The following is a 59,639-nucleotide window of genomic DNA, read 5'->3' on the forward strand; positions in this document are numbered from 1 at the left end:
AGCCTGCCTGCTGGCAGGACAGTGAGAAGCTGACTTTGGCTTGGTCCTTGGCTTGGTGTAAGCACTGCTCTGTAACAATTAAAAACAATTAAAACATCAGCATATTATTAACATTCTTCTCATCCTAAACCAGAACATAGCATTCTATCAGCTACTAGGAAGAAACACCCTTTTTATCAATCTTTAAACAGAAATTACTAAAGCTAATTTTTCCACAGACTTCTCCTTCTTGTGCTAGTAAATAATCCAAAGCTAGGCAATTTTGATACAAAGCAGTTCTCATCTTTATAACTCATTTAGATCAGTTCTCATCATTTATAACTATTTCTATTACAGCTAATAACCTAATTATTCTATTAAGTATATATACTGGGGTCCTATAGTCCCAGGATCTGTCTTCTGCCCACGTAGCTGGATTATAATAGGCAAACGCCTTCAGTCAAGGAGTTAAGCCTGCTTATAGGGTCAATTCAGGCTTGTGTTACCGTTCGGCCTGTCAGGGTGATCCAGCTCCTGGAAAACGAATCACAATTTTATTTACGTTTAAAAAAGAGTTTTTTTTATGTTATTTTCTTGGGACAACCTGATCTTAGTGTGGGAGAAGTCCGGTCGAGGCCCTCTCACTCGGCAGTCAATACCCATAGGGGTTGCCTCCCTCAGTAGACCATACACACTGCAGTGGAGGGTCCTGCCCCGGTCTTGCCTTCTCCCTTTTCTCCCCTTAGGCTTGTCCCCTTTATTTGGCATCCTTAATTCATGCAGAGCCTTGTTGCCAGAATATTAGTTCTTCCTTAGCTTGAGTTTCAGTTTCCCAGGAGCGGACTCAACCCTCCAAGTTTCAGTAGTGACTGGTCCTTTTATTCTGGATGCGTGGGTCCCTTTCTGCGGTTCTCACAGCTGTTTCAGTAGTCAGTAAAACAAGGTACAGTCCCTCACATCAGGGGTTCAGTGATTCTTCCCTCCCATGGCTGCTTGTTGAAACACTTTCTTTTTTATCTTCTGACAAGTTAAGCGACGGTTATGTAATTTGCTTTGCTGTAGCAGGATTCATCTGATAGCCACGGCTACATTCACATTTGTAGCCACCTTTCAGGTTGATACAGATTTGACTACAGATACCAGGGTTTTGGCATTCATCACTATCTCCACAGTTTCCCAGCTGGACAGTCACATTCATTTATGTTGCATTCCTTCAGGGGCTCATCACCCCAGTCCTTGCAGTCTCTCTGCTGGTTACACACTTTATTGATATCTATGCATTCTCCACTTCTGCACTTGAATTTGCCAGGTCCAGAGCACTGAATAACATTGTTACAGTTTGCTTCATCAGTGCTATCCAGACAGTCTCTCACACCACTGCACTGCCTACTCCTATGGACACCGTTCCCATCTTCACATCTGAACTGGTCTGGTCCACAGGTCCAAGAAGGGCAGTTAATTTCATCACTTCCATCCTTGCAATAAGGATCTCTGTCACATCACCACTTCTTGTAGATACATTCACCTGAGCCGCACTGCACCTCACTCACAGAACACTTCACCGGAGGTGCAGGCTGGGGGCCACACTGCTCCAAAGATTCATCCGAGTGGTTGGAGCAGTCACCTTGACCATTGCAGACAAAGCTTTTGGAAATACATTGTCCACTGCTGCATGTGAACTCTGCTGCACTACAAGTCACATTGCCACAATTCTCTTCATCTTCTCCACTGTCACAGTCTTTTTCACCATCACATTTCCATGACACTGTTCTCATATGACACAGCCCAGCACTCTCATCAGACCCATTTTCACAGTCTGGATCCCCATCACACTGCCATCTGTTTGGCACACACTGACCACTGTTGCACACAAAGTCAGATTCAGCACACGTCTTCTTCACACAAGCACTCTCATCACTGCCGTCTGAGCAGTCTTCACATTTTGCTCTAGCACCGTTGGCAGCAGTGCACAGGCAGGCGAAGGCGAGCAGCAGGCAGAGCACCCCACACTGTCACCTGTGTCACTTATACTACTCCTATTACCCGTGCCGTTAGTGTCAGTGGCATCCTCCTGGTACCGTTTCTGTCTTTGTCGCCCCTTACTCTCCCCCTTTTCTTTTTGCCACTGACCATTCACCACAAATGGATGAGACACATGATTACTAGTTAGGAAAGAGAGTGTTAACATCTGCTATACGGCTGCAGGCAGTGCCAGCTGCAACCTTAAATGCGGTTTGTGAAAATCATTAGTAATGTGGTTTGTCATTAGTAATAGTTATAACACCGATCTGAGGACGAATAGTCTTTTTTCATTGCAAGATAAACCTCTTATGAAAAGAATGCTAGAGTGAAGCAGCACAGCTCAGCACAGCTGCCACTGCCTCCATGGTTATGTCAGACAGGCTGCAGGGTCCTGATGTCCGCCCCTCTGCTCTGTGCCGACTCGCCACACGGTGAGGGTCGGCTGCCGGAGTCCACTGACGCACGCCTCTGGTCTCCCGTACCAACTCGATCTCTCGGCGCCGCTCCAGGCTCCCGGCCTGTTGGGGTCTCAGCCTGTTTGGATCCTGGATGGGACCTTGAGCACTTCTGGTCTAGTGGGAGGTGACTCTGCCAATTTCACGGGAACTGGAACTAGAGCTTAAGGTCTTTCCTAACCACAAACATTCTATGACTCTATGAGCTTGCTGGGTTGTGTAGTCTGTGTAGACGGAGGGATTTCATTTGCAGTGAAAAAGATTAGTTCTCTGGAATATCAACAGGTGCTTGAAAGAAATGCAATAAAATTTGTGGGTGTCCTAACTAATAAAAGGACAAGAAAAGATGATTCCCATAACAAACACGTATTTTGATTTAAGAGAAAAGGTAGCACTGGAAATAGGCGTCTCTCCCTAGCTGACAGCAGGAGGAACAGTGACTGCATCGGTTTGATTCCAAGTTGATTCCCCTGGAGGCCCAGGGGCTTGTCAAGAGCTCCCAGTGTTGTTCACAGTAGAGGCAGTGAATGGTCACTGTGTAACATAGCCAGGGCAGTTTCCAAATGTGAGTCACGGGAGAGAGCAGAGTAATACATCTGGATTACATTAAGGTATCCTCCTAGCCTTTGGACAGCAAACAAAGAAGGAGGTGCCTTGGTTGGCTCAGTTGAAACCTTTCCATCAGCAGGGAGAAGGAAGATCCATCCCTGTCCTTGCAGGAGTGTCCTGCCTAAAAACAGGGCATTAAAGGGTGATCCTTGGACCTCATCCATTTTCTGAATAAGGAAGGATGGAGCTGGAAATGAGATTCCTTCAGCAGCTGAAGGAAGGAAAATCAGTAATTACTTCAGTGTGTTTCAAAGCTGGTTCCCCTGGAGGCCCAGGGAGATCTCAAAAGACATAAGAGAGGGGAGAGACAGAGAGGCGTTGGGCTGGAGCTGTGCTGCTGAACTGGGCCGGGCTCCTGGGCCCAAGGGGAGCTCCTGGCAAGCAGGCAGCACTGCAGAGAGACAGCTCTGCCCAGGAGCAGCTCCTCTGCACAGCGCAGCAGGGCTGGGGGCACTGCCTGCAGGGGACAAGGGTGGCTGAGAGAAGGGAGGGTGATATTAAAGGCAGTGTGGAGTGGGGGATGCTGAGAGCTCACTGCAGGAGAAATCTTCAGAGCCCTGAACAGGGTAAGTCTCTCTCTGCAGGGCAATGCAGGTGTTGTTCCTGGTGCCATCTCCAGATTTGATGACAGATCCAACAGCCTATGGGATCTTTCAGGAGAACTCTCAGAGTTTCTTTGGATAACAGAAGAATGTCAAGCTCCAGAGCAGGGATTACCTACCAAAGCTGTCAGAGGGACAGGACATGAGGGTTCCTTCTCTTGGGGCTGGCTTCAGGCTGTGCAAGCAGGGTGCAGGCACGGGTGCCCAGGGCTATGGTGCATAGCAGGGTCCCTGCTGTGCCTCAGCGGCTGTGTGCTGGGGCAGGGCCTCTGCTGCCTGAGAGGCTCAGCACTCAGCCTGCCCGGGGAGCTACCCAGGACACTGCGGGGAGAAGCTGTGGCTGGAAGGACCAAAAAGCCAGGGCAGAGCAGGGTCCTGCTGCTGGCAGGGGGCTGCTACATGGGCCAGGCTCCTCATATCTCCCCAGCACCCCCAGGGCATTTCTGGGGGAGATTCTTGAAAGGGAAGAACAACACCTGCCATAACTGACAAGATGGCACTCTCTGAGGCCTCATTTTTTAATTTCCTGCTTTGGATGACAGTCAGGGAGATGATAATTGTGTTGTTAGGATTGTAGAAGGGACCTAAACTCATAGAGTATTACAGTTAAAAGAGATGTGTAGGTCTTTGAGGAACCTCACAACTTCACTCCGCACCCTTTAGCCTACAGACAGCACCAGCACAACCTTCATTGTTTCTTGTGGGATTGGTGGATGTCCTTCTCAGCACCTGTAAATAGGGAGATACCTCTGGCCAGAGGATGCCTGAGATGCACCCCTGGTGTTCTTTACCAGCAGCACTGATTACTGCTGAGATTACAGAGGATCTTCATGGTCTCTGTGGCATCTTTAGGCAGACAGATGCAGAGCTCCAGGCAGGAGCAAGTCTTCTTGAGATGAAGAGGCAGTGAGGATACAGCCTTGGTGAGGATGTTTTCTATGAAATAAGGTTTAGTTTTTGCTCAGAAAAGTCTCTCTAACATGTCACTGTCTATTCCTCCATGGACAGGCAACCATGCCCTGAGGCAGCAAATGTCCAACAGCAGCTTCCCCAATGAGTTCCTCCTTCTGCCATTCACAGACAAACGCGAGCTGCAGCTCCTGAACTTCGGGCTCTTCCTGGGCATCTACCTGGCTGCCCTACTGGGCAATGGCCTCATCCTCACTGCTGTAGCCTGTGACCACCGCCTCCACACCCCCATGTACTTCTTCCTCCTCAACCTCGCCATCCTCGACCTGGGCTGCATCTCCACCACTGTTCCCAAAGCCATGGACAATTCCCTGTGGGATACCAGGGCCATTTCCTCCTATGGATGTGCTGCTCAGATTTTATTCTTTGTCTTTTTAATTTCAGCAGAGTTTTCTCTTCTCACCATCATGGCCTATGACCGCTACGTTGCCATCTGCAAACCCCTGCACTACGGGACCATAATGGCCAGCAAAACTTGTGTCAACATGGCAGCAGCTGCCTGGGGCATTACTTTTGTCTATGCTGTGCTGCACACTGCCAATACCTTTTCTCTTCCCCTCTGCCAAGGCAATGCCCTGGACCAGTTCTTCTGTGAAATTCCCCAGATCCTCAAGCTGTCTTGCTCTGATGCCTACCTCAGAGAAGTTGGGCTTCTTGTGGTTAGTGCCTGCTTAGTATTTGGATGTTTTCTTTATGTTGCGCTCTCCTATGTGCAGATCTTCAGGGCAGTGCTGAGGATCCCCTCACAGCAGGGACAGCACAAAGCCTTTTCCACATGCTTCCCTCACCTGGCCGTGGTCTCCCTGTTCATCAGCACTGCCACATTTGCCTATCTGAAGCCCCCCTCTGTATCCTCCTCCTCCCTGAATCTTTTGCTGGCAGTTTTGTATTCAGTGGTGCCTCCAGCAGTGAACCCCCTCATCTACAGCATGAGGAACAAGGAGCTCAAGGATGCAGTGTGCAAATTGGTAACTGGATATTTTCAGAACCAATAAACTGCCATTCTTCCTCTGCATATCATTTATAATGTAGCTCATTACAGGCCTAGAAGTTGGAAATTTGTGTGTGGTTGTGTTGCATTATCTTATCTTTGATTTATATGTGATGGTGTTGCACACAAAGGTATCATTATTCATCCCCTTCCATTTCAGTATCTACCTGTCTGTGTGACTCTGAGACATGGAATAAATGAGAAGCCAAGCTCTGTGTATTTAAATAAAAGAAAGAACCCTGCTGTGATTTGCTTGCCTGAGATCCTTCCTCAGAGACCTGTGGTGGAGCTGCAGGGGCACTTGGTTGTGTGCAAAGGTGGAGGGAAAGAGTCCTGGCACAGCAGCACTGCCAGGGAGTCCCAGGATTTATTTTATTTTATTTTATTTTATTTTATTTTATTTTATTTTGTTTTGTTTTGTTTTGTTTTGTTTTGTTTTGTTTTTATTTTTATTTATTTTATTATTTTATTTTATTTTTTTCCCAAGCTTCCCTCTTTCACCTCCCACATTCTTCTTCAGAGCCCTTGTGTTACTGTGAGGACTGATTCTTCTTGTTGCTCAGGAGAGGAAGGAGAGCATGGAACATACAGAACATGAGTCTGTCCAACGTGGAGGCAACCAGGTGCTAAGCATTCAAGGTGCTAAATCAGTGCAAGGAGAGCTCTGCAACTCCAGGAAACATGGCAGGCATTTGGAAAACAATCTCCTGGATTTATTGTTATTCCTCTGGTTGAATTTCACAGAATCACAGAATCACAGAATTTCTAGGTTGGAAGAGAACTCAAGATCATCGAGTCCAACCTCTGACCTAATGCTAGCAGTCCCCACTAAACCATATCCCTAAGCTCTACATCTAAACGTCTTTTGAAGACTTCCAGGGATGGTGACTCCACCACTTCCCTGGGCAGCCTGTTCCAATGCCTCACAACCCTTTCAGTAAAGAAGCTCTTCCTAACATCTAACCTAAAACTCCCCTGGCTCAACTTAAGCCCATTCCCCCTCGTCCTGTCACCAGGCACGTGGGAGAACAGATTTATATACTGAATACTGTGAAAAACAGCTCCCAACATTGGAAATGAGTTGGACTTGATGCTTCTTGTGGGTCCTGTCCAGCTCAGACTATTCCATGAGTCTCTGACTCTGAAGAAGGGCAGCTATCTGTGCGCAGCCTCCATGGCCAAGGAACCACTTGTGTGGGAGGCAGTCAGTGGCAGTGCCCCACACCAGCTGGCTCTGCCTTCCCAGCCTGACCAGCATGGCCCTGCAGAGTGCCCCCATGGCCCCACACACCACAGCCCTCTCTCTGCAAAGCAGCACCACCAGCTGGGGGGCTGTGGGCAGCATGGGAAGGGGCTGCAGGAATGGCTGCTCAGGCCAGCCCAGAGGTGCTGGGCTGGGGCAAGGCTGTGTGGGACATGGGGTGTCCCAGGAGCAGAGCAGGGCGCTGAGTGTGTGCAGTGTTGCTGCCTGAGGAGCCCCAGGGCCAGCAGTGTGGTGCTGTGCTGTGCTGGGGAGTGGGTCTGGACTGGGGGGCTGCAGGATGTCTGAGAAGGTGGAGTGGTGGGGTTTACATCCTGCAGATGGCAGCAGCAGGGACACTGCTACTGACCTCCCCTTCTCCATTTCCTGTTTGTGTGCCATCCCAGCATGGGCTGTTCTGCTGGGCTGGGCTGGGCTGTGCTGGGGAGAGGAAAGGAGGTGTGGAGAGCTGGGGAGGGTTTGGGCTGGGGTGGCCTCCTGAGAGGACAGCAAATGTCCAACAGCAGCTTCCCCAACTTGTTCCTCCTCTTGCCATTCGTAGACACACGCAAGCTGCAGATCCTGCAGGAAGGACTCCTCTAGAGCCTGAAGCAGCCCCTGCTCCCAGTGCCTCCCTCAGCCAACACCAGCTGCAGCTTGAGCAGGAGAGCTGCGGAACAGTTCTCGTGCTAAGAGAGAGGCTCTGTTTGGGGGTGCTATATGACTTGCATTAGGTTTTCCTCAGAGAAGTCTGTTCTAACTTTGTTTTGCTTTCTCCTCTTCAGCAGACAGCCTTGTCCAAAGTCAGAGAATGCCCAACAGCAGCTTCCCCAATGAGTTCCTCCTGCTGCCATTCACAGACACACACGAGCTGCAGCTCCTGCACTTCGGGCTCTTCCTGGGCATCTACCTGGCTGCCCTCCTGGGCAATGGCCTCATCCTCACTGCTGTAGCCTGCAACCACCGCCTCCACACCCCCATGTACTTCTTCCTCCTCAACCTCGCCCTCCTTGACCTGGGCACTATTACTACCACCATTCCCAAAGCCAAGGCCAACTCCCTATGGGATACCACAGCCATTTCCTACACAGGTTGTGCTGCTCAGGTTTTTTTATTTTTATTTTTTTTTTTTTCAGCAGAGTTTTATCTTCTCACCATCATGGCCTACGACCGCTACATTGCCATCTGCAAACCCCTGCACTATGGGAACCTCCTGGGCAGCAGAGCTTGTGCCCAGATGGCAGCAGCTGCCTGGGGCAGTGGCTTTCTCTATGCTATCTGGCACACGGCCACTACATTTTCCGTGCCCCTCTGCCAAGGCAATGCTGTGGACCAGTTCTTCTGTGAAATCCCCCAGATCCTCAAGCTCTCCTGCTCTCACGCCTATCTCAGGCAAGGTCATCTTCTCATCTTTAGTGCCTGTTTAACCATTGTATGTTTTGTCTTCATTGTGGTGTCCTATGTGCAGATCTTCAGGGCCGTGCTGAGGATGCCCTCTGAGCAGGGCCGGCACAAAGCCTTTTCCACATGCCTCCCTCACCTGGCTGTGGTCTCCCTGTTTCTCAGCACTGTCATGTTTGCCCACCTGAAGCCCTCCTCGATCTCTTCCGCATACCTGGACTTGTTGGTGTCATTTCTGTACTCGGTGGTGCCTCCAGTAGTGAACCCCCTCATCTACAGCATGAGGAACCAGGAGCTCAAGGATGCCTTGAGGAAACTGGTGCATTGTTGTGTTTCAGAAACAAGAAATTTCCCTTAATCTTCTGCATAAGAGTGATAATGTAAAGCATTTCAGGCACAAGATGAATTCTGGTGTCTTTTTGGACATTTTTAATAGTCTGCAGAGCAGCACCGTCTCAGGGCTGTATGGAATGGGAGTTGCATGGTGAAGGGGTGCAGCTCTGTCTGTCCAGGCCAGCACAGATGCACTCAGCTGCAAATTGTCCCCTGGGAGACTGTATGTCTCGGGAGAAGAGCAACTCCCTGTTTGTGTGCAGTGGAGATATGGGGAGAGAAACCCTTTGCTACTGGTGCCAGTAGCCACATTGTATGCACACAGGAGAAATGAACACAAAGGAGCACAAAGGCCATCAGTTATTCCCATATATTTCATGAAGGCCAGTGGGGCAAGATAGTGTCACGAGGCCAAGTAACGTCTCCTGGGAAGCCACCTGAGTGCAGTCCTGGGGTGTGATTCCTTGAACCGAGGTCCCTGTGCCCATTCCTCATGCCTTGGGGCATCTCAAAGGAGGGTAGAGCAGGAGAAAGCACCGCAGGGCTGAGGTGCCTTCCAGCCTCTGTCAGTGGCTACAGGACCAAGAGGGACATTGCAAGCGCTGCAGTGCACTGCATGTGGTGTGCAAGTCAGGGACTCTATGACATTTGGAAAAGAGGGTGGGCCACTCAGGAAGACTATAAGGATGTGGTAAGGCTGTGCAGGGACAAAATTAGAAAGGCCAAAGCTCACCTGGAGCTTAATCTGGCTACTGCTGTTAAGAATAACAGAAAATATTTTTATAAATACATAAACATGAAAAGAAGGACTAAGGAGAATCTCCATCCTTTGCTGGATGTGGGGGGAAACTTAGTGACAAGAGATTAGGAAAAGGCTGAGGTGCTTAATGCCTTCTTTGCCTCAATATTTAGTGGCAAGACCAGTTGTTCTCTGGATACCCAGTACCCTGAGCTGGTGGGAGGGGATAGGGAGCAGAATGTGGCCCTCATAATCCACAAGGAAATGATTGGTGAACTGCTACAGAACTTACATGTACGCAAATTGATGGGGCCGAAAGGGATCCACCCAAGAGTGCTGAGAGAACTTGCAGAAGAGCTGGCCAAGCCACTTTCCATCATTTATCAACAGTCCTGGCTATGAGGGGCGGTCCCAGTCAACTGCCGACTAGCAAATGAGATGCCCACCTACAAAATGGCTGGAAGGAGGATCTTGGAACAACAAGCCTGTCAGTCTGAACTTGGTACTGGGGAAGCTCAAGGAAGCTTGTGCCATCACACAGCACTTGCAGGGCATCCAGGCAATCATGCCCTGCCAGCATGGGTTTATGAAAGGCAGGTCCTGCTTAACACACCTGTTCTCATTCTGTGACAGTGACACACTTAGTGGATGAGGCTGTGGACTGTGGCTGTGGTCTATCTTGACCAGTAAGGCTTTCGACACTGTTTCCCACAGCATTTTCATCGAGAAACTCACTGCTCATGGCTTAGTCTCATGTACAGAATCACAGAATCACAGAATTTCTGGGTTGGAAGAGACCTCAAGATCATCGAGTCCAACCTCTGACCTAACGCTAACAGTCCCCACTAAACCATATCCCTAAGCTCTACATCTAAAGGTCTTTTGAAGACTTCCAGGGATGGTGACTCCACCACTTCCCTGGGCAGCCTGTTCCAATGCCTCACAACCATTTCAGTAAAGAAGTTCTTCCAAACATCTAACCTAAAACTCCCCTGGCTCAACTTAAACCCATTCCCCCTCGTCCTGTCACCAGGCACATGGGAGAACAAACCAACCCCCACCTCACTACAGCCTCCCTTGAGGTACCTGTAGAGAGCGATAAGGTCGCCCCTGAGCCTCCTCTTCTCCAGGCTGAACAAGCCCAGCTCCCTCAGCCTCTCCTCATAGGACTTGTTCTCCAGGCCCCTCACCAGCTTCGTCGCCCTTCTCTGCACCCGCTCAAGCACCTCCATGTCCTTCTTGTAGCGAGGGGCCCAAAACTGAACACAGTACTCGAGGTGCGGCCTCACCAGAGCCGAGTACAGGGGGACGATCACCTCCCTAGCCCTGCTGGTCACACTGTTCCTGATACAAGCCAGGATGCCATTGGCCTTCTTGGCCACCTGAGCACACTGCTGGCTCATATTCAGCCGACTATCCACCATCACTCCCAGGTCCTTCTCTGCCTGGCAGCTCTCCAACCATTCCTCTCCCAGCCTGTAGCTCTGCTTGGGGTTATTGTGCCCCAGGTGCAGGACCCGGCACTTGGCCTTGTTGAACTTCATGCAGTTGACCTCAGCCCATCGGTGCAGCCTATCCAGATCCTCCTGCAGAGCTTTCCTACCCTCGAGCAGATCGACACACGCACCTAACTTGGTGACATCTGTGAACTTACTGAGGGTGCACTCGATGCCCTCGTCCAGATCATCGATGAAGATATTAAAGAGGACCGGCCCCAGCACCGAGTCCTGGGGGACGCCACTAGTGACTGGCCTCCAACTGGAGTTGGCTCCATTCACCACGACTCTTTGGGCCCAGCTATCCAGCCAGTTTCTAACCCAATGAAGCGTGTGCCAGTCCAAGCCAAGAGCAGCCAGTTTCTTGAGGAGAATGCTGTGGGAGATGGTGTCAAAAGCCTTGCTGAAGTCAAGGTAGACCACATCCACAGCCTTTCCCTCATCCACCCAGCGCGTCACTTTGTCATAGAAGGAGATCAGGTTCGTTAAGCAGGACCTGCCTTTCATAAACCCATGCTGACTAGGCCTGATCACATGCTTGCCCTGCATGTGCCGCGTGATGACTCTCAGGAGGATCTGCTCCATGAGCTTCCCTGGCACTGAGGTCAAACTGACATGTCTGTAGTTTCCCGGGTCTGCCCTCCGGCCCTTCTTGTAGATGGGCGTCACATTTGCTAGCCGCCAGTCAACTGGGACCTCCCCCGATAGCCGGGACTGCTGATAAATGATGGACAGTGGCTTGGCCAGCTCCTCTGCCAGTTCTCTCAGTACCCTTGGGTGGATCCCATCCGGCCTCATCGACTTGTGCACATCCAAGTGCCGTAGCAGGTCACCAACCAGATCTTCATGGATAGTGAAGGCCACATCCTGCTCCCCATCCCCTTCCACCAGCTCAGGGTACTGAGTATCCAGAAAACAACCGGTATTGCCGCTAAAGACTGAGGCAAAGAAGGCATTGAGCACCTCCGCCTTTTCCTCATCTCTTGGGTTAGAAACTGGCTGGATAGCCGGGCCCAAAGAGTCGTGGTGAATTGAGTTAAATCCAGTTGGAGGCCAGTCACTAGAGGAGTCCCCCAGGGACTGGGGCCAATTCTCTTTAATATCTTTATCAATGATCTGAATGAGGGGATCGAGTGAACCCTCAGTAAGTTTGCAGACCACACCAAGTTAGGTGCATATGTCTATCTGCTTGAGGGTAGGAAAGCTTTGCAGAAGGATCTGGATAGGCTGCACCGATGGGCTGAGGTCAGCTGTATGAGGTTCAACAAGGCCAAGTGCTGTGTCCTGCACCTGAGGCACAACAACCCCAAGCAACGCTACAGGCTGGGAGATGAGTGGTTGGAAAGATGCCAGGCTGAGAAGGACCTGGGAGCATTGATGGATAGTTGGCTGAATATGAGCCAGCAGTGTGCTCAGGTGGCCAGGAAGGCCAACAGCATCCTGGCTTGTATCAGAAGCAGTGTGGCCAGCAGGGCTAGGGAAGTGATCGTCCCCCTGTATTCGGCTCTGGTGAGGCCGCACCTCGAGTACTGTGTTCAGTTTTGGGTCCCTCACGACAAGAAGGACATTGATGTGCTCAAGTGAGTCTAGAGAAGGGCGATGAAGCTGGTGAGGGGTCTGGAGAACAAGTCTTATGAGGAGCGGCTGAGGGAGCTTGGGTTGTTTAGCCTGGAGAAAAGGAGGCTCAGGGGTGACCTTTTCACTCTCTACAGATACCTTAAAGGAGACTGTAGTGAGGTGGGGGTTAGTGTATTCTCCCATGTGCCTGGTGACAGGACGAGGTGGAATGGGCTAAAGTTGTGCCAGGGGAGGTTTAGTTTGGCTATTAGGAAGAACGACTTTACTGAAAGGTTTGTTAGGCATTGGAATGGGCTGCCAAGGAAGTGGTTGAGTCACTATCCCTTGAGGTCTTTGAAAGATGGTTAGATGTAGAGCTTAGTGATACGGTTTAGTGCAGGACTTGTCAGTGCTAGGTCAGAGGTTGGACTAGGTGGTCTTGGAGGTCTCTCCCAACCTAGATGATTCTGTGATTCTGTGACTCATGTCTCTCAACAGCCCCATGTGTATGAGGAACCGGCTCAGACATAAGCACCTCACACAGCCCTGGCATTGCTCTTTGTGCCTCCAGAAACAACCCCCAGTGTCCCTGTGAGTTTTTTTTCTCACCCCTTTACAGGTTCATTGCAGATGCCACTCTCTGCTATGTCACACTACCCTGCCTTTCTGGACTGGGCTGTCAAGCATTTGGATCAGCAAGATTTCTGGGGACTTGAAAATGAATTCAATTTAATTGAATTAAATTCTTTAATTCAGTGACTCTTTCCCTTGGAGTGCTCTTCAAAGACAGAATAAGGGGAGGGAAAAAAAAAAAAAAAAAAAAAAAGAAAAAGAAAAAGAAGCATTAGCAATGTTGGGAAATGTATTTTGGTAAGTGTGTGCATAAAACTATTCATCAAAAAAGCACGATTTTTTTATTGCATTTGTCCATGGTGCTGTCAATAGAAAACTGGGAAAATAAATAACGAACATTCATAGAAAAAAAGCTGGTGGTGCTGGCAAGCTCTTTCAGCTGTTACATCGAGTCCTTTTCTGTACAGGTTTCAACTGTTTCCTCAATCTACTTTCATGGCTGGTTTCAGTTTTCCAGTCAGAGGTGGTCACTACCTCCAGGATGTCCTGGGGTAGCCAAGGCACCCAGGTGGGACAAGTGACACAGGACCTAGGGGAGTCCTTCTGGAGCAAAAACTGGGGGGCAGGAACTGGAGCTGGGCCTCTCAGGGGCTGTGCAGGGGCTGCTTGGGTCCCCCATGGGGAGCAGCTCCTACCAGGTCACCTGCTCCTGCGTGGGCTCCTCTTCAAGGGCTACAGGTCTGGCCCGGAATCTGCTCTGGAGAGGGTCCTCCACAGGCCACAGCCTCCATCAGTGCAGGTCCACCTGCTCCACCGTGGTACTCCATGGGCTGCAGGGGGACAGCCTGCTTCACGATAGTCCTCACCACAGGCCACAGGGGACTTTTGCTCCAGGACATGGAGCACCTCTCCCCCTCCTTCTTCACTGATCTTGGTGCCTGTAAGGCAGTTTCGCACTCCTCTCTCTCTCCCAGCTGCTGTTCTGCAATATTTTTTTTTTCCCTGTCTTAAATATGCTCTCACAGAGGCACAAACAATGTCACTTATCGGCCCAGACCTGGCCAGCAGCAAGGCCCTTATCTAACATGGGACAGCTTCTGGATTCTTCTCACAGAAGCCACCCCAATGGCCCCCCACTACCAAAACCTTGCCACATAAATCCACCACATGCAGTCACATGGCATTCAAAGATGAATGTGAGGGACCATGGACCTTATCAGCTTGTGGGCCACAAGGAGGAGATGGGTGGGAATGCTCTGATGAGCTCAGCTCTGCCTCAGGATCTCCTGCCCCAGCAGGAGGAATGTGACTGTGGCAGTGACTGTGAGGTCACTTCTGTCTCTGCAGTTGATAGGGCAGCAGCAGCAACGTGTCACAGAAATGGACTGTGAGGTCACTTCTTTCTGAAGTAGTTGACAGGCCACACTTCTACCTAGGTTCTGTACTTTTCAGCTGACATCTGCCAGTGCTCCTGGTAGGCCAGCAGAAGGCACCTGTTTGGCATGCTGACTGTGGGATCCCCTCTGCCTACATACCCAGACAGAAAGAAGGCGCAGATATGGGTTGTCCTGTCCCTTCTGTTTGAGTCCACGAATGGACAGCAGGAGGCACAAGGCTTGGGTGTGTCTAAACAAGAAGCTGCAAGGCCAGCAGAAGGACCGTGGTTTGGAAGATGCTCGTGAGGTGACTTCTATCTGGTTGGCTGACAGGCCACAAGAAGGCCAATGGATTGGGATGCCTACTTTAGGACTGGTTTCCACCCAGGTGGAACTTTCTTTGGTGGTAGGAAAGAGCAGGAGAGGAAAACTGCCAGAAATTGCACCTTGGAAGGTTGGCACTGGCCACAAAGAGGAAAAAATGTCTCTCAAAGTATACTGCTGTGGTGCCAGAGGTCACCCAAAGAGTGTCCGTAATGAAACCCTGGCTTTGTTTTTCAAGGAACAGCTGGTGAAGGTTGATGAGACATTGGTGAAATGATGGAAATGCCAGGGTGAGAGCAATGTGAAGAACAGAGATGTGTGTCTGTAGGCTTCCAGGAAATAGGACAAAGTGTGGGACAGCATAGGAAAGCTTGCAGAGGAGAAGGTGGAGGTTGCTGGCAAGAATGGAAGGCCCCAAAAGCCCTGACGTTTTTGTCCCTTATCTAGAGCTTATGAGGTGATGAGATGTAGTCATTGCAGTGAGGCCTCCTTGCTTCTTTGCAACCCTTGCAGAGGCAGGGAGGTGTCATACCACTGTTCTTCTCATGGCATCACACTGTTTAGAACATCCCACAGACCCCAGGAAGAGCCTTGAGATGGATATGGGGGTGCAGGATCTCCCCTCCCAGTGGCTGGAGTCAGGCCTTGGCTCTTCTGCTTCACCAAAACCAACCAAGACTTTTCTCAGCACAGTGCTTTGCCTGTCTGCAATCAAGGTCTCCAATTATCTGCCCTAACAAGTCCCTGAGGAGAATCTCTTGGTAACAGCCCTCAGTGGGGCCCATTAATACTCCAAGACACTTCAACTTTTCCTTCTGACTTTACTTGCTCAAGCGGTTACATCACTCTTCTCTCAGTACCTGAGCTTCATAGACTCAGCACCATAATACACCATGGAACTCATTAAAATGAAGAAACTACTAACATTTCTTCCATAATTTGCTTCAAGCCTTCACACCTTGTGCAGCTAATTGCAGAGCTTGCATGATGTAATTAAGGAAGAAGATTCCAAAAAGCACCTAATACAAATCTTTTATTGCTTTAAAGGCTGAATTTTGCTGCATTTCAGTTTTGAGCATCATTCTCCTATTGGTATTCATCCAGGGTGATTTCTTTAGAGACCTGCATTGGGAGGAAAAGCAGAGTCTGAAGGTCCGATACCTCCACTGCCAGCAGGGGTCTTTGTCCCTGTAGCTGCAGCCCAGCCCAGCACATGAAACCTTTTCTAAGACAAGTCAGGGATTCCTTGGGAAAATAAATAAATGAAATGAAATGAAATGAAATGAAATGAAATGAAATGAAATGAAATGAAATGAATAAAATAAAATAATAAAATAAAATAAAATAAATAAAAATAAAATAAAATAAAATAAAATAAAATAAAATAAAATAAAATAAAATAAAATAAAATAAAATAAAATAAAATAAAATAAAATAAATAAAATTGAAATGACCATTGGAATCTGAGAAATTCAGCCTGAATCTTTGTAGATACCTGGACATCCATGGTCTCTCTTGGGTCTTCTGTGGAAAACTCAGGATGAAAACTAAAGAAAATATATCTTCAAGTGGCTGTAGCTGTACCCATGAGTTTGGCTGCTTTTGGGAAATTGTCCCCTTCCAGCCACAGAAAACTAAATTGAGTAATGTGAAAAGACCTGCCCAGTCAATAGAGTAGAGCAAAGTCATGCTTCCTGTGCTATAGATGCAGAAGGCAAAAGAACTGCATTGTGCCTCAATGGACATGTAACCCAGGTCATGCAACTTTACTTTAGTACTGACAAGTCCATCACTAAACCACGCTACTAAGTTCTACATCTACACATTGGCTCTCCAGCCGATGAACCAGCTCATGGATGGCAATCAGGGAGTCTCAGTTAGTGTTATGCTGCCTCAGGTGCACCACCATGGTAGCCATTGGCACCTGCTGTTCTTCAACCCTCAGCAAACCCACAACAGAAGGATTCTGTGGAAGGTCAAGCAAGGTAGACAACTCTTTAATGTCCTCCGTCTCCAAGGCTGCTATGCCAAAGCCCCACCTGTGCTCTTTTGGAACTTTGAAGTACCCATTCCTGAAGAAGACTATGTCTTGGATGCACATAGTCTCCGGGCCAGTCCCAATGGGGAGCTTTTGCCATTCCTTCCCAGTTCGACTCACTTTAGCCTCCAAGACAGTTAACTCTTGGGACCCACCTGTCACTTCAGAAATACAGGTGGGTTCTACCTCTTTATAGCTTGATGGCATTAAGGTACACTGTGCACCGGTGTCCAGTAGAGCCTGATATATTTGTGGGTCTGATGTGCCAGGCCATTAAATATACACAGTCCAGTAAACCTGATTGTCCCTTTCCTCCCTGCCTTCCCCTGGCTGGAAGCAGGACCCGTCTAGTCCTGCTCATAGTATTCATTACTGTGTCTGGTACACAGCCCACCAGAAACACGTCCCACCATGGCACTGTCATACTACAGGGCAGGGGAGAGGGAGCTGACAGCCAAGGGATGCAGGAGATGGTGCCCAATTTGGTGCAGGAGATGGGGCCCAGCAGAGAATCACAGAATCACAGAATCACAGAATTTCTAGGTTGGAAGAGACCTCAAGATCATCGAGTCCAACCTCTGACCTAACGCTAACAGTCCCCACTAAACCATATCCCTAAGCTCTACACCTAAACGTCTTTTGAAGACTTCCAGGGATGGTGACTCCACCACTTCCCTGGGCAGCCTGTTCCAATGTCTAACAACCCTTTCAGTAAAGAAGCTCTTCCTAACATCTAACCTAAAACTCCCCTGGCTCAACTTAAGCCCATTCCCCCTCGTCCTGTCACCAGGCATGTGGGAGAACAGACCAACCCCCACCTCACTACAGCCTCCCTTGAGGTACCTATAGAGAGCGATAAGGTCGCCCCTGAGCCTCCTTTTCTCCAGGCTGAACAAGCCCAGCTCCCTCAGCCTCTCCTCATAGGACTTGTTCTCCAGACCCCTCACCAGCTTCGTCGCCCTTCTCTGCACCCGCTCGAGCACCTCAATGTCCTTCTTCTAGTGAGGGGCCCAAAACTGAACACAGCACTCGAGGTGCGGCCTCACCAGAGCTGAGTACAGGGGGACGATCACCTCCCTAGCCCTGCTGGCCACACTGCTTCTGATACAAGCCAGGATGCCGTTGGCCTTCTTGGCCACCTGAGCACACTGCTGGCTCATATTCAGCCGACTATCAACCATCACTCCCAGGTCCTTCTCTGCCTGGCAGCTCTCCAACCACTCATCTCCCAGCCTGTAGCGTTGCTTGGGGTTATTGCACCCCAGGTGCAGGATCCAGCACTTTGCCTTGTTGAACTTCATGCAGTTGACCTCAGCCCATCGGTGCAGCCTATCCAGATCCTCCTGCAGAGCCTTCCTACCCTCAAGCAGATCGACACACGCACATAGCTTGGTGTCATCTGCAAACTTACTGAGGGTGCACTCAATGCCCTCATCCAGATCATCGATGAAGATATTAAAGAGGACTGGCCCCAGCACCGAGCCCTGGGGAATGCCACTAGTGACTGGCCTCCAACAGGACTTGACTCCATTCACCATGACTCTTTGGGCCTGGCTATCCAGCCAGTTTCTAACCCAATGAAGCGTGTGCCAGTCCAAGCCAAGAGCAGCCAGTTTCTTGAGGAGAATGCTGTGGGAGACGGTGTCAAAAGCCTTGCTGAAGTCAAGGTAGACCACATCCACAGCCTTTCCCTCATCCACCCAGCGCGTCACTTTGTCATAGAAGGAGATCAGGTTCGTCAAGCAGGACCTGCCTTTCATAAACCCATGCTGACTAGGCCTGATCGCCTGCTTGCCCTTCAAGTGCTGCGTGATGACTCTCAGGAGGATCTGCTCCATGAGCTTCCCTGGCACTGAGGTCAAACTGACATGTCTGTAGTTTCCCGGGTCTGCCCTCTGGCCCTTCTTGTAGATGGGCGTCACATTTGCTAGCCGCCAGTCAACTGGGACCTCCCCCGATAGCCGGGACTGCTGATAAATGATGGACAGTGGCTTGGCCAGCTCCTCTGCCAGTTCTCTCAGTACCCTTGGGTGGATCCCATCCGGCCTCATCGACTTGTGCACATCCAAGTGCCGTAGCAGGTCACCAACCAGTTCTTCGTGGATAGTGAGGGCCACATCCTGCTCCCCATCCCCTTCAACCAGCTCAGGGTACTGAGTATCCAGAGAACAACCGGTATTGCCGCTAAAGACTGAGGCAAAGAAGGCATTGAGCACCTCCGCCTTTTCCTCATCTCTTGTAACTAAGTTTCCCCCCGCATCCAGTAAAGGATGGAGATTCTCCTTAGTCCTCCTTTTTGTGTTGATGTATTTATAGAAACGTTTATGTTATCTTTAACGGCAGTAGCCAGATTGAGCTCCAGATGAGCTTTGGCTTTCCTAATTTTGTCCCTGCACAGCCTCGCTACATCCTTATAGTCCTCCCTAGTGGCCTGCCCACTTTTCCAAAGATTATAAACCCTTTTTTTTTCTCCTAAGATCAAGCCACAATTCTCTGTTGAGCCAGGCTGGTCTTCTTCCCCTCCAGCTCGTCTTTGGGCACGTGGGAACAGACCGTTCCTGTGCCATTAAAATTTCCCTCTTGAAGAGCGCCCAGCTTTCCTGGACGCCCCTGCCCTTCAGAACCGCCTCCCAAGGGACTCTACCAAGTAGTGTCCTGAGCAGCTCAAAGTCAGCCCTCCGAAAGTCCAATACAGCAGTTTTACTGGTCCCCTTCCTGGCCTCGCCAAGAATAGTGAACTCCACCATTTCGTGGTCACTCTGCCCAAGACAGCTCCCGACAATCACATCCTCCACCAGTCTTTCTCTGTTTGTGAAGAGAAGGTCTAGTGTAGAACCTACCAGTGTAGCTGGTAGGTTCACTAACCAGCTGCGTCAGGAAACTATCTTCCACGCTCTCCAGAAACCTCCTAGACTGCTTTCTCAGGGCTGTGTTGTGCTTCCAGGATATGTCAGGGAAGTTGAAGTCCCCCACGAGAACAAGCACTGAAGATTTCGCAACTTCTGTCAGTTGCCTGTAGAACTCCTCAGCCATCTCCTCATCCTGGTTCGGCGGTCTATAGCAGACCACGACCAGGACGCTCCGTGCTGCTGGATGGCTGTCTGTGGGAAGCTGGAGTGAGGCCTCTGCACCCTCACCTGGGAGGGAAGAGCTGAGATCCATCTCAGGCCCCCGGGGACAAGGTGAGGATTCTGTCCAGCTGCACATGGACTTGGGTCTTCTTTGCTCTCAGCTGTCTCCCTTTTCTTGTACATTAATCACATTCAAGTACATGAATGTGATTGTTGTCCTAAGCATTACAGGGGTAACTGCAAAAAAAATGAAGCAAGGAAAATATGCTTTCCACAACTCTGTGGTCAGATGAGTTGTTCACAAGGCTCATTCATCTGACAAGTGGACTGAACTAGAGGTTGCTCCATGTTCCTGCTTCCCTCCTGCATCATAACAGGAACACCTCCTCTGGAGCCCACAGCAGCCCCTGCTCCCAGTGCCACTCTCATCCAGCATTAGCCACTGCTCAAGCAAGAGAGCTGCAGACAGGTTCTCCTGCAAAGAGAAAGGCTGGTCTGGGGGGCTATTCTAAGACTTGCAATAGGTGTTCCTTGGAGAAGTCTGTTCTAACTTTGTCCTGCCTTCTTCTCTTCAACAGACAGCCATGTCCAATGTCAGCAAATGTCCAACACCAGCTTCCCCAATGAGTTCCTCCTCCTGCCATTTGCAGACACACGTGAGCTGCAGCTCCTGCACTTTGGGCTCTTCCTGGGCATCTACCTGGCTGCCCTCCTGGGCAATGGCCTCATCCTCACCACAGCCTGCGACCACCACCTCCACACCCCCATGTACTTCTTCCTCTTCAACCTTGCCCTCCTTGACCTGGGCTCCATCTCCACCACTGTCCCCAAAGCAATGGCTAATTCCCTGTGGGACACCAGGGCCATTTCCTTCTTTGGCTGTGTTACCCAGGTCTTTATGTTTGTTGCATTTGTCACAGCAGAGTTTTATCTTCTAATCATCATGGCCTATGACCGCTACATTGCCATCTGCAAACCCCTACACTATGGGAGAATAATGGCCAGCAAAACTTGTGTCAACATGGCAGAAGCTGCCTGGAGCAATGGCTTTCTCTATTCTGTGCTGCACACTGCCAATACCTTTTCCCTCCCACTCTGCCAAGGCAATGTCTTGGACCAGTTCTTCTGTGAACTTCCCCAGATCCTCAAGCTCTTCTGCTCAGATGCCTACCTCAGAGAAGTTGCATTCCTCATCTTTAGCGTTTGCTCAGGTACTGCATTTTTTGCTTTTCTGTTGCTGTCCTATGTGCAGATCTTCAAAGCTTTGCTGAGGATCCCCTCACAGCAGGGACAGAACAAAGCCTTTTGCACGTGCCTCCCTCACCTGGCCATTGTCTCCCTGTTCATCAGCAATATCATGTTTGCTTATCTGAAGCCCCCCTCTATTTCCTCCTCATCCCTTGATCTCTTGCTGGCAGTTCTGTACTCGGTGGTGCCTCCAGCAGTGAACCCCCTCATCTAGAGCATGAGGAACAAGGAGCTCAAGGATGCTGTTAGGAAACTGATTTGGGGAATGTTTTTCAGTACTCATAAAGTTTTTTTCACTCTCCAGAAGTGAAAATTGTGCATCCCATTCCAACACTTTTTTTTTTTTTTTTGCTTCTTTGTTTGTTTTTATCATTATTAATAAAATTGCTTTTTCCTTATTGTCATTTCGACTGTTTTTGCTCCTTGCATTCTGATATAAATGTTTGGATTCTTCCCACTACAATGAATGACTGAAACTGCTCTGTATCATATAAATGCTTTATACATGTACAAGTAACTGTGAGTCAGTGAAGGCTCTCATAACACTTTTGGTAATAAACAGGATAACTCATGTACACTGCCTGAAGGCTGGAATTTCCTAGCCAAGCCAGTGTCAAGAATAGGCCCAAAGAATTGCTCCCTACAAGAGTCTGTTCCTGCTTCGGTTCAGGATGGAACGGCTCATTGTTGCATTGTCACCTGTCAGAGACCAAGGGCTAGATTTAAGACTCACCTGTGGGTGTCTGCTCACAGCAGAGGCAGCGCATGGTCACTGCATTATGTAGCCAGGGCTGTTCCCACATGTGGCCTGTAGGTGGTGTCCTTCAAGAGGGGAATCTGGAGCTGCCTCCAGAACCCAGGGTACCTCCAGGGACAGCGGAGCATGGCATGAGCACTGACTGCAGCCCCTCTGAAAGTGAGAGATCTCCCACTGCGTGCTCAGTCACAAGGAAAGAAGTAAACCCAGGTATTCACAGGGAAACTGCTACTCTGCAGTCTCAGAGAAGAAAGTCTCTGAGCCCAGCCCTGAGCTCTACAATATCAAAACACTCTCTAATATCAGGCACTACACCACTGAGCCTCCTTCATTGCCTGTCCCTTCTGAAGAACTTATGACCATTCTTAGCAGCACTCCAGGGAGGCTGACGAGGCATAGGCAAGCTTGAGAGGTCGGCCTGTGCAAAACTCATGAAGTTCAACAAGGCAAAGTTCAAGGTCCCACATGTCCTTGGGGTAATCCCAAGGACAAATACAGGCTGGGCAGAGAATAGATTGAAAGCAGCCCTGAGGAGAAGAATGTGGGGGTGTTGGTGGAGCTCACCATGAGCCGGCAGTGTGTGCTTGCAGCCCAGAAAGCCAACCGTATCCTGGGCTACATCAACAGAAGCATAGCCAGCAGGGCAGGGGAGGGGATTCTCCCCCTCTACTCTGCTCTCACGAGACCCCACACAGAATACTTTGTTAGCTCTGGGGCTCCCAGGACAAGAAGGAAGTGGGAATATTAGAACAAGTCCAGAGGAGGGCCACAAAGATGATCACAGGGCTCAAGGTCCTCTCCTATGAAGGCAGGCTGAGAGTTGTGTTTTTTCAGCTTGCAGAAGAGAAGGCCCTGAGGAGACCTTCTAGCAGCCTTCCAATACCTAAAGGGGGCTGTCCTGGTTTCAGTTAGGACAGAGTTGGTTTTCTTCCTAGTAGCTGGTGGAATGCTGTCTTTTGGCTTGGGATGAGAAGAGTGCTGATAACATGTTGATGTTATAATTGTTGCAGAGCAGTGCTTACACCAAGCCAAGGACGTTTCAGCTTCTCACCTTCCAAGAGGCCAAAGACTGCTCTCCCGAAGACCAGAGTTGTGAGCTTGCTATTTGCCAGCTGTGCTGCCCTCCTGCAGGATCAACTCCACCATGGTCCCTGCAGGGAACATTGTGGAACATCAGCCCCGAGATCCCTTTCTGCAGAGTTATGCTCCATCCACTTGTCCCTCAGTCTATATGTATATTCAGGAATACACGGCCTGATGTACAGAATCTGGCACTAGTTCTTGTTGAATTTTATATTGTAGGCGACTGACCAATGTTCCAATCTATCAAGATGTCTCTGTAACGCCCCTCTACACTCAACTCAATTGACTAAGCCTACTAATATAGTAGATGTAGGGCAGTCTACTCATGCGCCTAAGCTCTCAAACACCTTTTAGAAAGTACTGTCTCTAAAGTACCGCTTCTCCATTAATCTACTCCCACTTTTGGGAATGAGAGAGATATGTTAAAGGGGAGGTTTATATTATTTAGCTAAATGACAAGGGACAGCTTCCAGGTTAGTGACAAGGCACAAAGGGAGGCCACATTTTTAGGCAGTCTGCACTGACAAAACTCTAATACCTACATTCCCAGTCTCTGAAGTCCTAACTTAAAGGATTACTGCTTAGTCGGACATCCTCGGGCACCTCAAATGTCAAATGGCATTTGCATTTGAACAACTCACTGTTCTTCTCTATCTCCTTTAATTACCGTGGGAGCTTAGCCTAGAGTATTTTGTACATATCTGAACAGAGGTGAGAGAAATCCCAAATTATTTGGGTTTGTGGCTGATAAGGAAGGTTCTGGGCCCCATTACAGGCCTAGGACATCAAACTCAGAATGAGATGCATCAGTTGACTCCCTGTGATCACTTCCCTCAGCTTGGGAAAATGTGATCCCTGCCAATCACATTCTGGGTGTCCTGCCTAAAAGTGGAAGATGACAAGGGAATTCTTTGATGAAACTTCTCCTGCTACAAGAAATGACACTGCTGGAAGTAAGTATCTCTCCTCAGCTGTGGGAGGGAACATCAGGGTTTGCTTCAGCCTGTTTCAATGTTGATAACCCTAGAGACCCAGGGATATCTCAAGGGACACAAGACAGGGCAGAGACAGTGAGGCCCTGGGCTGAAGCTGTGCTGCTGAGCTGGGTTGGGCTCTTGGACCCAAGGGGAGATCCTGGCAAGTGGGCAGTGCTGCAGAGAGACAGCTCTGCCCAGGAGCAGCTCCTCTGCACAGCGCAGCAGGGCTCGGGGCACTGCCTGCAGGGGACAAGGGCAGTGAGAGAAGGGAGGGAGATGTTAAAGGCAGTGTGAAGGGGGGAAGCTGAGAGCTCACTGCAGGAGAAATCTTCACAGCCCTGAATAGGGTAAGTCTGTGGCTGCAGGGCAGCACAGCTGTTGTTCCTGATGCCATCTCCAGATTTGCTGGCAAATCCCACACTCTACGGGAGCTTTCAGGAGCACTCTGCTTTCTCTATGGTAGAGAAGAATGACAAGGTCCAGAGCAGGGATTCTCTGCCGTAAATAACAGAGGGACAGGACATGAGGGTTCCTTCTAGAGGGGCTGGCTGTCGGCTGTGCAGCCGTTGTGCAGGCAGGGGTGTCCAGGGCTGTGGTGCAGAGTAGGGTCCCTGCAGTGCCCCAGGGGCTGTGTGCCGTGGCAGGGCCTCTGCTGCCTGCCAGGCTCAGCACTCAGCCTGCCTGGGGAGCTGCCCAGGGTGCTGTGGGGAGAAGCTGAGGGTAGAAGGGAAGGAAGGAGCTGTGACAGGGCAGGGCAGGGTCCTGCTGCTGCCCAGAGGCTGCTCCCTAGATCAGGCTGCTCACATTTCCACAGCACCCCATTGCATGTCTGGGGGAGATTCTTCACAGGGAAGACCAATGTCTGCTGTATCTGAAGGGAAGGCACTCTGTGAAGTTTCTGCTTTCACTTTTCTGTTTTGAAGGGCAGCTAGGGGGATGGTAATAGAGTTGTCAGGTTTGAACGAATGACTGAAGATCAGAGAACATTACACTGAAAGGTCTGTCGGTCTTTGAGGAAACTCACAATTTTGTTCCACACCCTTTCACCTAGAGATCACCAAAACCACTGTCACTGTTTCTTGAAAGATTGTTAGATATCCTGCTCAGGATCTGCAAATAGGGAAATACCTCTGGCCAGTGTGCACCTGAGATCCATACCTGGTGCTCTTTACCAGATGCTGTAAAGTAGTACTGACTTCTGATCTCACAGAGGATCTGCCTGATCCCTGACACCCTTAGACAGAAAAAAACATGGCTCACAGGAAAGAAGCAGTGTGTCTTGCTGTGGAGGGTTCTGTGAAATATGTTAGAGGTTTTGGTCACAGAAGTCTACCTAACTTGTGTCTGTCTTTTCCACCATGGACAGCCAGCCATGCCCTGAGACTGCAAATGTCCAACAGGAGCTTCCCCAACGAGTTTCTCCTCCTGCCATTTGCAGACACACGCCAGCTGCAGCTCCTGCACTTCGGGCTCTTCCTGGGAATCTACCTGGCTGCCCTCCTGGGCAATGGCCTCATCCTCACAGCTGTAGCCTGCAACCACCGCCTCCACACCCCCATGTACTTCTTCCTCTTCAATCTTGCCCTCCTTGACCTGGGCACTATTACCACCACTGTCCCCAAAGCCATGGCTAATTCCCTGTGGGACACCAGGGCCATTTCGTACTTGGGTTGTGCTACCCAGATTTTTATGTTTGCTCTCTTCATCGCAGCAGAGTTTTCTTTCCTCACCATCATGTCCTATGACCGCTACGTTGCCATCTGCAAACCCCTACACTATGAGACAATAATGGACAGCAGAACTTGTGCCAACATGGCAGCAGCTGCCTGGGGAAGTACTTTTCTCTATGCTGTGCTGCACACTGCCAATACCTTTTCCCTTCCCCTCTGCCAAGGCAATGCCCTGGACCAATTCTTCTGTGAAATTCCCCAGATCCTCAAGCTCTCCTGCTCACATACCTACCTCAGAGAACTTGGTCTTGTTGTGGCTACTTTATGTTTACTCTTTTTGTGTTTTGTTTTCATTGTGCTGTCATATGTGCAGATCTTCAAGACTGTGCTGAGGATCCCCTCACAGCAGGGACTGCACAAAGCCTTTTCCACGTGCCTCCCTCACCTGGCCGTGGTCTCCCTCTTCATCAGCACTGGCACATTTGCCTACCTGAAGCCCTCCTCCATGTCCTCCTCCTCCTTAAATCTTATGCTGGCAGTTCTGTATGCAGTGGTGCCTCCAGCAGTGAACCCCCTCATCTACAGCATGAGAAACCAGGAACTCAAGGATGCAGTTAGGAAAATGATGACAGAATGTTTCTCAGAGGCATTAATCTTCCTGTTTTCGTCTACATATCACTCATAACGTAACTTGTTACAAGCCCTGATTTTCTACTTTTAATTTTATTTTTATTTTGTTTTTATTATTTTTATTTTGTTTTTATTTGTTATTTATTTGCTTCAGTTGTCATAGTGTTTTACACAAAGATATGACATTATTCATTCCCTTCTACAGGCAAAGAAGAGCTCTGCTACACTAGGTAACACAGCAGCCATAGAGAAAGGAGCCTGGTGAATTATTTGCCATTCCTCTATTGAAATCAGTGGATCTAGTGAATCACCCCAAAAGACTCTGGAAATGGTGTGAACTCTATGATCCATGTGATCCATGGATTCTGTGATTCTTGTGAATCCCTTCCAACTCAGGATATTCCACGTGTGGAGAGTAGTTAGACTTGTTTGTGTCACTGATAGGCACCAACACAGGACAAAAGGGGAGTTGAACAGCTTGTTCCTGCTTTCTCTTGTATAAACTTAAAGATGGTGATCCACAATCTTGGTGTGAGAGACAGCTGAAGGAGGGAGTGTTCTAGTGGCAGGACAACCCTGTTTGGTGACAGAACAAAATATTGGCAGCTATAATGTCTAGAGTGAAAGCTTTTGCATGATTATTTGTAAAATGAATATTGATGTTAAGATCTCTGAATATGATAATGAGCTCAATGAAGTACATGATAAACATATGTGACTATAGTAGTCAACTCTGCACCCAAATCATGCTAAATGTCACTTCTCAGGTGGTGAGGGGATGGCAGGGTGGGGGGATGATGGTAACAGATAACAGTAGGATATGAAAGAGTGTTGGTGATAGGAGCATAATTTAGAGATAGGGAAAAAAGGAGTAAGAGTGAGGAAAAAGAAGGGGGGGGGGGGGGGAGGAAGAAGAACCTGGGGACCTTGTCCTGGTTTCAGTTAGGACAGAGTCAATTTTCTTCCTAGTAGCTGGTAGAATGCTATGTTTTGGCTTAGGATGAGAAGAGTGCTGATAACACCCTGATGTTTTAATTGTTGCAGAGCAGTGCTTACACCAAGCCAAGGACGTCTCAGCTTCTTGCTCTGTCCTGCCAACGGGCAGGCTGGGGGTGCAGCAAGAGTTGGGAGGGGACAGACCCAGGACAGGTGACCCAAACTAGCCAAAGGGGTATTCCATACCATCTGACATCATGCTAAACACTATATAGGGGTGGCTAGCCGGGGGAGGGGGCCGGACTGCTCGGGGTTAGGCTGGGCATCAATCAGCAGGTGGTGAGCAATTGCATTATGCATCACTTGTTTGTACAAATTATTAGTAGTAGTACTATTATCATCATTATTGTTACTATTATTGTTATTGTTATTATAGTTATTATTATTATTGTTATTATTATTTTCCTGTCTTAATAAACTGTCTTTATCTCAACTCATGGGCTTCACTTTCCTGTGTCTCTCCCCCATCCCGGAGAGGGAGAGGGGAGGGTGAGTGAACAGCTGCATGGTGTTTAGCTGCTGGCCGGGTTAAACCACAACAGTCCTTTTGGCGCCCAATGTGGGGCACGAAGGGTTGAGATAATGACAGATCTGACCAGAGTGTGTTAAACTAAAATTGGTATAAGTATTAGACCTGCTTAATAGTCACTTGTCATAATGCTGATTGCTTTAATCTCAACTCTGCTGCACCTGCTTTCCAAATTGAGTATTATAGTACATTATTTTCCGTATTTGCTCTCTGTCATGTTGTTTATCCTCTCCGGGCCCTGGTTTAAGATCATTATGGTACTGTGCGTTGTAACAGTGGCTTATGAGACGATGAAATATCTGGTCATGACTCTAACTTGGTATTTGTACTCAGCAAAGTCGTCGACTCTATACTTTGGAAATCATATCTCAGAAACTATTAGCAATCATACCTATTGCCTTTTTTCAGCAGGGAGTCAATCTGTGGAGGGGAAAGGGGAAGATATTTTTTCTCACTCGTTCACTCTCCCTTTCTCCTTCACCACCCCCTTTTCCTCCTTGATCACTCTCCCTTTCTCCTTCACCACCCTCTTATCCTCCGAGCTTGTTACAATAGCTCTCTAAGATATTGAATATCCTTGGGATACTTAGACCAGCATGGTCTTGTTGTTATGCCTCCTGAATGTGCTTCAGGTTTTGCTTAAATTTAAACAACTACTTAGGAATCTCATCCAGAGATCTGCCCGGAGGCAGTATAGTTGTGAGTGGCAGGGAGTATGGGAGGATATGGGCAGGCATTTAGAGCAGTGGACACCTCCAGTGTTTTGGAAATTCACCCCTGAACAACTGCAAAATCCTCAAAAACTGGCAGAATGCTTGAAAAAAAAGGTGTCATGACTCTGGCAGTTCCAAAGTGACACAAATCATTGTAACGTGCTGGGGCCTGACTCATGCCTATCGAGCTGCAAATGATATTACTATCAACTCAGTGACAGACCCTATGGCCACTCCAAGTCCTGTGAGAGATCCAATGGCCACTGCGACCCCTACAATGGACTCTGCAGCCACTCTAGCTCCAGTTCCTGCAAACGCTCCAGTTCCTGCAGCCACTCCAGTTCCAGTTCCTGCAGCTGCTCCAGTTCCTGCAGCTACTCCAGTTCCAGTTCCTGCAGCTGCTCCAGCTCCTGTGGCTGGGTCAGAGAAACGAGCTGTAGCAGTGCAAGCTGCCCCTGTAGAGGAGGTGAAAAAATGGTATAGTGATTCAGGTCGTTTAGAACACAGAGAGTCTTCTGCCAAATCTAGGTATAGAGACGACAATGCTGGGCCATCAGGGATTCAGGAGGAGGAACATGAGGATGCTGAAAAATCAACAGTAACTACCAAAAAGCTATACCAGTGTGAGCTATGAGATGTACAAAAAGATTTTGGTTGTTGCATAGGTGAGCAGCTTGTCATCTGGCTACTCCAGTGCTGGGACACTGGAGCCAATTGTGTAGAATTAGACGGCAGGGAAGCCAGGCGGCTGGGATCCCTTGCTAGAGACGCAGGCATTGACAAAGCAATTGCAGATGGAGCACAATCTCACAACCTCTGGAGGCATCTCCTCTCAGCTGTGAGGGAAAGGTATCCCTTCAAGGAAGAACTTTTATGTCTACCAGGCAAGTGGACCACTATGGAGAAGGGAATCCAGTACCTGAGAGAATGAGCTGTACGGGAGGTGATTTATGAGGACCCAGACCTCAGACAAACATCCAAAGATCCAGATGAAGTCAGGTGTACACGACCCATGTGGCGGAAGTTTGTACGGAGTGCACCATCATCATATGCCAGCTCATTGGTGTCGTGGTTCCGCTCGAGTGGGCAGCCGAGCTCCACCACAGCCGCTCTCTCACTCCCCCTCCTCAAAGAGGAATGGGGAGAAAATATGTGAAAAGGGCTCAAGGGTTGAGATTAGGACGAGAAAATCACACAATAATTATTGTAACGGGCAAAACAGACTCAGCATAAGAAGATAGTAAGATTTATTGCTCATTACTAACGAGCTAGAGAAGTGAGAAACAAAGAAAAGAAACCAAAAGCACCTTCCCCCCCCATCCACCCTCTTCCACCTCCTCCCCCCGAGTGGCGCAGGGGAACGGGCAAATGGGGCTTATGGTCAGTCTACAGCACTTCTCTGCCGCTCCTTCTCGGTCACTCTCATCCCCTGTGCTGTGGGGTCCCACCCATGGGATGCAGTCCTTGATGAACTGATCCAGCGTGGGCTTCCCATAGGCAGCAGCTCTTCCAGAACTGCTCCAGATATGGGTCCGTACCATGGGGTCCATCCCTCAGGAGAAAACTGCTCCAACCTGGCCCCCCTACGGGCAGCAGCTCCTACCAGGTCACCTGCTCCTGCGTGGTCTCCTCTCCACGGGCTACAGGTCCGGCCCGGAATCTGCTCTGGCAGGGGTCTTTCACAGGCAGCAGCCTCCGTCAGTGCAGGGCCACCTGCTCCACCGTGATCTCCTCCACGGGCTGCAGCGTGGAACCCTGCTCCACCGTGGTACTCCATGGGCTGCAGGGGGACAGCCTGCTTCACCATGGGCCTCACCACAGGCCACAGGGGACTTTTGCTCCGGTGCCTGGAGCACCTCTCTCCCTCCTTCTTCACTGACCTTGGCACCTGCAAGGCCGTTCCTCACTCCCTTGACTCTCCCGGCTGCTGTGTGGTGCAGCATTTTTTTCCCTGTCTTAAATATGCTCTCCTAGAGGCACAAAACAACATCGCTTATTGGCTCAGCTCTGGAAAACAATGAGGCCCTTGCCAAACATGGGGCAGCTTCTAGATCTTTCTCACAGAAACCACCCCTATGGCCCCCTGCTACCAAAACCTTGCCACGTAAACCCACTACAATTGGCAATAATGGCCTGGAAAGACGATGAGGAACCTACAGTGGATAAAGTGGCTAAACAACTCTGGCAGTACGAAAAGTCTCTCCTCTTCCTTACAGGCCTGTGTCTCAGCTGTGGAGAAACTTTCAGAAGAATTCCACCAACTTAAAGAGAATTTATCTTTCTCCCCACCTAAACGAACCAGTGTCCACCAACTAAAAGAGAATACATTGGAGAAACTTTCTGAAAAGGTCCACCAACTTGAAGAGAGTTTATTTTCTTCCCCACCTGTACAAAGCAGTGTCTCAGCTATCAGGAGTGAGCATTCATCCACACAAGGAAGACAATATGGTGGGTACACACCCCGTGCCACACTGTGGTTTTACCTACATGACCATGGAGAGGACATGAGAAAATGGGATGGAAAATCTTCCTTGACCCTGGAGGCACGGGTATGGGAGTTGCAAAAGAAAACAATTGGGAAAAAGAGGTTCTCTGAAAAATTTGCTGCTCCAATTTCCAGCAGGCAGTCCTTTAGACACAGGAACAGAGATTCTGACTAGGATTAGAGGGGCACTGCCTCCAGCCAGGGGGAGAAGAGGGACAACTGAGTTTATTGGACTGTGTGGATTTGGTGGCCTGGCATGTCAGATGCACAGAAGTAGAAGGCTTTAGTAGATAACAGTGCACAGTGTACTATAATACCATCAAGCTATAAAGGGCCAGAACCCATCTGCATTTATGGGGTGATGGGGGGATCCCAGCAGTTAACTATATTGGAGGCTGAAGTGAGTCTGACTGGGAATGAGTGGCAAAAACATCATATTGTGACTGGCTCAGATGCTCCGTGCATCCTTGGCATAGACTATCTCAGGAAAGGATATTTCAAGGACCCAAAAGGGCTTTTGGCATAGCTGTCTTAGAGACAGAGGACATTAAACAGTTGTCTACCTTGCCTGGTCTCTCAGAGGACCCTTCTGTTGTGGGGATGCTGAGGGTCGAAGAACAGCAAGTGCTAATTGCTACCACAACTGTGCACTGGCAGCAATATCGCACCAACCAAGACTCCCTGATTCCCATCCATAAGCTAATTCATCAATTGGAGAGCCAAGGAGTAATCAGCAAGACTCATTCACCTTTCAATAGTCCCATATAGCCAGTGCGAAAGTCTAATGGTGAGTGGAGACTAACGGTGGACTATCATGGCCTGAACAAACTCATGCCACCACTGAGTGCTGCAGTGCCAGACATGCTGGAACTCCAGTACAAACTAGAATCAAAAGCAGCCAAGGGGTATGCCACAACTGATATCGCTAATGCATTTTATTCCATCCCTTTAGCAGCAGCGTGCAGGCCAGTTTCCTTTCACTTGGAGGGGTGTCCAATACACCTGGAGTTGGCTACCCCAGGGGTGGAAACACAGCCCTACCATTTGCCATGGGCTGATCCAGTCTACGCTAGAGCAGGGGGAAGCTCCTAAACATCCGCAGTACATCAGTGACATCATTGTGTGGGGTGGAACAGCAGAGGAAGTTTTCGAGAAAAGGAAGAAAATAGTCCAAATCCTTCTGAAAGCCGGTTTTGCCATAAAACAAAATAAAGTCAAAGGACCTGCACGAGAGATCCAGATTTTAGGAATAAAATGGCAAGATGGATGCTGTCAAATCCCAATGGATGTGATCAACAAAATAACAGCTATGTCTCCACCAACTAGCAAAAAAGAAACACAGACTTTCCTAGGTGTTGTGAGGTTTTGGAGAATGCACATCCCAAATTACAGTCTGATTGTAAACCCGCTCTGCCAAGTAACCCGTAAGAAGAATGAGTTTGAATGGGGTCCTGAACAACGACAAGCCTTTGAACAAATCAAGCAGGAAATAGTTCATGCAGTAGCCCTTGGGCCAGTTCGAACAGGACCAGATGTAAAGAATGTGCTCTACACTGCAGCCGGGGAGAACGGCCCCACCTGGAGCCTCTGGCAGAAAGAACCTGGGGAAACTCGATGTCAACCCCTAGGGTTTTGGAGTCGGGGATACAGAAGATGTGAGGCCCGCTACACTCCAATAAAAAAGGAGATGTTGGCAGCATATGAAGGAGTTCGATCTGCTTTGGAGGTGGTCGGTACAGCACAGCTCCTTCTGGCATCCCGACTGCTGGTACTAGGCTGGATGTTCAAAGGAAGGGTCTCCTCTACACATCATGCAACTGATGCTACATGGAGCAAGTGGGTTGCACTGATTACTCAGCGGGCTTGAATAGGAAACCCCAGTCACCCAGAAATATTGGAAGTGATTATGGACTGGCCAGAAGGCAAATACTTTGGGATATCATCAGAGGAGGAGGTGGGTCATGCTTAAGAAGCCCCACTGTACAACCAGTTACCAGAGAATGAGAAGAAATATGCCCTGTTCACTGATAGGTCCTGTCGTATTGTGGAGAAGCATTGGAGATGGAAGGCTGCTGTATGGAGTCCTTCAAGACGAGTTGCAGAAGCTGCTGAGGGAGAAGGTGAATCGAGTCAGTTTGCAGAAGTGAAGGCCATTCAGCTGACTTTAGATATTGCTGAATGAGAAAAGTGGACAGTTCTCTATCTCTACACTGATTCATGGATGGTAGAAAATGTCCTGTGCAGGTGGTTACAGCAATGGAAGCAAAACAACTGGCAGCGCAGGGGTAAACCCATGTGGGCTGCTGCACTGCGGCAAGATATTGCGGCCCGTGTAGAGAACCAGGTTGTAAAGGTATGCCACGTAGATGCTCGTGTGCCCAAGAATCAGGCTACTGAAGAACATCAAAACAACCAGCAGGTGGATCAGGCTGCTAAGATTGAAGTGGTTCAGGTGGACCTGGACTGGCAACATAAAGGTGAATTATTTATAGCCCGATGGGCCCATGACACGTCAGGCCATCAGGGTAGAGATGCAACATACATGTGGGCTTGTGATCGAGGGGTGGACCTGACCGTATAGCTATACGGACAATATAGCACAGGTTATTTAGGACTTTGAAACATGCACTTCAATCAAGCAAGCCAAATGGTCAAAGCCTCTTTGGTATGGAGGACAATGGCTGAAATACAAATATGGAGAGGCCTGGCAGATTGATTACATCACACTCCCTCAAACACACAAGGGCAAGCACCATGCACCTACAATGGTGGAAGCAACCACCAGATGGCTGGAAACATGTCCTGTGCCCCATGCCACCACCCAGAACACTATCCTAGGCCTTGAGAAGCAAGTCCTATGGCAACATGGCACCTCAGAAAGAATTGAGTCAGACAATGAGACACATTTCCGAAACAACCTTATAGACACTTGGGCCAAAGAACATGGTATCGAGTGGGTGTAACACATCCCTTATCATGTACCAGCCTCCGGGAAAATGGAGCTATACAATGGAGTGTTAAGGACAACACTGAAGGCAATGGGTGCTGGGACATTCAAACATTGGGAAATATATTTACCAAAAGCCACCTGGTTAGTCAACACTAGGTGATCTGTAAAAAAGCTGGACATGCCCAATCAAACATGTTATGTTCTGCAGAAGGAGATAAAGTCCCTGTAGTACACATAAAAAACGTCCTGGGGAAGACAGTCTGGGCTATTCCTGCCACAGGCAGAGGAATGATATGCTGAACAATTAATATGGGGAGGCTGGCTGGGGTGGGAAGACCAGCTGCTTGGGGATAGGTTGGGCATCGGTCAGTGGGTGGTGAGCAATTGCATTGTGCATCACTTGTTTTGTACACATGATTATGAGTAGTACTATTAGCATTATTATTATTTTCCTTTGCTTTCTGTGCTAATATACTGTCTTTATCTCAACTCAAAGGCTTTAATTTTTTCTGCATTCTCTCCTTCATCCCAGAGAGGGAGTGGGGAGCATGAACAAATGGCTGTGTGGTGCTTAGCTGCTGGTTGGGTTAAACCACAACATCATGGTAGAAACACTCACCCTAATAGCAGAAAGCATACTTTCAAAATCCATCTACCCTTTGTTCAGAGAGGAGCAGTTGGTGATGACATCAGTCTGCTTCAAGCACCACACCCCAGCAGAGACCCTGCTGCCTCCAGGAGCTGTCAGCCCTGAGGCCTTGGGGACACTTCAAGGGAGCCCAATGGCACAGAGCAAGCGATGCCATGGTCGGGTTCTGTGCTGCTGAGCTGGGCTGGGCTCCTGGGCACAAGGGGAGCTCCTGGCAAGAGGGCAGAGCTGCAGAGATACAGCTCTGCCCAGAAGCAGCTCCTCTGCACAGCGCAGCAGGGCTGGGGGCTCTCACCACAGGTGGCACAGGGAGAGGAGAGAAGGAGAGAGGGCTTGGAGGCAGTGAGGAGTGCAGCAACAGTGGGCAGCGTGTGGCAGGACAGATTTGCAGCCTCTTGACACCATGAGGCTCTGGCAGCAGGGCAAAGCAGGTGGGGTTGCCAGAGGGGTCTTCTACAGCTGGCACATCCGATGCCTGATACAGCATCTGTCCAGACTGTTCTCTCTGTTTCTGAAGTGCTTTAGAGAATGGCATTTATGAGAGGGCATTTCAAGAGGAAGATTGAGGCTTGATTTATCTGAAGGGTAAGTCTTTTTCTGCAGTCTGTGCTTTCAGATTCCTGCAGTGGAGGGGAGGCAGGTTTCATGGTAATGGACTCTCAGTATTTTGCAGGAGACTCAGATGCCCAGGATTTCTGTTTTAGAAAAACTCATCAGGTGTGGTGGGGTAGCAACAACAAACAATCTGACCCCATAAAAGGAAAATTAAAACAAAAAATCCATATATATATATATCTGATCTGAAGTTAGGTGACCTGGGAGCAACACTGGGGCAAAGTTCTTTGATATCGGGGGTGAAGTGAGTCTGAGATTACTCTGTGTTCCTCTTTACTTCTGCCAGGGCATAACTGACTCTTCCATTTCCCACAGAGGAGTCCCCTGCTCACAGGGATACCCTCAGGCAGCATCAGGAAGAACTTATGAAAAGGACCTGCCAAATGACTTCCTGGAAGTGGATAATGTTTTTGGCAATTTTAAATAAGAGATGGGATGAGTTTTCTTCTGATAAGTCGGTTGTACGTTATTACTGTTCTTTCTCTTCTTTGTGCAGGACCACATCCCCAGAAAAGCAGATGTCCAATAGAAGCTCCATAACTGAGTTTCTCCTGCTGCCTTTCGCAGACACACGTGAGCTGCAGCTCCTGTATTTCGGGATCTTCCTGGGCATCTACCTGGCTGCCCTCCTGGGCAACGGCCTCATCCTCACAGCTGTAGCCTGTGACCACTGCCTCCACACCCCCATGTACTTCTTCCTCCTCAACCTTGCCCTCCTTGACCTTGGATCCATCTCCACCACTGTTCCCAAAGCCATGGCTAATTCCCTCTGGGACACCAGGGCCATCTCCTATCAAGCGTGTGCTGCACAGGTCTTCTTTTTTGTCTTCTTGGTTGGAGCAGAATATTGTTTTCTCACCATCATGGCCTACGACCGCTACATTGCCATCTGCAAACCCCTGCACTACGGGAGCCTTCTGGGCAGCAGAGTTTGTGTCCAGATGGCAGCAGCTGCCTGGGGCAGTGGCTTTCTCAATGCTGTCCTGCACACGGCCATTACATTTTTACTGCCCCTCTGCCAAGGCAATGCTGTGGACCAGTTCTTCTGTGAAATTTCCCAGATCCTCAAGCTCTCCTGCTCTCATGCCTACCTCACAGAAGTTGGGGAACTTGTATTTAGTTTTTCTTTAGCATTTGGCTGTTTTTTCTTCCTTGTGTTGTCCTATGTGCAGATCTTCAAGGCTGTGCTGAGGATTCCCTCTGAGCAGGGTCAGCACAAAGTCTTTTCCACGTGCATCCCTCACCTGGCCGTGGTCTCCCTGTTTGTCAGCACCATCATGTTTGCCTACCTGAAGCCCCTCTCCATCTCTTCTCCATCCCTGGACCTGATGGTGGCAGTTCTCTACTCGGTGCTGCCTCCAGTAGGGAACCCTTTCATCTACAGCATGAGGAACAAGGAACTCAAGCAAGCTCTATGGAAACTGATGACTTGATGTGTTTCAGAAGAAATTAATTTTCAATCTACTTCTGCAAATGATTTAAAATGTCACTTATTAAAAGAACAGACTATATTCTCTTTCTTTTTTCTTTGTGTGTGTCTGTGTGTATACGAGCATGTGTTTTTAGTAGTGGTATTTTTTAGTTTCAATTCATCAATGGATTTCCAATAAACTGTCATTATTTGTCCCACTTCCATTTCAGTATGTATGTGTTGAATGTATATACTGAAACTCTATACATGAGGAGCCTATCTCCCTGTGAACTTAAACAAAAGAAAGGATCCTGCAGTGCCTTCTTTGTCTGACGTCCTTCCTCTGAGACCTGGTCTGGATCTGCAGGGCCAGTGCCCGTGTGCAGAGGAAAAGAGTCCCATCCCATCAGCACGGCCAGGGAGCACCAGCACTTGGTGCATGCAGAGTTGCTCTCTTGCCACTGCCACTCTCTCCTACTGAGCCCTCCTGGTGGAGGCAGGCCCGGCTGCTCCTGTAGCTTGGTGCCAGTGCTGCTGTGGGGCTGTGCTGGGACTGCAGGTAGGGACAGGAAGTGGGCACGACAGTGGCACAGCTGGTCTCCAGAGAAGTGTTTCAGTACTCAGAAAAGATCTTCTCAGGGCACTGCTTGAAGGCTGGTCTTCTTAAAAAACTGTGGTCAAGAACATTTTCAAGGAATAGACAGCAAAGATCATTGCCTTTCGTGTTTCTCCATTAGCTCAGTGTGTTGAAGTCAGGATCACAGCATGGTCGTGTAGTGACTGAGGGCTCAGCAAGGACTCATTTGCTGTTGGTTGCACCTGGCAGGCAGGGAAAAACCATAGAGCCATTAGCTCACTGCCACCATATGAATCAAAAACAGAAAAAGTGCAAGAACTCTTCACTTGAGGTAAAGTCAATCTAATAAGAAAACAAATAACAACAACAAAAGAATAAAAATAAAACATAAAAATATAAATATAAAAAAAATAAATTAAAAAGAATAATAAAATAATAAAAAATAAAAAGAAATCCACCTGTAGCCCATGGAGAGGAGCCCACGCAGGAGAAGCTGACCTGGCAGGAGCTGCTGCCCATGGGGGCCCCAGGTTGGAGCAGTTTGCTCCTGACTGATGGACCCTGTGGTATGGACCCATGTCTGGAGCAGTTCTTGAAGAGCTGCTGCCTGTGGGAAGCCCATGCAGGATCAGTTTGGGAAGGACAGTATCCCATGGGAGGGACCTCACAGCACAGGGGAAGAGAGCAACCGAGAAGGAGTGGTGAAGACAAAGTGCTATAGACTGACCACAGCCCCCATTCCCCCATTCCCCTGCACCGCTTGGGGGGACGAGGTGGAAGAGGGTGGATGGGGGTAAGGCGTTTTTGGTTTCTTTCCTTTGTTTCTCACTTCTCTAGCTTGTTAGTAATAGGCAATAAATTTTACTGTCTCCCTACTCTGAATCTATTTTGCCCGTCATGATAATTGATGAGTCATCTCCCCATCCTCATCTAAACCCTTGAGCCTTTTGTGTCATATTTTCTCCTCCTTTCCCTTCGAGGAGGGGGAGTAAGAGAGTGGTCATGGTGGAACTTGGCTGCCCACCAGTGTAAAACCACGACTGTGGCAAACTCATAAAGCTCAACAAGGCCAAGTAGAAGGTCCTGCACCTGGTCAGGGCACTCCAAGCACAAATACAGTCTGGGTGGAGAATGGATGAGGTGATTCTCCCCCTTTATTCTGCTCTCATGAGACCCTACCTAGAGTAGTGTGTTAAGTTCTGGGGTTCTCAGTATGAGAAGGATATAAAGCTATTAGAGTGAGTCCAGACAAGGATGCAAGATCAAGAGGTTGTAACACCTCTCATGCATGGCATCGCTAGTCAGTTGAAGGGAGTGATTGTCCTGCTCTACTATGCGCTGGTGCAGCCTCACCCTGAGTACTGTGTGCAGTTCTGGGCACCACAGTACAAAAAGGATGTAAAACTGTTGGAGGGTGTCCAGAGGAGGGTTACAAAAATGGTGAAGGGTCTAGAGGGGAAGACGTATGAGGAATGGCAGAAGGCACTGAGCCTGTTAAGCCTGCAAAATAGGAGGCTGAGAGGAGACCTCATCACAGATTCTACAGATTCCTTGCAAGGGGGAGTGGAGGGGCAAGCACCGATCTATTCTCCTTAATCACCAGTAATAGGACCTGAGGGAATGGTGTCAAGCTGAGAAGAGGGGGTTTAGGCTAGACATCAGGAAGAAGTTCTTCTCTGAGAGGGTGGTTGCACACTGGAACAGGCTCCCAAGGGAAATAGTCACTGCACCAAGCCTGGTGGAGTTTAAGAAGTGTTTGGACTGTGCACTTAGTCACATGGTCTAAAATTTTGGGTAAACGTGTGTGGTGCCAGGAGTTGGACTCGATGATCCTTATGTGTCCCTTCCAACTTGAGATATTCTATGATTCTATGATTCCTATTAAAACTTGCTGAGGGAGCTGAGGTTGTTCAGCCTGGAGAAGAAAAAGCTCTGAGGAGGCCTTATTGCGTCCATCCAATACTTAAATGGGGCTACAGAAAAGCTGGGGAGAGACTTTCTTTCAGGGTGTTCAGTGAAAGGACAAGGGGAATGGTTTTAAACTGAAAGAGGGTAGATTTAGAGTAGATACTCAGATGAAATTCTTGACTTGAAGGTGAGGCTCTGGCACTGGTGCTGTGGGTCCAGAGGTCACCCAGAGAGAGTTTGGATCAGGTCATGCCCTTGTGTTTGAAGGAACAGCTGGCAAGAATGGAGAGGCATCAGTGAAATCATGGGAATAGCAGAGTGACAGCCAGGTGGGGAAGAGAAGTGGCTGTCTGCAGCCTTCAGAGAGAAGTGGGACAGCATAGGAAAGCCTGTGGAGGAGAAGGCAGAGGGCTCTGACAAGAACAGAAGGCTTCAGCAGCACTGACATCTTTGTCCCTTTGGCCATGGCTTATGAGGAGACATGAGGAGACAAAGGGTTATGGTAAATGGAGCTGCGTCAGGCTGGCGGGCGGTCACCAGTGGGGTCCCTCAAGGCTCCATTTTAGGACCGGTACTTTTCAATATTTTTATAAATGATCTGGATGTAGGAATAGAGTGTATTTTGAGCAAGTTTGCTGATGACACCAAACTTGGAGGAGTTGTGGACTCAAATGAGGGCGTAAAGGCCTTGCAGAGGGATCTGGACAGGTTGGAGAGCTGGGCGATCACCAACCGCATGAAGTTCAATAAGAGCAAGTGCCGGGTCCTGCACCTGGGACGGGGAAACCCTGGCTGCATGTACAGACTGGGCGATGAGACGCTGGAGAGCAGCCTAGAAGAGAGGGATCTGGGGGTCGTGGTAGACAGCAAGTTGAATATGAGCCAGCAGTGTGCCCTGGCAGCCAGGAGGGCCAATCGTATCCTGGGGTGCATCAAGAACGGCATCGCTAGTAGGTCAAGGGAGGTGATTGTCCCGCTCTACTCTGCGCTGGTGCGGCCTCACCTCGAGTACTGTGTGCAGTTCTGGGCACCACAGTATAAAAAGGACATGAAACTGTTGGAAAGTGTCCAGAGGAGGGCTACGAAGATGGTGAAAGGCCTTGAGGGGAAGACGTACGAGGAACGGCTGAGGTCACTGGGCCTGTTCAGCCTGGAGAAGAGGAGGCTGAGGGGAGACCTCATCGCAGTCTACAACTTCCTCGTAAGGGGTTGTCAAGAGGCAGGAGACCTTTTCTCCATTAACACTAGTGACAGGACCCGCAGGAACGGGGTTAAGCTGAGGCAGGGGAAATTTAGGCTGGACATCAGGAGGGGGTTCTTCACAGAGAGGGTGGTTGCACACTGGAACAGGCTCCCCAGGGAAGTGGTCACTGCACCGAGCCTGTCTGAATTTAAGAAGAGATTGGACTGTGAACTTAGGCACATGGTCTGAACTTTTGGGTAGACCCGTGCGGTGTCGAGAGTTGGACTTGATGATCCTTAAGGGTCCCTTCCAACTCAGGATATTCTATGATTCTATGATTCTATGTTATGGCATTGGGACCATGTATTCTCCTTTCAGCCACGTGAGAATGCTGGAAGGTATCATAACATTGTTCTTCACATGATATTATGGGCATTAAACCCTACCCCACAGACTCCAGGAAGAGCCCTGAGTGAGACATGCTGGTGCTGGGGGTACAGGATCTCCCCTCCCAGTGGCTGGGGTCAGGCTTTGGCCTTCTGCTTCACCAAAACAAACCAAGATTTTTCTCAGCACAGTGCCTTTGGCTATCTGTAATCATGGCTTCCAATTATCTGCCTTAACAGTTCCCATGGGAGGCTTTCATAGTAACAGACTTGAATAGCCAACAGAGTATGGAGTACTCTAATACTACGGAATAGAGTAGTCAACAGAGGTGAGACAGGTGCTCTGATGTTATGAAAGCCATCAGAAGGCTGATCACAGTTAGATGACTGATATGGGAAGGTCAGAAGTAGCCTGACCAGGACAAATTTGGGGGAGGGAAGAGGAAAGGAAAAGGAGCTTGGAAGCTTACCTTTGTAGAGGTAAGACAGTTCATGTAATGTTGATGCTGCTGTAACACTGACTTAAAACTTGTCACATATGGCACTTACACTATTTTCAACAGTAACAATAATCCCTCAACCTATACATCAGCCCAACACCCTGACAGGAATCCACTACTATAAGGCAGACCTCAAAGTATCACTTGAAGCAAAACTCAGCCCATAGTCCCTTTCCCTTACCTTTACTCTCTTGCAGTGTCACTGCCCTTAACACTAACATTAAAATGTTCTATTTAACCCTAGACTTCTTGACAGACCTAAACAAAACCCTTAACCATAATGAATGCCCATACCCTAACCAGAGACCTGACACCACAAGCAGAACACCAAACACTCCATCTAAAACTTTGTTTAATCTCTAACCCAGAAAGGTAAAATCTAGTCCCTAGGAGACTAGAGAGAAGTCAGCTCTGCCTCAGGATATCCCGCCCCAGCAGGAGGAATGTGACTGTGGTAGGGACTGTGAGGTCACTTCTGTCTGTAGGTGGCAGGTCACCCTTGACTTCTCCCTGGGATTGGTACGTTTTGGCTGACATCTGCCAGTGGTCCTGGTAGGCCAGCAGAAGGCACCTGCTTGGCATGCTTACTGTGGGATACCCTCTGCCTACAGACCCAGGAGGACCCAGACGGAAAGAAGACCCCAAGATGGGTTGTCCTGTCCCTTCTACTTGAGTCCATGACTGGACAGCAGGAGGCACAAGGCTTGGCTATGTCTAGCCAAGAAGCTGCAAGGCCAGCAGCAGGCCCATGGTTTGGACGATGCTGGTGAGGTGACTTGTGTCTGGTTGGCTGACAGGCTGCAAGGAGCCTGATGAGTTGGGATGCCTACTTTAGGAGTGGTTTCCGCCGAGATGGAGCTTTCTTTGGAAAGAGCAGGAGAAAAAATTTCGACAGAGTGCACCTTGGAAGGTTGGCTCTGGCCATGAAGAGGAAGAAATGTCCCTCAAATGGTCATGTTGTGGTGCCAGAGGTCACCCAAAGAGTGTATTTGATCAGACCCTAGCTTTGTGTTTCAAGGACCAAGTGGTGAGGGTTGATGAGACATCGGTGAAATGATGGAAATGCTGGGAGGAGAGCAGGGTGGTGAACAGAGATAGGTGTCTGAAGACTTCAAGGAAATAAGACAAAGTGTTGGACAGAATGGGAAAGCCTGCAGAGGAGAAGCAGAGGGTGCTTTTAAAAATGAAAGACCCCAACAAGGGTCCCCTTTGCTAGAACTTATGAGGAGATATTTTATATTCACTGTGATGAGGCTTCATTGATTCCTTTCAACCCCGTGCAGCACCTCAGAGCTGTCATACCACTGTTCTTGTGGCATCACACTGCCCACCACATCCCCCAGACCCCAGGAAGAGCCTTGAGACGGATGTGGGGGTGCAGGATCTCCCCTCCCAGTGGCTGGGGTCAGGCCTTGGCTCTTCTGCTTCACCAAAACCAACCAAGACTTTTCTCAGCACACTGCTTTGCCTGTCTGCAATCATGGCCTCCAATTGTCTGCCCTAGCAAGTCCCTGAGGAGAATCTCTTGGTAACAGCCCTCAGTGGGGCCCATTAACACTCCAAGTCACTTCAACTTTTCCTTCTGACTTTACTTGCTCAAGCGGTTACGCATTGGGTGCTGCCATGTTCTGCCTGCTGCTGCGCCCGGGCCCGCTGTCCCGCGGGCCTCCGCTCACCCACCGCCGCCGCTGCTTTCCCCCCCGCCAACCTCCACCCCTGGGTGGCCCCCCCTCAGCCCGCCGGCCCCTCTGCTGGTGCTGCGGGCCACTGCCAGCAGCTCGGCCAAGGATGTGGGTGGATCCCCTGAAAAGGCGGACAAAGATCTCAGCAGTGAAAACAAGAAACTCAATAAATCCCAGCAGCTGAAAAAAGTTTTCAAAGAGTGTGGTGTTGCAGGGGTCTCATTCCATGTTGGAATTTCATTAGTATTTCTAGGAATCTTTTACCTGACTGTATCAAGTGGTGTGACGTAATTACTTGCCATTATATCACAGAATAAAAACAAAATGGATGACATTCTGTTTTGTAGGCCAGAATGCTTCCAGAATTCAGATCTAAAGTTTATTCAGAATACGCTAGAAGCAAAGCGGTTGAAGTTAGCCCCAGAGAAGGTTCAACGGAAACAGCCATGGCTATACTTAGGATGGAAAATATCAGACTCTACCATTCGTCCACAGAAAGTTGATATATCTACAGTGTTACTTAATTTGACAGATGCACAAACGGTCCTGGGTAACATTCAGTGGGGTTGCCACATTGTATGGATTACTAATGACGACTTAGCTATATTATTATGTCTATTGTGAGGAAGCACTGCAGAGCAGGAGGTTAAACTAACAAATGAGCAAGGGCAGGATCTTTCACAAATAGTTGCTAAGGTTGCAGCTGGCGCTGCTTGCAGATGTATAGCATAAGTTGCACTCTCCTTACTAGTTAGCAATCATGTGTCTTGGTCAGTGGCAAAAAGAAAAGGGGGAGAGTAAGTTGCGACACAGACAGAAACAGTATCAGGAGGTTGCCACTGACACTAACAGCACTGGTAATAGGAATAGCATAAGTGAAACAGGAGATAGCAAGAGCAGAATGATAGGACAGGATTTTTGAGTCCTGGAGTGGATTTTCTGGCTGATTCAGCCAAAAATGAGTGCTCAAACATGGGCAGAAGCTATCGCAGAGTTAGTACGTAAGGGTCGTTCTCGGAGTATTGAGATCAGCAGGCAGGAATCAGGAGACATTAGTCTGCCAATGACTCGGGATCTTTTGGAATGGTGTTTACAGTTGTCCATACCGCTACAAGAAGCTGTGTTAGGTTATCTGGGATTGGTGCATTCCTGAACTTCAAAGGGGCCTCTCTGGCAAGTTATAAGATCATATAAATGGCAGGTAGTACCACGACTCTCATCCCGACCAGTGGTGGGCCCCACTGTATACACCGATACAGGTGCAGAAAGTAGGAAGGCTGCGTGTGTGTGGTACAAGAATGGGAGTTGGGAAAAATACTTAATTCAGGGCAGACAGGGGATTCATTACAAACACTGGAATTGTCAGTAGTTGTTTGGGCTTGTCAATCAATATCGTCTCAAACTCTCTGTATGTTGTCAACATGGTAAGCCGGACAGAGGATGTCTTGATATGGCAAACTAAGAGGGACATATTGTTGTCATTATTTCTGCAGCTGTGAGATGCCATTCAGGGGAGAACTTCACCTTATTATGTTATCCGTATACATAGTCATCAGTTCTCAATTGGGTTAGCGGAAGGTAATGCACAAGCAGGTAAGTTGGTGAGTCTGGTCACAGTGGGGCCAGAGAGTGATTTTGCACGTGCGCGAGTGTCGCACGAAATGTTCCATCAGAATGCAAAGGGTCTTCGGAGGTTGTTTGGACTTACCTGGACAGAGGTGAAAGGCATAGTAAGAGCGTGCCCTTCTTGTAGTCACCATGGACCAGGGTTAGGTTTGGGTATTAATCCATGGGGTGTTAAGGCACCAATGTATGGCAAATGGATGTAACACATGTAATGGAATTTGGTACTAAAAGGTATGTGCATGTGAGTATTGATACTTTTTCAAGATTCATGCAGGGCAACTGTGCAGGGGGGAGAAAGAGCACTCCATGTGTGTACACATCTGACGGTATGTTTTGCCATTATGGGAGTGCCACAGCAGGTCAAAACGGACAATGGTCCAGTGTATGTTAGTGAAGAAGTTAGAAAATTTATGAAAATGTGGGGAGCAAAGCATATCACATGTATTCCATATTCTCCCATGGGCCAAGCAATTATCAAACAATCACATCAGGTTTTAAAGGAACAATTAGTGAAATTAAAAGAAATCAAGGACATGGGTGTGAGGACTTTGAGGGAATGTGCTGTTTGAACCTTTCTGATCATAGTGAGTCAATTCACAAATCCATTACTTTCCTGAAGGAGCACATGGGAAAGATTCAACACGATATTAGTCCTTTCGATCAATGGCTCACTGATTTGTTTGGGATGATACCTAGATAGTTACAGGGATTAATCACAGGGATTAAGGCTTCTGTTTATTGTGGTGTTAATCATCATTGCGTGTTGTAGTGTAGTAAATGTGGTTAAAAGGTTACTTGCAAAAATGTTACATCATGCTTGGATTGCTCAAAAAGAAAAAGGGGGAATTGTTGAGGGATTTTTGAAACAGCAAGGAGGCCGTGACTTGCTGCAGCTGAGCAAACCAAGGTACCAGGACAACTACGAGAAGTTGCCATAACGATGTTCTTCTATCTCCCGATTGAGGAATTAAAAAAATTGTTGCAAGCAGCTGGCACTGCTTCAAGGACAAGATCTACGTGACTGCTAATCACAAAGGGGGTTGTTTTCTTGCAGGTGGGGTTGTTTTCTTGTAGTTGTATGTTTGAGTGATTTAACCATATGATTTCACCACATTGGTGTATGTCATGTCTTCGGCCATCCTTCCTGCAACACTTCTGTTGGTGTCTGACAGCAGCAGCGGTGGGTATGCCTGTGGGAGGTGTGCACAGGTTGAAGAATTGCTCAGCCCAGTGGCGAAGCTTTGGGAGGAGGTGAACAGGCTGAGGAGCATCAGGGAGGCAGAGAGGGAAGTTGACTGGTGGAAGCATACTCTACCTTCCTTGAGACAGACTGATGAGCCAACCACAACACAAGTAACAAAGGTTCCTCTATCCCACCAGGCAGCCACCACACAAAAGACAAAAGTTCCCCCATCTTGCCAGGCAAGGAGGGGACCTAGGCCAAGGGGGGGAATGGAAGCAGGTTCCTGCTTGGGGTGGTAGGCGAGCCTTCTCCCTGCCCACCTTTCCTTCCTGACTACCCCTTTGTAACAGCTATGAAGCTCTAGAACATGGCAGTCAAAACAACGATGTAGACAAAAGCCCATCCCAGTTGGAAGGGGTGCCTAAGGGAAGGCAGCCTACCCCTTGCAGGACTACATCTTCTGTCAAGAAAGAAAGAAGGCTTATCATCATGGGGACTCCCTTCTGAAAGGGACAGAGGGCCTGATATGCCATCCAGACCCAACCCACAGGGAAGTCTGCTGCCTCCCTGTGGCTTAGGTAAAAGGTATTGCCAGGAAAGTCACTCACCTGGTACAGCTGTCTGACTACTACCCACTACTGCTTTTTTTTTCAGGCTGGTAATAACGATGTAGCAAGGAGAAGTCTGAGATCAATCCAAAGGGACTTTAGGGCTTAGGAGAGACTGGTTAAAGGATATGGGGCACAGGTCATATTTGCCTCTTCCTTCCAATAGGAGGAAAATATGTGGACAGGCAGACTCGGCTCATCAATACGTGGCTCCGAGACTGGTGCCACCAGCAGAACTTTGGGTTTGTTCATCACGGGAAGGTCTACGCAACACCAAGCCTCCTGGCATGAGATGGGATGCACCTTTCTCAGAGGGGGAAAAGGATTTTTGCCCAGGAATTATTAGGGCTGATAGACAGGGCTTTAAACTAGAGTCAAAAGGGGAAAGGGATAAAACCAGGCATGTCAGTGATAAAATAAGGGATGGAGTGCCAGAATTAGAAGGAATGTGTGCTAGTGAGGTCCTTCGGGCTTCTCCACCAGGTTCTGCATGCTATGAGGTGCATTTGAAGTGTTTCTACACAAATTCACACAATATGAGGAATAAACTGGATGATCTAGAATTCTTGGCCCAATTCTGGAGCAATGATATCATCAGCATAAGCGAAACTTGGTGGGATGAGTCCTGTGAATGGTGTGTTGCAATAGATGGTTACAGGCTCCTCAGTAGGGACAGGCAGGGCAGGCAAGGTGGTGGGGTGGTGCTGTATGTAAAGGAAAGGCTGGACTGCATGGAGCTTGCAGTTGATGATGGCAATGTTGAGATCCTCTGGGTTAGGATTAAGGGAAAAACAAAGAGGATGTCATTGTGGGAGTCTATTACAGATAACCCAGCCAGGATGACAACACTAATTATTCTTTGAGGAACTAAGAAATACATTGAGATTGACTGCCCTTGTCCTTATAAAGGACTTCAACTTGCTTTGTTTTCTCCCTTTCTTCATAGGGAAGATGCTTCAGGCCCCATATCATCTTTGTGGCCCTCCGCTGGATTCTTTCCAGGAGATCCCTGTCTTTTTTTTTGTACCGCGGAACCCAGAACTGCACACAGGATATCAGAAGTCAATAAGAAGCATAGAATCACAGAATTTCTAGGTTGGAAGAGACCTCAAGATCATCGAGTCCAACCTCTGACCTAACACTAACAGTCCCCACTAAACCATATCCCTAAGCTCTACATCTAAACATCTTTTAAAGACTTCCAGGGATGGTGACTCCACCACTTCCCTAGGCAGCCTGGCTCACTGGCTCGAGGTGCTCGCATAACCCTCACCTGGCGACGTGAAGAGAAATCTGAGGTCACGGGTTCGAGACGCAGCATGGGGGTGCAATGTCCCTCCTTACTAAAAGGACTGTGGTGGTTTTACTCAGGTGGGCAGCCGAGCTCCACCACAACCGCTCTCTCACTCCCCCTCTCCTCAAAGAGGAAGGGGGAGAAAATACAACACAGAGAACTCGAGGTTTGAGATGAGAAAGGTTTAATTAAAGGGAAAGGGAATGGGGAGGAAAAACAGAAACAAAAGAAATAATCAGTCCGCGCGGAAGCACAGAGAGAGAGAAAAAAATTATTCTCTACTTCCCATCAGCGAGCGGTGTTCGGCCACATCCTGGGAAGCAGGGCCTCAAACGCGTAGTGGTTGTTCAGGAGGAACAGCCCCCTCCCCCACGAGAGCCTCCCTTTTTATTGCTGAGTGTGACATCAGGTGTTATGGAATATCCCTTTGGTTGGTTTAGGTCAGCTGCCCCGGCAATGTCCCCTCCCCATCACTTGCCCACCCCCAGATTGCTGGCTCTTGGGGGCTTGGAAGGAGTCCTGATGCTGTGCCAGCACTACGCAGCAATAGACACAACACTGGAGTGATATCAGTGCTGTTCCAGCTACGAGTGCAGAGTACAGCACTGTGCGGGCTGCTGCAGGGAAAAGGTGACTCCAGCTCAGACAGACCCAACACAAGTGTCTAACAACCCTTTCGGTAAAGAAGTTCTTCCTAAGATCCAGCCTAAAACTCCCCTGGCGCAACTTAAGCCCATTCCCCCTCATCCTGTCACCAGGCACGTGGGAGAACAGACCAACCTCCACCTATCTACAGCCTCCCTTGAGGTACCTGTAGAGAGCGATAAGGTCACCCCTGAGCCTCCTCTTCTCCAGGCTGAACAAGCCCAGCTCCCTCAGCCGCTCCTCGTAGGACTTGTTCTCCAGGCCCCTCACCAGCTTCGTCGCCCTTCTCTGCACCCGCTCAAGCACCTCGATGTCCTTCTTGTAGTGAGGGGCCCAAAACTGAACACAGTACTCAAGGTGCGGCCTTACCAGAGCCAAGTACAGGGGGACAATCACCTCCCTAGCCCTGCTGGTCACACTGTTTCTGATACAAGCCAGGATGCCGTTGGCCTTCTTGGCCACCTGAGCACACTGCTGGCTCATATTCAGCCGACTATCAACCATCACTCCCAGGTCCTTCTCTGCCTGGCAGCTCTCCAACCATTCCTCTCCCAGTCTGTAGCTCTGCTTGGGGTTGTTGCATCCCAGGTGGAGGACCTGGCACTTGGCCTTGTTGAACTTCATGCAGTTGACCTCAGCTCATCGGTGCAGCCTATCCAGATCCTCCTGCAGAGCCTTCCTACCCTCAAACAGATCAACACACGTGCCTAGCTTGGTGTCATCTGCAAACTTACTGAGGGTGCACTTGATGCCCTCGTCCAGATCATCGATGAAGATATTAAAGAGAACAGGCCCCAGCACCGAGCCCTGGGTAACACCACTAGTGACTGGCCTCCAACTGGACTTGACTCCATTCACCACGACTCTTTGGGCCCGGCTATCCAGCCAGTTTCTAACCCAACAAAGCGTGCGCCAGTCCAAGCCAAGAGCAGCCAGTTTCTTGAGGAGAATGCTGTGGGAGACGGTGTCAAAAGCCTTGCTGAAGTCAAGGTATTTCCTAACATTCTGCACACCATCAATAAAAGAAAAAACTTTTTTTTTTTTTTTTTTCAGTGTTGCTTAATTAACTCAATAAACACATATGTTTTACTTAGTTCTCAGCTCAGCCTCAACTTTGTCTTCCAAACAAAGACTTCTGTAACATCTGCTGTCTTCCAAGACTTGGTCACATGTTAAAGGAAAGATGAAAACAAAACAAACACTCTTCAAGACAGCTGTTGCACAGGGTTCTCCAGGGATGAGGTGTTTTAGTGCAGGGGGTAACTGGCTTTGAGAAGGTTTAGAAACAGTCATGGAGTGTGTCTACACAGCATCAAGGGTTTCTGATTCTAATACTGCCCCTCATGACATGTAGGTTGGAAGTGTGCAGGACATTGCGATGGGACACAGCAAGGAGAGCTAACTCAGAGTGATCAAATTGATGTTCCTCATCATCCAGCACCCCCTGCAACCTACCACCTGACTACCAAAAGCATGCCATGCACACCAAATACATGTCCTGTGAAGAGCAGCTGAGAGAGTTGGGATTAGCCTGAAGAAAAGAAGACTCCAGGAAGCATTATTGTGGTCTTCCAATACACAAATGGGCCTACACACGTGTGTAGTGACTAGACTAGACAAGACTAGACTAGAACAGAATAGTTCAGTTGGAAGAGACCTTCAAAGGTTGTCTGGTCCAACTACCTGATCTCTCCAGGGCTAAACAAAAGTTACAGCATATCAATGAGGACAATGTCCAAATGCTTCTTGAACACTGACAGGCTGGGAAAAAAAAAAACCGGTCTCAAGGAAGCCTATTCTAGTGTCTGACCACCCTCACAGTACAGACAACTTTCCCACTCTCCAGTCTGGACCTCCCTGGTGCGTCTGTGTGCCATTGCACACTTTCTCTGATCATTTACTAGTGAGAAGAGGTCATCACCTCCCTCTCCACTTGCCCTCCTAAGACAGTGGCTGAGAAAAATGAGGTTGCTCCTCAGCTTTCTTTTCTCCAGGCTAGACAACCCAAGTGTCCTCAGCCTCTCCTTATAGGACATCCCCTTTTACCAGTATTCCCTGTTTTCCCTTGGTTTATCAACTGACAAGAAACCTGGTCAGATAAACTCGTTGGAAGAAACATCCTCTCATACTCTCACCAGTCAGTGTGACTGACCAGGTCTGGCTCCCTTCACTGCCTCCTTTATCACTTGTTTGTCAGGTTTGTGTCCCCAGATGTGTTGTGCTTTATCCCCAGGAGGTAGCCAAGCACCGCACAGACACTCTCTCCCTCCCTACTCTTAAGAGAACAGGGGGAGACACATAGGATAAATATCTGGAGAGACTGTATCAGGGAGTATAGTGATAGGACAAGGGGCAGTGCTTTTAAGCTAAAAGAGAGCAGATTTAGATCAGATCTAAAGAAGAAATTCTTCACGCAGCGGGTGGTGAGGCTCTAGAACAGGTTGCCCAGAGAAGTGGTGCGTGCCTCATCGCTGGTAATGTCTAAGGTCAGGTTGGATGGGACCTTGGGCAAACTGGTCTAGTGGGATGAGACTCTGCCCATTTCACGGGGACTGGAACTAGACCTTAAGGTTCCTTCCAACCCCAAATATTCTATGATTCTATGAGCTTGCTGGGTTGTGTAGTCTGTGTAGACAGAGGGATTTCATTTGCAGTGAAAAAGATTTGTTCTCCGGAATATTAACAGGTGCTTGAAAGAAATGGAATAAAATTTGTGGGTGTCCTAACTAACAAAAGGACAAGAAAAGATGATTCCCATATCAAACACGTATTTTGATTTAAGAGAAAAGATAGCACTGGAAATAGGTGTCTCTCCCTAGCTGACAGCAGGAAGAACAGTGATTGCATTGGTTTGATTCCAAGTTGATTCCCCTGGAGGACCAGGGACTTGCCAAGAGCTCCCTGTGCTGTTCACAGTAGAGGCAGTGAATGGTCACTGTGTAACATAGCCAGGGCAGTTTCCAAATGTGAGGCACGGGAGAGAGCAGGGTAATACATCTGGATTACATTAGGGTATCCTTCTAGCCTCTGGACAGCAAAGAAGGAGGTGCCTTGGTTGGCTCAGTTGAAACCTTTCCCTCAGCAGGGAGAAGGAAGATCCATCCCTGTCCTTGCAGGAGTGTCCTGCCTAAAAACAGGGCATGGAAAGGTGATCCTTAGACCTCATCCATTTTCTGAATAAAGAAGGACAGTGCTGAAAATGAGATTCCTTCAGCAGCTGATGGAAGGAACATCAGGGATTACTTCAGTGTGTTTCAAAGCTGATTCCCCTGGAGGCCCAGGGACAGCTCAAGAGACATGAGAGAGGGGAGAGACAGAGAGGCATTAGACTGGAGCTGTGCTGCTGAGCTGGGCCGGGCTCCTGGGCCCAAGGGCAGTTCCTGGCAAGCGGGCAGCACTGCAGAGAGACGGCTCTGCCCAGGAGCTGCTCCTCTGCACAGCGCAGCAGGGCTGGGGGCACTGCCTACAGGGGACAAGGGCAGCTGAGAGAAGGGAGGGAGATGTTAAAGGCAGTGTGGAGGGGGGATGCTGAGAGCTCACTGCAGGAGAAATCTTCAGAGCCCTGAACAGGGTAAGTCTGTGGGTGCAGGGCAACATAGCAGTTGTTCCTGTGCCATCTCCAGATTTGCTGGCAAATCCCACAGCCTATGGGATCTTTCAGGAAAACTCTTTGGATATTTATCTTTGGAGAATTCTCTTTGGATAACTCTCAGAGTTTCTTTGGATAACAGAAGAATGACAAGCTCCAGAGCAGGGATTACCTACCAAAGCTATCAGTGGGACAGGACATGAGGGTTCCTTCTCACAGGACTGGCTGCAGGCTGTGCAAACAGGGTGCAAGCAAGGGTGCCCAGGGCTGTGGTGCAGAGCAGGGTCCCTGCTGTGCCCCAGGGGCTGTGTGCTGGGGCAGAGCCTCTCCCACCTGCGAGGCTCTGCACTCAGCCTGCCCGGGGAGCTACCCAGGACACTGTGGGGAGAAGCTGTGGCTGGAAGGACCAGAAGGCCAGGGCCGGACAGGTTCCTGCTGCTGGCATGGGGCTGCTACATGGGCCAGGCTCCTCATATCTCCCCAGCACCACCAGGGCATTTCTGGAGGAGATTCTTTAAAGGGAAGAACAACACCTGCCATAACTGAAGGGATGGCACTCTCTGAGGTCTCATTTTTCAACTTCCTGCTTTGGACGGCAGTCAGGGAGATGATAATTGTGTTGTTAGGATTGTAGAAGGGACCTAAACTCATAGAGCATTATGGTTAAAACAGATTTGTAGGTCTTTGAGGAAACTCATATATTCACTCCACACCATTTAACCTACAGGCAGCACCAGCGCAACCTTCTTTGTTTCTTGTGGGATTGGTGGATGTCCCTTTCATCACTTGTAAATAGGGAGATGCCTCTGGCCAGTGGATACCTGAGATGGACCCCTGGTGTTCTTTACCAGCAGCACTGATTACTGCTGAGATTACAGAGGATCTTCATGGTCTCTGTGGCATCCTTAGGCAGAGAGATACAGAGCTCCAGGCAGGAGCAAGTCTTCTTGAGATGAAGATGCAGTGAGGATACAGCCTTGGTGAGGATGTTTTCTATGAAATAAGGTTTAGTTTTTGCTCAGAAAAGTCTCTCTAACATGTCACTGTCTATTCCTCCATGGACAGGCAACCATGCCCTGAGGCAGCAAATGTCCAACAGCACCTTCCCAACAGAGTTCCTTCTCCTGGCATTCGCAGACACACGCGAGCTGCAGCTCCTGCACTTCGGGCTCTTCCTGGGCATCTACCTGGCTGCCCTCCTGGGCAATGGCCTCATCCTCACAGCCATAGCCTGCGACCACCGCCCCCACACCCCCATGTACTTCTTCCTCCTCAACCTTGCCCTCCTTGATCTGGGCTGCATCTCCACCACTGTTCCCAAAGCCACGGTCAATTCCCTGTGGGACACCAGGACCATTTCCTCCTATGGATGTGCTGCTCAGATTTCTTTTTCTTTTTCTTTTTCATTTCAGCAGAGTTTTCTCTTCTCATCATCATGGCCTATGACTGCTACATTGCCATCTGCAACCCCCTGCACTACGGGACCATAATGGACAGCAGAACTTGTGTCAACATGGCAGAAGCTGCCTGGGGCTGTACTTTTCTCTATGCTGTGCTGCACACTGCCAATACCTTTTCCCTTCCCCTCTGCCAAGGAAATGCCCTGGACCAGTTCTTCTGTGAAATTCCGCAGATCCTCAAGCTCTGCTGCTCAGATGCCTACCTCAGAGAAGTTGGGCTTCTTGTGGTTAGTGCCTGCTTAGCATTTGGATATTTTGTTTATGTTGTGCTTTCTTATGTGCAGATCTTCAGGGCAGTGCTGAGGATCCCCTCACAGCAAGGACGACACAAAGCCTTTTCCACATGCCTCCCTCACCTGGCTGTTGTCTCTCTGTTTCTCAGCACTGCCACATTTGCCTATCTGAAGCCCCCCTCTGTATCCTCCTCCTCCCTGAATCTTTTGCTGGCAGTTTTATATTCAGTGGTGCCTCCAGCAGTGAACCCCCTCATCTACAGCATGAGGAACAAGGAGCTCAAGGATGCAGTGTGTGAAGTGGTAACTGGATATTTTCAGAACCAATAAACTGCTGTTCTTCCTCTGCATATCACTTATAATGTAGCTCATTACAGGCCTAGAAGTTGGAAATTTGTGTGTGGTTGTGTTGCATTAATTTATATTTGATTTATTTGTGATAGTGTTGAACACAGAAAATGTCATTATTCATTCCCTTCCATTTCAGTATCTACCTGTCCATGTGATTCTGAGACATGGAGTAAACGAGAAGCCAGGCTCTCTGTGTATTTCAATAAAAGAAAGAACCCTGCTGTGATTTGCTTGCCTGAGATCCTTCCTCAGAGACCTGTGGTGGAGCTGCAGGGGCACATGGATGTGTGGAAAGGTGGAGGGAAAATGAGCCCTGGCACAGCATCACTGCCAGGGAGCCCCAGGAGTTATTTATTTTATTTTATTTTATTTTATTTTATTTTATTTTATTTTATTTTATTTTATTTTATTTTATTTTATTTTATTTTATTTTATTTTATTTTATTTTATTTTATTCATTTTTTTTTTCCAAACTACTCTCTTTCACCTCCCACATTTTTTTCGGAGTCCTTGTGTTACTGTGAGGACTGATTCTTCTTGTTGCTGAAGAGAGTAAGCAGAGCATGGAACATACAGAACGAGTCTGTCCAATGTGGAGGCACCCGGGTGCTAAAGCATTCAAGATGCTAAATCAGGGAAAGGAGAGCTCTGCAACTCCAGGAAACACAGCAGGCATAGGGAAAACAATCTGTTGGATTAGTTGTTATACCTCTGGTAAAATTTCATAGACTGAATACAGTGAACCACCCTGTTATAAATGAAGTCTCAACTCTGAATTTAGTAACATAAAAGAATATTTATAAAAGGCAAGTAAATAGCTCTGGGTGCGCAGGGAGTCTATGCTCTACCAACACACACACATGCACCCATCGAACTTTCCAAATATATATAGGACATTGCTGTTACATATTTACAAGAAACCCGAGTACACCTATACATATGGATATCCTATCCCCGCTTCATATTATAATTCTCTTTGTGGTGGTCTTTGTGGGTGAAAGGCTCACGGTTTCCCCATCACCATTAGCAACCTTTTGTTCCAGAATGCAGGAGTGGCTTCGACTGTCTCCCTTTTCTTCTGCACATGCTCTGCCCACCACAAGGTTCCCGAAAGCAACAAAACGTGATTGCTTTTCCCGCGTTTCGTTAACCCTTGAAATCACACTAATAATATTATTATCATATAACATTAAACAATAAATGTTAACAGTTCTAACCAGCAACCCCCCCAGCAACTTCCGTGCCTTAACAGAGGGGAAAACAAGCAATCCCAGATGGCAGGGTGTCACCTCAATCACCCTTCTTTGTTTCCTCTAAACTCTTTCCATTCCTGATGACCTCATCATTAAGAGTCTGATGTTATCACCAACCACTAGGCTTTCCAACCCCCATTGCTACATTCCCAAATCTCCCCCTTCTTTATTAATATCAATCATTTTTCTGACATGAATTACCACTCCATATATAACAACCCCAAAACATCTAATGACATTGGAAATGAGTTAGACTTGATGATCCTTGTGGGTTCCTCCTTGTCAGGCTATTCCATTAGTCTCTGACTCTGAAGAAGGTGATCTGTCTGTGTGCACCCTCCACGGCCAAAATCCACTTGTGTGGGAGGCAGTCAGTGGCAGTGCCCCCCACCAGCTGGCTCTGCCTTCCCTGGCTGATCAGCACAGCCCTGCAGAGTGCCCCCATGGCCCCACACACCACAGCCCCCTCGCTCTGCAGAGCAACACCGCCAGCTGGGGGGGCTGTGGGCAGCATGGGAAGGGGCTGCAGGAATGGCTGCTCAGGCCAGCCCAGACGTGCTGGACTGGGGCAAGGCTTTGTGGGACATGGGGTGTCCCGGGAGCAGAGCAGGGTGCTGTGTGTGTGCAGTGGTGGTGCCTGAGGAGCCCCAGGGGCAGCAGTGTGGTGCTGTGCTGTGCTGGGGAGCGGGGCTGGCCTAGGGGGCTGCAGGCTGTCTGAGAAGGTGGTGCGGTGGGGTTTACATCCTGCAGATGGCAGCAGCAGGGACACTGCTACTGACGTCCTCTTCTCCATTTCCTGTTTGTGTGCCATCCCAGCATGGGCTGTTCTGCTGGTCTGGTCTGGGATGGGCTGGGGAGAGGACAGGGAGGTGTGGAGAGCTGAGGAGGGTTTGGGCTGGGGTGGCCTCCTGAGAGGACAGCAAATGTCCAATAGCAGCTTCCCCAACGAGTTCCTCCTCCTGTTGTTATATATGAAGTGGTAATTCGTGTTGAGAAAATGGTTGATATTAATAAAGAAGGGGGAGATTTGGGAATGTGGCCATGGGGGTTGGAAAGCCCCATGGTTGAGATAACAATAGACTCTTAATGACGAGGCCATCAAGAATATAAAAGAGTATAGAGGGAACAAAGAAGGGTGGTTCAGGAGACTCCATGCAGTCTCTGGTTTCTTGTTCTCCAGATGGTTCTCTTGTTCTCCAGCCCTTAAGGCATGGATGTTTCTGGGTGTTTGCTGTTGTTGTTACATTCAAAGTTGTTTGACCAATGAAAAGTTGTTTTGAAAAGAACTGCTGTGGAGAGAAGGGTATAAGAGGGGAGCCTGCCCTCAAGATAAAAAACAAAAACAAAAACAAAAACAAAAACAAAAACAAAAACAAAACAAAAAAAAAAAACCCACAATGAAGTTACATCATCAATAAAGAAGCAGAAAAAGAAGTGAAGAGGAACAGGCTGGCAGAATGGAGACCAGGATGGGAACAGGCATTTTGATTGCCTCATGAAGATAGGTTTGGCCAGACTCAGCAAACCGCTCAGAGAAGCTCGTCGCTGGAAATAGGCGCACTGGAGCTGGAGAGAAGCTCAAGCTGAGAGAAGTGGACCTGTGCACACAACTGCCTCTCGCTGGTAAGTAGTTGCGCATTATGGGGAATCATACGTCCTTAGGAACAAAGACTGTCCTGGTAACCTTACAGTTCATTCTCCTTATTAACATTGGACAGTTTATGAGCCTGAAATATGGGACCAAACTGCGGTCAAGGTGTGGGACTCTGCAACTAAAAATGACAACGTTGCAGTGGGATTGCTTGGCACCTGGCAAGCAATCTCTGAGGCCTTAAAGAGCCATGTGGAGCCACAGTCACAAACGTGTGGCTTGCCAGACAGTGAGGGAGCTGCGGGCTCCTTTACTGATCCAACTGCTATGCCATGGGCCCCTCTGCTGCTGCAGCTATCGAAGGCCTTTGCTATTATGCCCCCTGCTGACCTGGACGTACCTTTTGACCCAGGCCTCATTGGCCTTGCAAAGGAGATGGATATGTTTTTCTTCGATCCGGGAAGAACGGGATACAAAAGGCCTGAAGACCGAGTTGCTTGACAACTTAACGCGAGACATATTTTTCAGAAGCAATGGAAAATGGAGACTTGTTAGTAATCAAGTAAAGGAATGGAAAATGGAGACTGTTAAGTCATGGAACTTAAAGCATTGTTTGTTACCTTTCCTGAGTGTATGTATGTATAGGCATACTCAGGTTTAGTATGTAAAGCAATGTTCTGTATATTTAGAATGTTTGATGTTCGTGTGTGAATGTTGGTGGAGCGTAGACTCCCTGCACACCCAGTGCTGTTTACTTGTCTTTTATACCTTTTAGAAATATTTGTTTTATAAATATTACAAAATTCAGATTGAGTTGAGACCTCATTTATAACACTGCCATTCACAGACACACGCGAGCTGCAGCTCCTGCACTTTGGGCTCTTCCTAGACATCCACCTGGCTGCCCTCCTGGGCAACAGCCTCATCCTCACAGCTGTAGCCTGAAACCACCGCCCCCACACTCCCATGTACTTCTTCCTCCTCAACCTCGCACTCCTCGACCTGGGCTGCATCTCCACCACTGCCCCCAAAGCCATGGCTAATTCCCTGTGGGACACCAGGATCATTTCCTATGCAGGTTGTGCTACCCAGGTCTTTTTCTTTGTTATGTTTGTAGCAGCAGAGTTTTCTCTTCTCACCATCATGACCTATGACTGCTACATTGCCATCTGCAAACCCCTGCACTATGGGACAATAATGGACAGCAAAGCTTGTGTCAACATGGCAGCAGCTGCCTGGGGTAGTACTTTTCTCAATGGTGTGCTGCACACTGCCAATACCTTTTCCCTGCCCCTCTGCCAAGGCAGTGCCCATGGCCAGATCTTCTGTGAAATTCCCCAGATCCTCAATTCTCTTGCTCAGATGTCTTGATCTGGGAAACTGAGCTTGTTGTTTTTACTCCTTGTTCCCTTTTTGGGTGTTTCTTTTTCATTCTTTACTCCTATATGCAGATCTTCAGAGCTGTAAAGAGGATGCCCTCTGAGCAGGGTCGACATAAAGCCTTTTCCACGTGCCTCCCTCACCTGGCTGTGGTTTCCCTGTTCATCTGTACTGGATTATTTGCCTACCTAAAACCTCCATCCATGTCCTCCTCCTCCCTGAATCTTTGGCTGGCAGTTCAGTACTTAGTTGTACCTCCAGCAGTGAACCCCCTCATCTACAGCATGAGGAACCAGGAGCTGAAGGATGCCATGTGGAAAGTGATGACTGGACATTTTTCTGTAGCAATAAACTGCCCATCTTTTACATATAGCTAAGGTAACTTCTTACAGCTGCAGACCAAATATATTTTGTGTTTCTTTTTTTTTTTTTTTTTTTTTTGTTAATTTTATGTTTTAAAATTCATTTCCTTTATTCACGATAGAATAAGAAATGTATTTTTTCATACTCTTCCATTTCAGTATCTACCTGTCTCTTGTGACATAGAAACTTGGTGTGAAGGAGCCAGGCTCTCTGTGTATTTGCATGATAGAAAGGACGTGGCAACGAATCGTTGCCTGAGATCCTCCCTCAGAGACCTGTGGTGGAGTTGCAGGGGCACTTGGCTGTGTGCAGAGGTGCAGGGAAACAGAATCCTGGCACAGCAGCAATGCCTGAGAGCCAAACAGCTTGGTCTGCCCAGAAGTGCTTTCCTTCACCACCCACATTCTCCTATGGAGCCCTTGTGTTGCTGTGAGGACTGATTGCTCTTGTTGCTTGCTCACCGTGCTGCTGTGTGGCAGTCCTGTGTCCACAGGCAGGGACAGGCCAGTGGCACTTCTCTAACACAAACAGCTCCGTACTAGCATCTGCAGCATAAAAGGGGATCTGCTGAGGGCAGTATCTTAAGGCTCAGGTCTTCTCCAAGAGCTGTTGTCATGGATATTGCAAAGGAGTAGACTTGAAGGAGGCTCCCTGCTTAGCTTATTTCTCTTCTATGAGTCTCTGACTCTGAAGAAGGCCGGTTATCTGTGCCGGCTATCCATGGCCAAGGAACCACTTGTGTGGGAGGCAGTCAGTGGCAGTGCCCCCCACCAGCTGGCTCTGCCTTCCCAGCCTAATCAGCACGACCCTGCAGAGTGCCCCCACGGCCCTGCGCACCACAGCCCCCTCACTCTGCAGAGCAGCACCACCAGCTGGGGGGCTGTGGGCAGCACGGGCAGGGACTGCAGGAATGGCTGCTCAGGCCAGCCCAGATGTGCTGGCCTGGGACAAGGCTGTGTGGGACATGGGGTGTCCCGGGAGCAGAGCAGGGTGCTGTGTGTGCAGTGGTGGTGCCTGAGGAGCCCCAGGGCCAGCAGTGTCATGCTGTGCTGTGCTGGGGAGTGGGGCTAGCGTACAGGGTTGCAGAATGCCTGTGGGAAGGGAATTTCCTGCAAATTGCAGCAGCAGGGACACTGCGACTGACCTCCCCTTCTCCATTTGCTGCTTTGGGGCCTTCCCAGCCTGGTCTGCTGGACTGGGCTGGGCTGGGAAAAGAAGAAGTAGGTGTGGAGAGCTGGGGATGGGCTGAGCTGGGCTGGCCTCCTGGGAGAGACAGGGAGGACCAGCAGATCAGGGGCTGGGCTGGGCTCTTCTCTGGACACCCTGGCAGATGCTGCCC

At 48.9% G+C, this 59,639-nt stretch overlaps 2 protein-coding genes and 1 pseudogene across 3 annotated transcripts; all 3 read left to right on the forward strand.

Moving 5' to 3' along the window:
* Positions 1-4,698: 4,698 nt before the first annotated feature.
* LOC309891010 (olfactory receptor 14C36-like) lies at positions 4,699-5,631 on the forward strand (the record flags this gene model as incomplete). The annotated part of the gene is made up of 1 exon (XM_082785407.1): positions 4,699-5,631. One exon carries the CDS (start codon positions 4,699-4,701, stop codon positions 5,629-5,631), a length of 933 nt encoding a protein of 310 aa, XP_082641533.1.
* Positions 5,632-7,678: 2,047 nt separating this feature from the next.
* LOC309891055 (uncharacterized protein) lies at positions 7,679-36,510 on the forward strand (the record flags this gene model as incomplete). Its single annotated transcript, XM_082785445.1, has 4 exons — positions 7,679-8,587; positions 23,218-23,234; positions 25,241-26,176; positions 35,574-36,510. The coding sequence occupies 4 exons, from the start codon at positions 7,679-7,681 to the stop codon at positions 36,508-36,510; spliced, it is 2,799 nt and encodes a 932-aa protein (XP_082641571.1).
* A 16,247-nt stretch (positions 36,511-52,757) lies between these two features.
* LOC309891056 (olfactory receptor 14C36-like) lies at positions 52,758-53,692 on the forward strand (annotated as a pseudogene). Its single transcript has one exon. The product of its transcript is annotated as an olfactory receptor 14C36-like (transcript).
* Positions 53,693-59,639: the final 5,947 nt, after the last annotated feature.

Source organism: Aythya marila (assembly GCF_965140915.1).
Source record: "Aythya marila genome assembly, contig: HAP1_HAP1_SCAFFOLD_154, whole genome shotgun sequence".
NCBI classification, from domain to species: domain Eukaryota; kingdom Metazoa; phylum Chordata; class Aves; order Anseriformes; family Anatidae; genus Aythya; species Aythya marila.